The 72,089-nt window shown below is 39.3% G+C and overlaps 2 protein-coding genes across 2 annotated transcripts in view; one reads left to right on the forward strand and one right to left on the reverse strand.

Moving 5' to 3' along the window:
* Positions 1-390, forward strand: part of LOC131670610 (uncharacterized) — a 969-nt gene extending 579 nt beyond the window's left edge. The window contains exon 1 of the mRNA XM_058946334.1: positions 1-390. This exon is cut by the window's left edge and continues 579 nt beyond it. Coding sequence (XP_058802317.1) covers positions 1-390 — 390 coding nt within the window.
* Positions 391-29,901: 29,511 nt separating this feature from the next.
* LOC131670620 (uncharacterized) lies at positions 29,902-48,927 on the reverse strand. Its single transcript, XM_058946347.1, has 5 exons — positions 48,872-48,927; positions 31,531-32,036; positions 31,001-31,480; positions 30,378-30,929; positions 29,902-30,329 (listed from the first exon to the last, which is right to left on the reverse strand). Exons 1-5 carry the CDS (start codon positions 48,925-48,927, stop codon positions 29,902-29,904), a joined length of 2,022 nt encoding a protein of 673 aa, XP_058802330.1.
* Between the last annotated feature and the right edge of the window lie 23,162 nt (positions 48,928-72,089).

Below are 72,089 nucleotides of genomic sequence, written 5' to 3' on the forward strand. Positions count from 1 at the left end.
CTTCCGTCTCACGTTCAAGCCATCATCACTGCGCAAATGACGGCTCAACCGACCTTGACCCTCGATAATCAGTCCGAAATCGCTGACAAAATCATCGAGGTGTCTCCAGCAACGCCTTTATCCATCCGAGCCACCTCTGTTTCAACGTCCACCGAACAAGAAGTATCAAACAACGCGTTGATTCGTGCCATCGAATCGTTGTCAAAGGAAGTCGCAGAGCTTCGTAGAAATCGAAGCAACAGCCGAGGACGTCAACGCAGCCAATATAAGCAAGATTTCAGTCCTGATTCATCTCGTCTGTGTTGGTACCATCGCAAATTCCAGGAAAAAGCTACGAAGTGCACCAAGCCGTGTGCTTACAAACCGGGAAACGACTACGGCAGTTCGTAAGGACGGCGTCGAACTGTTTGTCTCCGGGCAGCCGTCTCTTCGTGACCGATCAGACCTCCAAGCGCAATTTTCTCGTTGACACAGGGTCTGATATTTGTTGTTATCCTCGTCGTTTTTTTCGTCAGCGTTCTTCTCCTACTAATTTTAACTTGGTTGCAGCGAACGGCAGTGCAATTAAGACGTACGGCTATCTCCCGCTTAATCTTAATTTTGGTTTGCGGAGGGAGTTCAAATGGAAGTTTGTCATCGCTGACGTTGATGTCCCAATCATCGGTTCGGATTTTCTGTCGCACTTCCATTTGCTACCTGATTGTCATATGAAACTTCTCGTTGATGGTACCACTAATTTACGAACAAACGCTCAGGTAAAAAAAGTTTTTCAGCTCAGTGTGAAAACCGTCGCAATGTCTTCTTCGCCCGAATTTTCTCATATTCTCGCTGAATTTCCTGATTTGACTCATCCTTGTGGTAAAGATCGTGAGATTAAACACAATACTGTTCATTACATTCACACTACTCCAGGTCCTCCAGTCTCTAGTACTCCTCGTCGATTAGCTCCGGACAAACTCAACGTCGCCAAGAAACAATTTAAGGACATGGTCGAGGCTGGCACAGCCCGCCCTTCTTCAAGTTGTTGGTCGTCACCGTTGCATTTAGCTCCAAAAGGCGAGTCGGACTGGAGACCCTGTGGTGATTATCGTCATCTCAATAGCCGTACTATTCCGGATCGTTATCCTGTTCGGCACATCCACGATTTCACAAGTAATTTAGATGGTTGCACGATCTTTTCAAAAATCGACCTTGTCAAAGCGTATAACCAAATTCCTGTTTTCGTTGACGACATTTGCAAAACTGCCATTACTACACCATTCGGTCTTTTCGAATTTCCTTATATGACGTTCGGTCTTCGTAACGCAGGTCAAACTTTCCAACGCTTTATGGATGAAGTTTTGTTCGGTTTAGATTTTTGCTACGCTTATATTGACGACATATTAATTTTCTCTCGTTCTATTGATGAGCATAAAAAGCACCTCAGAATTGTTTTCGAGCGTCTTTCTCGATACGGTGTCTTAGTTAATGCGTCAAAATGTGTTTTCGGTGTTCCGGAACTCAATTTTCTTGGATATATGGGATCTTCGAGCGGTATTCAAGCTCCGCATGAGCGTATCACGGCAATTCAAAATTTTTCTTTGCCTCAAACTGCGCAGGGTTTACGTCGTTTTCTCAGTATGATGGATTTCTATCGACGATTTATTCCGCATGCTTCTGAGTTTGAAGCACCACTTCACGACGCACTAAGTAACCCACCTTTGAAAGGTAAGCAAAAGGTACCATGGACTCAATTGAAAAAGCTTTTCAAGTTTGCAAAGATTGTCTTTCCTCGGCTACTCTTTTAGTTCATCCACGAATTGGTGTACCTCTCGGTATATTCGCTGACGTTTCGGGCTTTGCTGCTGGCGGAAGTTTTCAGCAGTTTGTTAATGGTTCTTGGCAGCCGCTCGCATTTTTCTCAAAAAAGTTGACTCCTAAACAAGTGCAGTTACCGGCATATTACCGGGAACTTCTTGGTACATATATGACAGTCCACCATTTTCGTCATTTTCTCGAAGGACATCACTTCACTATTTTCACCGATCACAAACCTTTAATTTATGTTTTCGGACAAAAGCGTGACAATTTACCTCCTGTGCAAAGAAATCAGGTTGCATTTATTTCTGAATATACTACAGATATTCAACATATCAGCGGGGCAGATAACGTAGTTGCAGACGCTCTTTCCCGCATTGAGGCAATTTCAAAACCATTGAACTACGAGTCATTGGCAAGATTTCAAGAAGACGATGAAGAACTCAAGACTTTTCTGAATCAACATACGTCTCTTCAGCTTAAGAAGATCAAAGTTTCTGGATGTCAAGGATCAGTGTACTGTGACGTTTCATCTGGTAAGGCAAGACCTTTTATCTCTGCTCCATTTCGTCGTCAAGTTTTTGAACAGCTCCACAGCCTCAGTCATCCTGGAATCAAAACGACCGTGAAACTTATTAGCGATCGTTTTGTTTGGCCTTCCATGCGGAAGGATTGCCGTATTTGGGCTCGAGCTTGCTTGGATTGTCAACGTTCTAAAATTTCACGTCATGTGAAATCATCTATTGGCATTTTCGATCTTCCAGCTCATCGTTTTTTCGCATGTTCACGTCGATATCATTGGTCCTCTGCCTTCCGTTCGCTCTTTTAGGTACTGTCTGACTGTTGTCGATCGTTTCACTCGTTGGCCGGAAGTTTTCCCACTTGAGAACATCACTGCAGAATCTGTCGCTCAAGCATTCCTCAGCGGTTGGATTTCTCGTTTTGGTTGTCCTCAAATCGTTACAACAGATCGAGGTTCTCAATTTACTTCATTTTTGTTTCGTGTACTCGACGATTATTTCAGCATCAAGCACAAATATACCACTAGTTGGCACCCTCCAGCTAATGGCCTCGTCGAGTGTCTTCATCGACCTCTTAAGGCTGCTATTATGGCTCATTCCGATGTAAACTGGGTTGAAGCTCTTCCTCTCGTTCTTCTTGATATTCGCTCTGCTTTCAAAGCCGATATTAATTCATCATCGGCTGAATTAGTCTACGGCGAACCTCTACGTCTCCCAGGCAAGTTTATTTCAGCCAACGCTCTGACCGCTGAAGATCATCCGACTTTCCTGGCCGCTCTTCGTGATCGCATGGCTCGCCTAAGACCAACGCCAGCATCAAGACATTCAAAGCCTGGAGTTTTCGTTTACAAGGAACTTCGAGACTGCACGCACGTATTTTTACGTGAAGGGCCAGAACGACGATCTCTGCAACAACCATACAGAGGCCCTTTCGAAATTATTGACCGCAACGACAAAACTATGACTCTAAAAATTAACAACAAACCAAACCAAGTTACGATTGACAGATGTGTACCAGCGTTTATTTTAAATGAACCACCACCAGTTTTCTCATCACCATCGAAGCCTACGCCCTCATCTTCACCACCAGTTGAGAAGCCTCTACCTCCACCTGCACCATCACCAGTGAAACCTTTGCCTCCACCTGCATCACTATTAAAAAAGCCAGAGCGGACAACTCGTTCCGGAAGACGTGTGCATTTCCCGGACCGTTTCCAACCCTGACCTTTTTCACTCCGCAGGGGGGTAGTGTGGCGATGCGCGCACGGCATATTTTCGATGTTCGATTGTGAAGTTGCCGTCGTAGAGCTGATTTTGTTATATTCGACGCGCCAATGTTTCTACATGATTTTTCTTTAGTCGTTATTATGACAGCCAAATCATAATCACATATTAATAAAGCTATTTACTATATATTGTCTCTACACATTCATTCTCTTCATTACTCATGTTCTATACTTATTCATTTTGCATATTTATTTATTTATTTATTTATGTCCAGAGTAAATATACATTAATAATAATTAATAATATACAAATACATTACATTACATGTAATCCAGCAGAGGAATTTCTTCCTGTACGCTGGTCTGGCATGTTTAATAAACTAATACTAATACTTAAAACTAATTAATAATTTGTATAAAGATATTCGTGATTTGTTGTTCTAATCCCATGTTCTATTTAGCATCTGTCTGGATGTAGTGAAATATCCTGTTGTTGCATTCTTGGTTCTTCTGTAGATGACACGTTCTAAGCTTGTTAATCTTGCTGGACATGTTAGTCCTATTGCGCAAGTTTCTCTATAGTGTGGAAAAATTTCTTTGTGTTGTCTGCTCGAGACACATTTGCAAGTTGAGGTGAACACTATGTCATCGACAACTACAATGTCTAGGTGTTGTGGTTGATATTCTAGAGGTGATGCTGAGTTCTTGAAAATTTGTGCTCCTTGAATACCTCTGTCAAAATTTAACAGGGCTTTATTGTTGCCTAGATAGTTTATGTCTCCATAGGTCATTCTGATACAATTTGATTGTTCTATAAGTTTTCCAGGGACTGGCATCGGTTTTCTTGACAGTGCTCTATAGTTATTTTCATTTGCCTTCTCATCAATGGCATCGAAAACTGTTTCTATGGACATTTTGTTATTACTGTTTATGTTATGTTCTTCGAGTGAGGACTTAGTGAATTTTATTCTGTTAATTTGTGTAGCTGTCGTTGTTTTCATATTATTCAAAAGGCTGTTAGCTAGCTTTGTGATCCTGTTGATTTCTTGTGTTGATCCTTTCAGCATTTTTTCATAGTTATACTGAGTGATTCTTTTGTGTGATCTTTTATGAGATAAATTGCAATTGTTATTTGCACAAATAAATGTTCTAATATCTAGTATTAATTTGTTGTGGTCTACTGCATCCTCATGGACTTCCGATGTCGGATACAGAGTACCATAGAGATCAATTAATTGTTTTATATTTTTGCAGTTTAATCTATTTGCCATATTGGGTTTCCTTTGATCCATTTTTTAAGTTTGTTTTTCCTAGTTGTCGTGTTGCTAATTGTTTTCAAGTCATTTGGTAGTTTATTGTATAACATAATTGCTCTTACATAACTGTTTTTTATGCTGATAGTTAGTGTTCTTTTTGGGTGTTGGATTGAGGCGAATCTTGTTTTTCTTTCTTTTCCAATATATTTGTCCTTAAAAGTATCGTAGTGGAATAATAGAGATTCCAATGAAAAGCATTGATCTAAGTTAAGTGGGTATTCATGTGTCACAAATTGGTTTTTATAGATTATTTTTAGTAGTCTGTTTTGCAAGTTTTGTATTACTTTAATTCGACCTGTGTACGCTCCTCCCCAAGCTATAATTCCATAGGTCATTATGCTGTGAAAGAGTGCGTAGTAGATCATTTTTAATGTACTAGTATTCATTATTTTTGATAGCTTATATAGGACAAATGTTAGATATTTTGTTTTTTGGTATAGGATTTGTAGATGTAAATCCCATTTCATATTACTGTCAAAAGTAACTCCAAGATATTTTGTGTTTTCAACTCGATGTATTGGATGTCCTAAGATTTCAATTTTCAGGTTTTTTGGCGTACTGTCGTGATAATTTCCAAATTCCATGTACGTTGTCTTGTCTATATTCAAAGATAGTTTATTAAGAGCAAGCCAAATTCCCACTTATTTTAGATAACTGTTCATATTAGTTTCAGCTTCTTTCCAATTCTTACCTTTTGCTATGATTGCTGTATCGTCTGCAAAAGATAGTATGGATTTTTCTGGTAGTATCGTTAATAGATCATTTATGTATAGTAGGAAAAGTAGCGGACCCAGTATAGTTCCTTGTGGAACACCCATTTTTACTATTTGTTTATCGCTACTTGCATTATTTACCTTCACACATTGTTTTCTATTTGTTAGATAGCTTTTGATAAGGTTATAGGCACTACCCCTAATACCATAGTTGTATAATTTTTGTAACAGTATCTTGTGGTCAACTGTGTCGAAGGCTTTGGCAAGATCCAGAAAAGTTATTGCTATAGGTTTACTTGCATCTAATTGTTCATAAATGTTGTTTGAAATATAATTTAGTGCATGTTTTGTGCTTCTGTTTTTTCGAAAGCCAAATTGATTTGTGGAAAGCAAATTACAGTTGTCAATAAAAGATTGAATTCTTCTATGTATTATTTTTTCAAAGATTTTAGCTATGTTGGAGATTAGAGAAATAGGTCTGTAGTTATTTGCTAAATGTTTTTCTTTTGATTTGTGGATTGGTATAATATCCGCTTCTTTTAAAGCATCAGGCCAAGTTTCATTAATAATGCACTTATTTATAGCAAGTGCAAGTGGTTCAGATACGTAGTGGATTAATGATTTTAATAATAATGAATTAATTCCATCAACTCCTCCTTTTTTGTTTTTTAGTCTGCCAATTATTTTCTTTACTTCTTGTTCATTTGTAAAATTTAAAAATATTGTTTTCGGGTTTATTTTTGGGAGGTTGAGCGTTGCATTTTGCGGTTGTATTATATTATTGCTAAGTTCCGTTCCGATTTCACAAAAAAATGTGTTCATTTTGTTTGCAATTTCTTCTGGATTGGTGATTCTATTATTTTTGTCCGTGATGTAATCAATAGTTTTGTTATTCTGAGTATTTCTCCCTAGTTTGTTGTTGACAACTGACCATAATTTCTTAGGATCATGTTGCACCATTTCTATGATTTTTTTATCGTAATTTTCTTTTGCTATTGTAATTATCTTATCTAAAATTTTGATTTTCTATTTGAATCTATTTTTTTTGTTGTTGTATCGTGAGGATTATATTTCCATTCAATATATAGGTTTTCTTTAGTTTTACATGAGTTTATTATGCCTTTGGTGATCCATTTTTTTCTTGGCTTCAAGCTATTAATAGTTTTACTAATCTCATATATAAACAATATTAATAGTTTTGTTTGTGACATTTTTCTTTTCTGCCTGTTTAAGGCAATATTGTATTTTCATGATTAAGTTAATTATAGATTGATTTGTATCATTAGTTTCACTATTTTCATTCCAGTTTATAGTTTGAGCTATATGTTGAAGTTTTCGGTAATTAATTTGTTTTTTATTATGTGAGTGATTTATGCTTTTTGTTTGGTTCTGCAACGCCATTATTAGTGGATAATGGTCATTGAACGGGGTGTTGACGTTGAAAGTTTTGTATGCGTTATTTTCCATTTTTATAAAAAAATTATCTATGCATGTTCCACTGTTGTTGTTGTCCAGCGAAGGTCTGGTAATCGTATTAAATCCTGAATGGTGTCCTTTTTCCATTAACATTTGCAAGAATTCTTGATCCCAAGGATCTTGGCTTAAAATGTCGCAGTTGAAATCGCCTATTAGTATTGAATTTTTTTTCTTTATGTGTTGAGTTATGTATGTTTTGATTGATTGTATGAATTGTGGTTTGTGTAGGTCATGTGATCTGTATATAGCTGCTAACAGTATAGTTTTTTCATTTTCTAACGGTATTGTAGTTTGTAAAATTTTTAAATTTTGTATTTGAATTATTTCTGTTGATTCAATTATGTCGTCTCTGATATAGGTCACCACGCCATCAGCCTTATTAATACTACTGTTGTTATAGTACATACTGTATCCTTCAATATTGAAGATTAGGAAATGTTGTAAATTCCATGTTTCAGTACATATTATAACACTTGGTTTTTTTTGTAGGTTGTTTATAAATGTTAGAAGTTTGGTGTAATTGGCATTCAAACTTCTGATATTAACACAAATAATAATTTCCTTTTCTGTTATTATGTGCTCGTTTAATTCGTCAGTGTTATTAATCATAATTTCGTTGCTAATATTTTCATCGATGGGATGCATTTTTATTTGTATTTCGTATTATTGTTACCATGTAAGTTGAGCGAGGATATGGAGGCTAATGACGCTAATGATGCACCGCTTGATAGAGCAGGACGCGCGTTAATTGTTGGTTTTTCTGCAGCCGGGTGTTCTATTTTTCCGAAGTAGCGTTAGTGCGTTGGCATTATCGGGTAGTCTGTCATTTCAATGTATTTGTTTATTTTTGCTTTTAAAATTTCACAAGATTGGCTGTCAATTACACTGTGTTTAGTATCATATGGATTATTTACAATTTTTTAATATTTCATAATGTTCGCGTAATAAATAAATCAATTTTGCATATTAAAATTCATTATTATTTCATAATTAAATGCAATTTGTGTTATTATATTCTGAATCTACGTACTTAAATTTATATAATAAATACTTTGTTATATTAAAATTATCTCTAATTAACATATTTTTCTTAATATCCAAAATCATAATATCTATATCTATTACTTTGTGACGTCACGCTATTTATTTTGATTTGACTCTTATATGTATACACAATCGAGTAAACAGTGAGGTAGCGTCACTTGATGTATTAATTTGAATAAACAGATAAATGCGTTAGACTGGTTGCAGTGATTCAGTGATATAATAAACTAGCTCATAGATAGGACCGTTACACCCTCCTGGTCTCCGGTTGACAAGTTTGAACGTTTCGACAATCCCGCGCGCTCTTCGATACGACCGCGCGAATAAATAAAAAGACGGAGCACCTACCCCGTCACACGCTATACTTAATGTTTCCCGGATTCATTTTTCACAGTTTTCAGCATTTGATATACCTACCGTGTTAAAAAATTTCATATTGAAATTTCCTTCGAATTCGACTTAGATTTCCATATGGTTTCACATTGATTTGCGTGTATTTCTATACGGATTTACATGGTTTGAAAAAATCCATAAACCAATTTTCATACGAGATTTCAATGAAATATTAGATTCGTTCCTTCGACATCCATCTATGTATTACACAAGTTTTTTTTACAACCTACGTAGATAATTTCTCAAAATTTATATAGATTTTTTAAAGTTCAAGAGGATTTTCGATTGAAAATTTCGAAAAAAGCAGTCCGTCCTGACCACCATAGTGAACTTGTTATTAAGACTTTGGTTGTATTAGATAAATGTCATATATCTTGGTGCGGTCTTATATAAGTAGCCAATTCACCCCCCGATCTCACTACAGGCTAAAAAATACCATCTGGCAGTGAAAGTAATAATTGCAGCTCTAAGAGAGAGAGAGGGAGAGAGAGAGAGAGAGAGGGAGAGAGAGAGAGAGCTCCAACTTTACAAAAGGTTCAATTGGTATTTCCACCACCCATTCTAGTCTGTAGTAAGTTCTGTGAATTGGCTACTTATATAAATTCTCACTAAGTGGAGGTGGAACGAGAGAGAAGAGAGAATTACAAAGAAAGGAATGGAGGGGTTTCGGAAATAAAGGGGGGAGAGGAGAGAAGAGAGAAGAGGTGAAGGGAAGGAAAACAGTTAAAATGTTATTCTGGAATGTGGCGGGAATAAAGAGCTTGGAAGAAGAGGACTGGAAATATATTAGAAATTTTGATATAGTAGGACTTACGGAGACATGGGTGAAAAGAGAAGAAGCAGAAATAGGAATAGGAAGAAATCTGAATGGGTATAACATTGAATGGAGGGACTCGAGAAGGGAAGGAAAAAGGGGTAGGGAGATAGGGGGTGGACTGATGGCAGTAAGAGAAAGATAAGGGAGAATAAAGGTAAAATGGAAGAAAGAAAGGACAGAAGAAGTCATAGTAGGGGAAATAGAGATAGAGAGAGAGAAATGCACGGTTGCATCAGTCTACATGCAGCACAAGAAAAAAGAAAATTATGAGTATCTAACCGAAGAAATAGAGGAAAATAGAAGAAAAATATTAATAATAGGAGGAGACTTTAACGCTAGAACAGGAGGCGAAGGAAGAGAATGGGACAGCGAAGGACAGATAGGAGAAATAAAAACAAAGGATGGTATGATAAACGCAGAAGAGGAAGAGATGGTAAAATGGCTAGGAGAGACGGGATTAGTGATTATGAATGGGAAAAAAGAAGGAGATGAAGAAGGAGAAATTACATATATAGGAGCGAGAGGGATGTCGACAATTGACTACATAATAGGAAATATAGGAGGGGAAGAGAGAGTGAAGAAAATGCAAATGGGAGAGAGAACCAAATCGGATCACCTACCAGTAGAAGTGGAACTAGAAAACAGGGTTGAAGAAGAAGAAAACAGAGAAGAAGAAAGGTTAAGAGAAGACTGGAGCGAAGAAGGAATAAAAGAGTATCATAGATGGATAGGAGCAGTAGAAGGAACGGAAAAATGGGAAGAGATAAAAATCAGAGTGCAGAACGCTGTAACAAAAAAGAAAATAAGAAGTAAAAAAGGAACAAGAAAAAGCTGGTGGAGAGAAGAATGTAAGGTAAAAAGAGACAAGGTAATGAATGCTCTGAAAGAACTAAGAAGAGGAACTGGGGATAGAAGCAGATACTTGGAAACAAAGAGGGAATACAGAGAGGAAATAAGAAAGGCAAAAGAAGAGGAAGGAAGGAAAGTGGCGGAGGAAATAAGCAAAGATAGAACGAGAAGGAAATTTTGGGAAAAAGTGAGCGGAGGAAAGAAAAAAAGAACAAAAATAGACAAAAAAATAAGTAATGAGGAATGGCTAAAACACTTCAAGAAGCAGCTGGGAGAAAAAAAAGGACTACAATCAAAAAGAAGAAAGAGAAGAATGGGAAAGAGGTGAAAAAGAGGAGGGAGGGGAAATAAAAGTAGGGGAGGTAGTAGAAGTGATAAAGAGAATGAAAAAGAAAAAAGCAGCAGGAGAAGATGGGATTGCAAATGAAGCGTGGATGACAGGGACTGAAAGCCTAATAAATGACCTGACAAAATGTCTAAATAGAGTATGGAACGGAGAAGGATACCCGAAGGAATGGAGAAAGGGAATAATAATACCAGTATACAAGAAAGGTAAAAAAGAAGAAGTAAGCAATTACAGGGGTGTAACGCTGATGGACACAGGTTACAAGATATATGCAGAAATAGTAAGGAAAAGACTAGACAGAGAGATAGAAGAAAAAGGAATACTAAGCGATACGCAAATGGGATTCAGACTAAAAAGACGAACAACAGACGCAATATATGTGCTAAAAACGGCAATAGGAAAAGAAATCAGGGAAAAAGGTGGGAAATTGTTTGTCTTCTTCGCTGATATGAAAGCAGCGTTTGACAGGATAAGAAGACAGAAGATATGGGAAATAATGAAGGAAAAAGAAATAGATAAAAGGATCAGAAGAAGTATAGAAGAAATATATAAAGAAACAGGATGCAGAATAAAAATTAGAGGAGAGATAATAGGGGAATTCGACACAGAAAAGGGAGTAAGGCAAGGGTGCCCGCTGAGCACCACGCTATTCAATCTTGCCTTTGCGGAGTTAGAAGAGAAAATGAGTAAAATTCAGGAAGGAGGAGTGGTAATAGGAAGAAAGAAAATCTGGACGATAGGATATGCGGATGATATAGTAATGTTGGCAAAAAATGAAAATGGGATGAAAGAGATGCTGAAAAAACTAAGGATATTCCTAGAGGAAAGAGGGTTGGAATTAAATGTAGAAAAGTCAAAAATGATGAAATGTAAGAAAGGAGGAGGAAGAGGAAAGGAAGAAAGTTTTGAGTGGATAGGAAAGAAAATTGAAATGGTAAAAGAATATAACTATCTGGGATTCACAATAAACAAAAATAATGGGAATAAGAGACATATAAAGAAAACAGAAGGTAAAATAAATATGGGACTAGGAAAAGTATGGGGGTTGGGAGAAAGATTATTTAAAGAAAATTGGAAACTAAGGATGATGTTATTTGACGCGTTAATGAAAAGCGTGATAATGTATGGAGCAGAAATATGGGGGTGGAAAAGATACGAGGAAATAGAAAGATTACAAATGAAATATATAAAATGGGTACTGGGTTTGGACAGAAACACACCGAGTTATCTGATAAAATGGGAAACAGGAAGAAAAGAAATAAAAGAAAAAGCAATAGAGAGAGCGATGAGATATGAAAATAAAATAAAAGAAGAGAGGGATGGAACAATAAAGAAAGAAGCATGGAGAGAAATGAAGAGAAACGAAAGGAAAAGAGAAGAAAGAAATGAAAAAAAAGGAGAGAGAGACGAAAGACTAGGGGAAAGTAAAAAATACAGAGAGAGAGAGAAGAAGGAGACGATGAAAGAGAAGAGTTCTGGGAAGAAGTAAGAGAAGAATTGAAGAAAAAAGAAGAAAAAGAAATGGAAGACAAGATGGAAGAATCAAGATATATAAGAGAGTGGAAGGGGATAAAGGAGGAAATGAAGAAGAGTAGACTAAAAGAAATACAAAATGAAGGGAAAATAAGAGGGCTACAGATAAGAGAGAGGTTTAGGTTAGGGAACGAGACAAGAGGGTGTAGATACTGGGAAAAAGATGAAAATAGGAAATGTAGATTGTGCCAAAAAGAAGAGGAAGACTGGAAACACATAGTAGAAAAATGCGAAATGACAAGAAAAGAAGGAGAAAAGTGGGAAGAAATAATGGTTGGGAGCAAAGAAAAAATAGCATGGATGATGGAACTAAAGTGGAAAAGAAGAAGAAAAGAAGAAGAGAAAGAGAAAGAAAAAGAAAAGTGAAAAGAGAGAAGAAAGAAATTGGTAAGAGAGAACTGTAGTAAGCATGAGTGAAAGCAGAGGGAGCGGAGGATATCGCAGAAAAGGTGTAAAAGCCCTAATACGGACAGATGAAAGAAGAGGAAAAGGAAGTGCAAAATACACTAACACAAACAAAACACAATCACACACATATACAACACAAAACACTAGCAAAAGAAACAAGACACGTCACTCAATAAAATTGAAATGTACATTGTAAATAATCAAATTGTAACATTAAGTTGAATAAACTCTATATATATAAATTCTCACTAAAATCTACAGCAATCGTATAATAATACTACCAAAGCCTTAATGATAAGTCCACTCTAGTAGTGAGAGCTAATCACTTTTTTCGAAATTAGCATCAGAGGGGAGGGCTAGCGAGTTAGTATAGCAGAGTTCGTCAGCTTAGCTGCATCGTATCTTTCGCCCAGTTATTTTGTTGGTAGGAAAAGTCATATAGGAACTATTTAGAGATATTCTGTGCCGAGTGTTGTGAGTGAGCGTGTTTCCTGCATCTCGTGCACAGCATCAACGACTGCAACAACACCTTTACAGCAGCATCCGCAGCGCAGCCCAGCAACAGCAGCAAAAGTAGGTTGCAGCGGCAGCTCATCGTTTTTGTAAGCGGATACGGTTGGCCACCGTGTTCGAACCATCTTTGCGGTAAGTGCACTGCACTTTTGCGTAGATTTTGCGTGCGATCCCGCGCAGCGTGCGCGGTGAATTTCGTTAACATTGTTTCGCATGCGGTTAGTTAGTGGCGTCCGCAAAATTAATTCTCTCTCTCCCCGTTAGATTAATTTTGTATACACAGCGTGCGTCCAAGACTCTCGGCAACTCATCTCGTTCAGTTAGTCTAATAAAGTGGTTCATGAATAATTAGAGACAACCTTATTATTCCGTCTCACCTTGCCCCGGTGTCGATGTTTATATTTATATTTTGATTTGAACGCGCCGAGAACTCATCATAGATCACGAGTGCGACTGATAGAGTCGTTCGTCCATCGATTTATCTGCCGCGGCCGACGGAGCGTTGGTAGGCGAGCGCACCAGCACCTCTAGCGGTTAGTACGAACATCGGAGTTGGATCGCTACGAGGACTCGGCGCAAGCGCAGACCGGCATAAGGTGAGTTAGCGTGCTCCAAGCACGCAGTTAGCAGAGCACCGATTGGCCGTTGCGGCAATAATAATTGCAAGGGTTTAGCGACTAATCGACAGCCTGTTACGCTCTCTAGATGGCGATTGTTTCGTGTATTTAGGAGAAAATTTTTCCGCAATAAGTGTTGCTAAATTAAAAGAAGGTATTCTTGATGGCCCCCAAGTTCGTAATATATTTGAAGACAAAAATTTTATGACAGATTTTCCGTGATTTTTCACGGTTTTTTACGATTAAAAAAAATGTAGAGGATGTGAGTGGAGCAAAACCAACCTCGGATTCGGATTCAGTACGTCTAAACACATAAAGATAGATAGGTCGGGTTTCTTAAACAGATCACTTTTCTTTTTTTGTGTATCGGTGTTATTAATATATAAATGAATCCATGATGAAATTCATAAAAGTGGTCCAGCAACAGAATGGAACTCTATTCTGATATCCTTTATCTTCCTACTCTCAAAATTTAAGGTAAATTCACAAAATTCTAATGCTCGGAAACTGTCTTAAAGAATAAAAAATAAGAAACGGAGAAAACGCTAGTTATGTAAAAAAATTACTATATAATCCAATATATTTACTTATTTATATTAAATTCAAAATTTCCATGAATATGTTTTAGAGTTGACATTAGGTATTTTTAGATTTTTTGAAAGTTATCGAGTCTTTAATAAATAAAAAAAATTGATTTTTTATAATAGGCAATTGAACATTTATAAATAGGCGTTAGTAAATTAGTGATAAGTGACAATTCGCGCAAGGCGACTTTGTCCCGCGTGTAGGCCTTTCAACAGTCGAGCAGCCTTTGACTCGGGCGGCAGTTAGGCTTTCGAGCACCCCGGCCCGTTCGCGTGTCAATAATAAAATCTTCGTAAATCTGAATCCAGCCCCCGATACCGCGATCGTAGGATATTCAATCGGACGTATTTATATATATGTATATTCACGCTCGATTATATAAAAAAAACAATGTTATAGAATTATCCCTAATATAACGGGGAAGCATATGGATACACTCAAGCGCGTTTTATAGTATTTATAATATTTATTTTATAAAGTTTAAGTACATGAATAAATAATTAAGCAAAAATAGAAAGTGATATATATAGATGCGTGTTCTTTGCCTCGCGTTGTCTATTATTTTAAAATAAATGGTACTCACTTAGTATCAATAAAGTTATTGGTGTTCGGTCCTTGGAGTAATATTATTATTTTACTTATGCGGTCTTCCTTTCTTTTTAAACAAATTGAATGGTCCGTCAAATATATATATATATGTATATGTATCCAATTAATAGTGGCGATTTCTATATTTTTCTGGTCGTAGCGGCGCAAACAAATTGTCTGTACGGTTGCGGGCTTTCTTTGTTTTTCTATCAAACACTCAAGCTCTGATAAATCAAACTAAACTCAAATTTTAATTAATAAAAAATACCGGATGAACTCGGACAAATCAAACTTCACTGAATTCAAATTTTAATTAGTGAGATAAACTCTGATGATTTTAAATTTTTAGTAAACTTAAAAAATCGCAGCCTTCTTGCTCAGGCGCTCAGTCCCGACTAACTAATCGCGCTCGTCGTTTTCACAAGTTTGTTATATATCCTTTGCTTCCCTCAGCATGCTGCAGCAGCGTGAATCAGCTTCTCCCACTCATTCCCACCGAGCCGCGCATACAAATACTGCTGGCTATGGTGTTTTATTGCTATGTTCTTGGCCTTAGCGCAACACGAACGGGACTGTCGAAAGCGAAATTTTAATCGTAAAATAAAGTAAATGGTACGTCACGTAACAATTAGAAATGATTTTGTCCATAATGAAGTATTGTCGAAAATATAATATCCCGACTACAGGAATAGTAGATTTATTCATAAAGCAAAATGATTTTTAACAAGAAAATTTTTGCTGATAATCGTTATCAAGTCGATAGCCTATTAAATCCAGAAAGTGGTATTGATTACCACGCTGTATGTCCGACGTGTAATGTTTATATTGAAACGTTTAGGATGAAACAGCGAACATCTTTTTGCGAAGTGTGTGATAACTATATAAACTTAAAAGATCCGTCGTTCAATAATTATTTTGTGATTATCGATGTAATAAGTAAGATAAGAAATCTGATCGAACCAATAGTGATTTCTATATTGATGTTGTATTTTGGCGAAACAAGAACCTACTGTTTATTTTAGGGATATTTGCGATGGTCAAAAATACCAAAAATTTGTGGCATCGTTGCCAATCAATCATAAAGAGTCTTATATCAGTGTTACGTTTAATAGCGATTGATCACCAACTTTTAAAAATTCCAAATATTCCATATGACCAATACAAATTGTTGTAAATGAAGTACCGCATATATTATAATATAATATTATAATACTTGTGGTTCGGTCATGACAAACCAAATATGACATATTTTTTTTGTCCCTTTGTTGATTATATCAATAAACTTACAAGACACAGTATAACATATCAACTGCAAAATGAAAAAGAAAATCTCTATCTTTACGCATTACGTTGTTGTGTGGATGCTGTCGCACGGGCACCTATGCAGGGTACCGTTTAATTTAATGGCTATTACGGCTGTAATTGGTGTTTGCATCCAGGTGTACGTGTTCGCCATGATACTGGATACGTTATGAAGTATCCGATAATGAATAAATATCCTGAAAGGAGAACAGCAAATGGCACATTTGAACTAATACAAAGATGAGTTGATTTGAATGCTCCTATTCTTGGAATTAAAAACGTAACTTGTTTGTTACTTATGAGCAATTTCAACATCATGGGTTCGTTCCAGATCCACTGCACTGCGTTGATGCAGGTATATGTAAACGATTTGGCAACTATTGGATAGCTTCATCTGGTATGCCGTACTCGATGCCGAAGAGTAAAATGAAAGAAATTGAACGGTACATAAAAAACTTCAAAGTACCTACACAACTTGTGCGATTGTCACGTTTCGTAAATGAATGAGCCTATTGGAACACAACGGAATGATCAAATTGGATCCTTTTTTATAGCTTACCAACATTAAAATATATATTACAAGAAATTCCACATTTTGATGTGTATACGAATTACTGGTCTCTGTTGAAGCATATTACATATTAAAAAATGAAATAAATATAACGGAGTTACGGAGAGCAGATTTACTATTGAAAGAATTGTAACTATTCAACGTCCAAAGTCTGTATGGTAAAGACGTAATGTCGTTTAACGTTCGTCAACTGCTACACTTAACTCAAAGTGTTGCTGATTGGGGCCCGTTGTATGCGCATAACGGTTACATTTTTAAATCAGGTAATGGGAAATTAAAATGAACTATTTATGCAGCCAAAGATGTATCAAGTCAGGTGTGTCGACATATATGTTTTGAAGGAAATATAATGATATTACAAAAATATGTTGAAACTACTGAATATTCAACGTGTTTAGAGTATGTAAGATATTTAGAAAATGGTAAAAAAGATATTTAGAAAAAATAACAGGTATTTTGGAAGAACAGTTGTCAATAAAAATTATATCGAATAATTTTAGTTACTGATAAATCAAGTGATAGTCTACGTAAAAATAATTATGGATGGGTGTTTATTTAAGACATGTGAAAAATTATTGTATAGATCAGATAATGCTTTTTCAATGCTCAAGAATGATTGTTTTATACAGATTCAGCAGTTTCTCGTAAATCTTGAGGACGGAAAAGAGTACACTATATACAAAAAAGTAGAAATAAGTAATGGTCCAATAAGTAACGAGTTAAGATGCATAAAACAAGTCCTTGGAATGAGCTTAGATATTCATATAACAGAAACTGAAAATATTGATAAATTATGCGTTGTGATGGTAAACGTCTTGTTTGGGCTATCGTCTCAATCACGCGGCTGCCTACGAGGGCAGCACCTACCGGTCGGGGAAAACGAAAAACGGGAACTCGGTACGAGACGGGATGGAACGCGCGCGAAGGGGAAAGAACCAGTCGAGGATTAGCCGTCCGAGCATCTAGCAGCGCAGGAGCGTAAAATACGAACACAAATAGCAAAAGAGTGCGGAAGCAAACCAGCTAATAGTTTACATCGAAACGTTCTCGGTTGTTGCCATTTGGAGTGTGCGTGAAACAGTGCCATCGTAGGCTCACCACGAGATCGTGGAACCCCACGACAGAAGAAACATTTCGTAGAGAGAGATGTGTAAGCTGGCCAGCTTTATATCGCAATTTCTAACAAACGACCGCGCTTAATTGCTATCACCTCGTACCCGCGATTCTGTAAAAATCGGTAGCGTGCATGTGAATTAATATTGCGAATAAAGAACTGTAAGCGATCTAACGATGCATGTTATTGTCGCGTGCGCTGTATAAACATAAACACGCGGGTCAAGCGTCTTGTAGAGTTCACAGAAAATAAACTAACTCATGTTTAATTGAAACGGAAATTCATTGTTATCATTAGTAATAATTTGATTGACTGATTCCCGTTCCCTCCTGCTCTCCGGTTAGCAAACGTGAATATTTCGATTTCGCCGCGCGCATTCCGGTACGACTGCGCGTTAAGCGAAACAAAGAAATAAAACGGATTCCTACACCGTTACAGTGTTTATTTGAGTATTGACTGCAACGATTACATTTTATGTATTCTTAATATCTACTGGAAATAAAATATGAATTTGTAGCTTTTGTACTTTCAATTAAATTATGAATTTTTTCATTTTACAGGATGGATCATTTTATATACCAAGATATTATTAAGTAGCAACGTTATTTTAAGTATTAAATGATATAATTATAGCTTATATATCGCATATAGTTATAATTAAGAGTTGAAGCCTATAACTATGTAACAATTTAATTTGTATCTGAAAAAAATTCTGTAAAAAGTGTATAAGTAATATGTACGCTGAATATATATCAAAACAAATGTGTTCTATGTTTCAACGTCTTATTAACACTATTAACATGTATGATGGAAAATATAGCTTATAGTTTAATGCTCTTAAATTGTATCATATTCCACAAGTTACATAATTAATTGCTTGTAGTAGCAGCTGATGGAGATACAGGGGGGGGGGGGGGTCAATAAGTCTTTACAAAAAGAAGGAAAAAAAAGTTTTGCGTATTTAATTTTTTTTTTATTTTTCAACATAATCTCCTTGAAGGTCGATACATTTTATTAAACGGCCTGCTAGTTTTTTTAAGCCATCAGAAAAATATGATTTCTGAAAACCCTCAAAAAATAGGTATTTGTTTCGACGATGACTTCTTCATTCGACGTGAATCGTTGTCCCGCAAGCCATTTTTTGAGGTTAGGAAATAAGAAAAAGTCACTGAGAGCCAAATCAGGCGAATATGGTAGATGATCAATTAATTCGAACTTTAAATAGTTAATTTTTGTCATCGAAACTGCACACGTGTGAACTCGAGCATTGTCTTGAAGAAAGAGGCATTTTTTTTTGTTCAAGTGAGGACGTTTTTCTCTGATTTTTTCTTTCAGTCGATCTAATAATGACGCATAATATTGTTTAGTGATCGACTGGCCCTTTTCCAAGTAGTCGATGTAGGTGATTCCATACGGATCCCAGAAAACCGTGGCCATAATCTTGCCAGCTGACTTTACTGTCTTTGCCTTCTTTGGGGCTGGTTCTCCTGCGGTAATCCATTGTTTGGATTGTTCTTTGGTTTCAGGAATGTAGTGGTGTACTTATGTTTCGTCTACAGTTACGAGTCAACGCCAAACGTCTTCCGGATTACGACGTATACGTGCCTAAAGAGCCTCAGAGGTGACCACGCGGGTTCGTTTGTTTTCAACAGTGAGCAAACGCGGCACCCATCTTGCTGATATTTTTTTCATCCCCAATTTTTCATGCAAAATTGAAATGATTGTACCCTTTGATACGATCATCATGATTCTATCACTCAACACCATATCGTGGATTTTGTTGACCATTTCGGGCATACTCACTTCTACGGGGCGTCCTGAACGACGTTCATCTTTTGTTGTACGGCTGCGTTCAAATTTATTTACCCAGTTATAAACAGTCTTAAACACAGGGGCAGACTTGTCATGAACGGCGTTCAACTCAACTGTGATTTCTTTTGGTGTAAGGCCTTTTAAATGAAAATGTTTTATCACCGCTCGAAACTCTGTTTTTTCCATTTTTCAAATAAACCAATAACTTTTTGTTCAACCAACGCTCACAAAAAAACGACTTAATGAATCGAGCTGAAACTTTGTACGATATCTAGTTAGTAGTATTGCTTGCCAAAAAGATCATAATTTAAGCATGACGAGCGCCATCTCTTGGATTTTGTAAAGACTTATTAACCCCCCCTCGTAACAGAAAGGGCAATATGTGATACAGATTTAGTTTAATTTACTGGTTCATGGCCAGTCTCGAAAGTTCAATCCAATAATTCAATCAACGTTCATCACACGCATCACACGCATACTTTTTCATTGCCTAGAAGCACTGATGTCAAAGGAGATCAGAATAATAATGACAGTTATCGTCAACTATAACAGAAAGCTGTGTAAGACATTATTCCGTAATTGGACGATGTCTGGTAAACAGAAAGAGGAAAGAGCAATCCATCATGCAGATGCATTTTGGTTTTATGCTAGCTAGTACACTAGCATACGAGTGTCATATGAAAATCATTATAGGTACTGTTATATTTGTTGTTGACTGCTACCTTATTACACCTGAAATATATATACAGGGTGTTCCATTTTAAATGACGGACCTGAATATCTCGAAAAGTTCATGTTGTACGAAAAACTTGTTGATACAAAAGTTGTTTAGGACAGTAGGGGTCATCTACTTGTCAGATCAGTGTTTACCTTGAGAATGATTTTCAAGGTTATTTGAAGGTCAAATTTGTTTTTTTAAATGGAAACCCCTATTTTTTATCCTGGATTCCGATAGAGTGAGAAATTTTACGTTCAAATCATGTAATTTATGGGATCTAAACGACCCCCACCCCACCTCCAAAGTCATTTCGAGGTTAATCTTACTTTTTAAATGGGACCCCGCATTTTTCGTCGCAGGTTTGAATTCTACGTGAAATTGTACGTTTAGATGATGGGATATTTACAGGGTCCGAAAAACCTCCCACCCCACCCTCAAAGTCATTTCAAGGTCAACCTTACTTTTTGAATAGGAACCCTCATTTTTCGTCGCAGGTTTAAATTCAGGTTTCGATTCCCTGTAGCGGGAGGACCGTTCAACGAAATAAGCGTATTTCGGACAGTATATCCCAAGGTGAGTGTTTGGCGAAAAGCTCGTTTCGTCAAATGACCTTCCCGCTACTGGGCCACAAAAAATTGTACGTTCTTTTAGCCGACAGTAAGTTCCGGAATTTTTAAATTACAATCTATGTTACAGTTACACAAATTAACAACGACTTACTTGAAAATGGAAAAATTGTTGAAGCAGAAGAGGAGGAAGATGAGCTACCCTCTTTACCTAATGATGACGATTCAAGCTCGTCAGAGTCTGAATACGAGGCAGAAAATATTGATAAAGAAGTACCTTTTAGAGATAAAAATCAAATTTTTTTCGATACAATCATGTTTACCGAATCACAGCTCACAGTGCGTGATGTTATAGTACTAATAACAGCATTTTCCTAGCACTTTAGCTGATGTATATAAAGAAAAATTGGGTAAATTGATCAAAGTTTTAACGGGAAAACGTTTCGAACATTTAAATCTCACAAATTATATGATTAATCAATGTTTTTCTTCGCAAGAAGAAAACATGATGTATCATTTTTACTGCAATCATTGCTATCTATTGAGGTAGATAAGAAAAAAAGGTACAAGGTTTTTGTGATGACTGAGCAAAAGGTTAAAAAATAACGAATGCTTCTTCTAATTACTTTTTATAGCCGGACTTCAAGTATAAAATTGAATTGTTGCTATCAAATCCTGAACTCAAGAATGATATATTTAATAATTTGGAAAACAGGAAAAATATTAACAATGATATTTATGAAGATATTTACAGTGGATCGATTCACAAAGGTATCGTTAGGAATTTTAGTGGTAAACCAGAGTACATTTTAACAATCAATACTAACACTGATGGTGCACCATTAACCAAAAGCGGTAAAACTGGATTTTGGCCAGTGCAACTGATATTAAATGACTTATCACCGAAATTAAGATTTAAAAATGTGATGGTTTACTTTTAACCACCACTAAACAAAAAAGTCAAGTATTAAATTTATATTTAGACCAAGTATACGTAAAGCAGATGAAATAATTGTTCTAAGAAGGAATTGAAATAATGTATGATAATCAAATCGTAACGTTAAAATTTTGTACCCACGCATTTATTGCTGATACTATCGTCAGAGCTATAGTGCAAATCCGAATTAAATTCAACGGCTACTATGGTTGTAGCTGGTGTTAACAGTTGGTAAAATATTTTGCTAGTATTCGGGAAATCAGGTATCCCGTTGATCAAGATGGCGATGATAGCATCCATGAGAGCCACATGATTGATGTTCGAATGGCAGCCGAAACTGGTAAAATTTATAATGGATTAAAAGGTCCATCTGTGCTCCAAGATGATCCATATATTGATATGGTTTGGTCTTTTCCATACGAGGAACTTCATACAATATTATTGGGACCTGTCTTGACAATTTTAAATGAGTGGAAAAGTGGCGAAACCAATTTCAAACTGAGCAAAGCTGAAATCGAATTTGTTGAAAAATGTTTTTTGAACATAACAGCTACTGATGAGATTCACAGACTTGCAAGAAGTGGCGTTTTAAAAAGTACAGCTAAACGAAAGGCCGCAGAGCTCTAATCATGGTTAATTCATTATAGCCTTCCTTTCTTATACGATGTTTTAGACACAGACACATTATATCATTTTAGTCTCTTTATTAAATGTGCTTACACACTTTTAACGACAGCTGCATCTGACGAAAATTTAGATCAGTGTGGAATTGATTGGTTGACTTTTGTCATTGATTACGCAAATCATCATGGAGACGATAAAATCAATTATAACATTTACATAATGCTACATATTATTGATTCTGTTCACAAAACTGGACCAATTTGTTACAATTCGGCATTTCCTTTCGAAAGTAATATTTATACTTTGAAAACATATGTCAATGGACCGAAGGATATGGATAGACAGATCGCTAGAAAATATTTCCAGACTCTAGTTTCTAAAATAAAAAAATACGATAAAGTTTACGAAATCGGAACAATTCATCACTTATTGTTCCACTTTATTCAATCCCATTTCATTTAGCAAGTTTTTCCATTGCAGGCAAGATGTTACGTATTGTGGCAAAATTGAAAGTATACCTATTCTTGGAAAATGTGGTACATATAACAAGTGTATTTACAACAGTACTGTATATCCCAGTGAAGATTACAAGCGAGTAAAGAAGACCAATAATTTTACAGTACAAATGCACTCTGGAGAGTACGGACGCATTAAAAAAATTTTAAACTGGAATAATCAAACTTATTTGCAGTTGCGCTTTTTCCACATGTTACCAGAGAAACCTTTCAAAAATATTACTCACATACAAAAAATTAAAAGTGAATATAATTTGGTAACAGTGAAAACCATGAGCGATTTGAAATGTAAAGTTATCTTAATAAACGTAAGGAATGCTCGTTACGTTTCTCATTTACCACGCAAAATTGAAATTCAATAATGTAATAAAATATTGATAATAAAAACTTCCATTTTAATATTTTTCCATAAGATTTGTAAATAAACTGTTCCAGTATATGCAATAATATATTCCTATGTATACAGGGTGTCTCATTTTAAATGACGGATCTGAATATCTCGAAAAGTTCACGTTGTAAGAAAAAATTTTTCATATAAAAGTTGTTTATGACAGTGGGGATCATCTACTTATCAGATCAGTGTTTACCTGGAGAATGATTTTCAAGGTTATTTGAAGGTCAACTTTGTTTTTTAAATGGAAACCCCAATTTTTTATCCCGTATTCGGATAGAGCGGGAAATTGTACGTTCAAATCATGTGATATGTATGGGGTCTAAATGATCTCCACCCCAGCCTCAAAGTTATTTCGAGGTCAATCTTACTTTTTAAATGGGGCTCCTCATTTTTAGTCGCAGGTTTGAAATCTACGTGAAATTGTACGTTTAAATGGGGGTTATTTATAGGGTCCCAAAAACCCCCCCATCCCACCCTCTAAGTCATTCAAGGTCAACCTTACTTTTTGAATAGGAACCCTCATTTTTCGTCGCAGGTTTGAATTCAGGTTTCAATCCCCTGTAGCGGGAGGACCGTTCAACGAAATAAGCGTTTTTCGGACAGATCCCAAGGTGAGTGTTTGACGAAAAGCTTGTTTCGTCAAACGACCTTCCCACTACTGGGCCACAAAAAATTGTACGCCTTGTTGTACGCCTAAAATTGTCAATATTGCCAAGCCTTTGTTTCTGCTATTTTGTTTTCGCTACTGCTCGCGCCCCTGCCTGCCAGCCTCCGGACCCAGAGTCGACACGAAGCCATCCCTGCCCGTGAACATACCAAATATGTAATCAAATATCAATCTGCATACCAAAGAGATAATCTTCCTGCGAAGTCTGCAGCCTCCCAGAATTAATTTATGGGAGCTACAAAATGTGGCTTCACGGCGACGATGTGCACCCGGCACACGCCCACGTCAATGGATCGGACTGAGAGCGCAAGCGAGCTCAACACGTTTTTTCTTTATGACTATATCAAACCGGACGATCAACCCGCTCTTCTTTTACGCTTGAACACATTTTCCTTAAACTAACGCGACACATTAACGCAACATGTTTTCCTTAAGCAACTCAATATATGTTTTGTAACTGCGGTCATGAACGCCCTTAATTGCTTAGACCGTTCATCCTCAGGCTATCCGCGCGCACGCTTTGTTTGAGTCACCTGTCGCACATGTGGGCCAGACTCCCTGACGCTCTAGCGTCCTTTCTCCGATGCCAGATAGACGAGGTAGCCTTCGCACATGTTTCCTACATTGATAATGTTTGCTTTGATACTATTGTAATATAAATGATATTATAAGAGAATTTCAACGTCTTTCAGCTCTAATTGAGAAATACAGCAATCTCTGAGAGTATTGATTTTTTTCATACATCAAAGTAAAATTTTTTAACTTGTAAAAAATCCATTCTATTACTAATTGATTGTCATGAATAAACGTATGCAGTATAATAAACTGATGCTACTACTTCTAGCTGTTAGTCTTGTAAGTATATTATGATTATAATAAAGTATGAATTCATTCATTAGGGATTGAGTGTTCATCACTCTTACCGATGAAAAGCTTGAAAAAAATATACGAAAACAATAGTGAAACAAATGCAATAAGATAATTATTTTTGAAACAATTACCGTAAAAACAATGTATAAAATATAATAAAACTAAAAAAATCGCCCCAGTACGTCTCCATTACAAATTGAGATACATAAAAAACTATTCAATCGATTTTCATTGAGCAGTCATGGTTCGAATAATAATTAGATTCAATAAAATTCATAATATTATAATATTAGAGGATGCCGACTCAGTTAGTATCAATTTCAGCTTGTATGTGTTCATAAATGAGTATTATATCTTATTCTATCACATATAATTGGATATAATCTTCATTTATCATACATTGAGATCGATAGATAACTGTCCGATCAAGTACATTGTTGGAGAACATTTTTTTGAAACAATTATCAGAATCCACAGAATATGATTGTCTACAATTGGATGTAGCATCCATTAATCACACATTGAAATCTATAGGAAACTACGTTCAACTGACAGCGATTGACACATTATTAGGATCTATAGAATACGATTAGATTAAATACGATTGAATATTGCCACTATTTTCTTTATACATAGAAATCGATAGAAAACTATCGTTTGAATGCGATTTATAACTTGTTTTTTTAATAAATAATTAGAACTCATAAAATATGATTGCATTAAATACTATAGAATACTGACTATTCACAATACATTAAGATTGATACAAAATTATTCGATTAATACCGATTTGGGTATGATTTCCATTCAAGCCTTTTAAAAATTATAAAATAAGATTCGATAAAATACGATTGGATTGATTTTTACTAAGAGTGTTATTGAAAATGATTAATTATCATTCAATTAATGGGCACTCTCGCTATTCATGACAATTGGCATTAGTTACTATTGAAAATGATTCATCTTCAATCGTAACTCTGACATTGATCCATTTATTTGATTGAAAACGATTTATTTCCATTCCATATGAATAATTTTGAATAGGAACCAAGGGAATTTTTTTAGCAGGGCTGAGACTCTTTCACAAAATCTCCTATTAGCCTGGTCCGCTTAAGGTAAGAAATTTAGTTATTTACCTGCACGATCAACCGAAAGGTCGTTATCCCTTTAACTAACCTCTGCTTATCTCCCGACTAAGATCCAATCTTTACCTACGCGACAGTATTTTAAACGCCGTCTCGTCTAGCCATAATAGTACTATTTGCTTCCCTTAAAAAAAATGATCTTTCGACACTTGCTTCGCTGAAAAGAGCAACAGCGACAAAGTACAAGAAAAAAATGGCCTGCCGGCCTTTCCGTTATTTTCATATAAATTACAAGGCATGCTTACATAGAAAAATTGTTACGACGAAATACTTATTAAAAATATTGATTATTTATCGAGATATCACTGTTGAAAGATTTCGTAAACAAGCATTATTCATTAATTTTTTTTAGTGAACTAGAAGGGTGTTGTTTAAGTTATTAACATATTTAGAGGGTGCAATTAGAGATAATTTGACTAGTATTTTTTTCTTAATTTTTATAATCTGCCGGTTAGGGTATGTTGGGTGATGCACCCTTCTTACTGAGACTAGTGTAGTGGATAATGAAAAAAAAAAACATTCGAAATATCTCTAAATGAATCCTCCAAAAATGATCATTATTTTAATTGAACCCTTTTAGTTGTCCCATAAAAATTAAAAACTATATACATTTTTTGGTTTTTTGCAACTACGATATTTTTAGCAATACTTATTATTTTTGCAATAAATAAGACAAAAGAAATTGAACCCTTACTCATTTTAATTAAACCCCTTTTACTCTTTTAAAATTATTAATATATACGTTAAAAACAACAATCTAATTTTATTGTACGTTCTTACTAAAACGCATGCGCGTTAACTGATCTTTTTGTATATAGTTTTTAATTTTTTTCGGGACAACTAAAAGAATTCATTTAAAATAATGGTCATTTTTGGAGGGTTCAATTAGAAATACGAGGTGTGTTAAAAAAATAACGAGAATTTTCGTTTTATGAAAAAAATATTTATTTATTCATCTACATTAATGTTGTCGCCTTCAAAGTAGTCCCCTTCGGATACAATACACTTATGCCAACGCTTTTTCCAATCCTCGAAACACTTTTGAAACTCGATCTTTGTAATAGCTTTTAGCTCTTTCAACGATTCGCTTTTAATGTCATCTATGCTTGTAAAACGACGGCCTTTTAATGTTCTCTTTATTTTTGGAAATAGAAAAAAGTCACATGGAGCCATATCTGGCGAATATGGAGGCTGAGGCATCGTTACAGATTCGTTTTTGGCCAAAAATTCACGAACAAGCAATGAAGTGTGAGCAGGCGCATTATCGTGGTGCAAAAGCCATGAATTGTTTTGCCACAAATCCGGGCGTTTTTTTCGGATTGCTTCACGCAAACGACGTTGAACTTGTAGGTAGTACTGCTTATTGATTGTTTGACCTTGTGGCAAGAATTCATAATGCACTATGCCATTAAAATCGAAGAACACAGTGAGCATAACCTTCACATTCGACCGCACTTGTCGAGCCTTTTTCGGTCTTGGCGATTCAGAATGCCTCTACTGGGACGATTGAGCCTTAGTTTCGACATCATATCCGTAAACCCATGTTTCGTCACCTGTTATAACACGTTTTAGTAGTTCTGCATCGTTATTGACTTCATTTAGCGACTCCTGAGCAACTTCCATTCGCCGCTGTTTTTGTTCGAAATTCAACAATTTTGGAACGAATTTTGCTGCCACACGTTTCATACCCAAAACATTCGAAAAAATTTGATGGCATGAGCCAACTGATATGCCAACATCATCAGCGACTTCTCTGATTGTGATTCGGCGATCGTTCATAACCATTTCTTTCACTTTTTTCACGTTTTCATCGGTTGTTGATTTGCTTGGGCGTCCGAGTCGTTCGTCATCTTCAACGTTTTCGTGGCCATCTTGGAAACGCTTATACCACTCATAAATCCTTGCTTTACTCATAGCAGACTTACTATATGCCTTTGTTAACATTTGACAAACTTTACTACACTTTATTTCATTTTTTACGCAAAATTTAATACAAATTCTTTGATCCATTTTTTTTCACAAACGAAAATCGCCGAGCTCGAAAAACACGTCTAACGTTAGCGGCTGCCACTTAAAAAGTAAGCAATGAATATTGCTGAAAATTTTATCGTACTTCAGGGGCATGTGTACCAACATAATAAAAAAAAATTTTATACAAGCGGACTCTCCAAACCCGCGAAATTTAAAAATTCTAGTTACTTTTTGAACACACCTCGTATTTCAAATGATATTTTTTTTCACTGTCCACTACACTTTATGGGCTGGAGTAAGGGAGGTGTCCGATGCATGCATGATATGCATACGCCATCTCTATAACTTTGAACTGAGTGAATCAGTAGTAAGTTTCTTAATGAAAAATGATACGCATTTTAATTTATGAACTCGAAATTATAGAGCTGGTGTGCGCATACAATAACTCGGATGGGAACGACCCCGCGGTCGGGAAGGAAGAGGAATCCCTTGTGAACACTCTCTAATAGCTAATAAGTTATTGAAAGGGCTTAAAAGTTAGCACCCAACAATTGAACACCCAACATTTCTATAAAATAATTGCACCATTCGATTGGGCGGGTTTTAATTAATCACATATCGTTTGTGCGTCGGTTATGCTCATTTTCTTTATATTATAACGAGTTTGATGTCAACTCATTATGTCTCTCTCTCTCTCTCTCTCTACGGCGATAATATAAAGAATACCATATATTTATAATATCATATCTTTTGAATTATATTTCTCCTTAGCAGAAGCAGACAACTGCGGAGAACAAGGTAAGAGAGAGTGCCAGCAGAGAGAGAGACCGCGTGCGCGTGTAGGTATAACTGTATGTGACGAGCCGCGTGCCACGTGCGGCGTGAAGAAGGACCGGCAATTAGCGGATAGTTCGCGAGTCTAGCAGAGGCGTTCGCAAAGGGCCTAGCCGGATAAGATGGTCGAAACTGCCCCCAACGGTAAAGCCAAGCGGAATATGGCATCTTGTAGGGCTTGATTAGAAACTCTTCTGACCAAATTTTCAGACCCCTAGGTGGCCAGGGGCACTCTGTAGATCCAAAAAAGGATCAAACTGTTTTTGTGAGATAACTCGGCTTCTATAATAGCTAACGGAACCAGCCGAACGGCAAAAAATTTGTCTTAGAAAGATCTATATACTAGAATTTTTCCAGATTTTTTGGCGCCAAATTCAAATTTTTAGAACGGTTTCTAATTTTTAAAAATTGAAAAAAAAAAAACAAAAAATAACTCCGAGCTTAAAAAAATTTATTTTGTTTATTTTATATTCCTCTATATACTCAAATTTTTTCAGATTTTTTCAAGTGGTGGAACATCGATAAAAAAATTAATAATCATTTTTCGATCATTTTTCCTACGTTTCCGACGTTTCACTCAATTCCATCGATCGAAAATCATTCATTTTTCTATATTTTGTCAATTCTATAGTTACTGCGGTTATATATGATGTCTTTATACCATCTAAATGTAGATTGATCATTGGCTGAACCTCTTATTCGATTATATATTCAGTGAGATGAATAAATCAGCGGATAATTTTTTGAGAATTTTTCTACAACGTTCCGTGTAATATAGTGAATGATATTTATCAGTTATTGTACACAGAGAAGAAATATGGTAACGGTTACCGGAAAATTACTCTATTCTACATATCGCAAAGGATTTGTAACTTCCGATTAATATTCTCCAAACTAAATTGATATAAGATGCATCAATAAAATATTACGATTGAATATATTTCTAAATTTTTTATGAGCAAGTTCCACACTGTTGGAATTCCATATGATTGATACGAATGTTATCTTTTTTTTTCATAATAAAATCACAAAAGCTTAACAGTACCAACAGCAAATAAGAGGATAAAAATAAATTACCAAAGTAGATCGTTTTGAAGATGCGTTTATTCTAATATTTATTTAATCTTCATCGCTGTCATCATTTATGACAGGAACTATTTCTTTTTCTTGGTAGATTTTTGTCAATTTTTCAGTCGGCCTTATAATTTTAGACAAGTATCGAGCATGCGATAAAAAGTAAATTACTGAAGCTATATGTGAACAGCAACCAACGGTTCTCATTCCATTTGCACATTCACAATAGTATCTTTTGACTCCACCATATCCAATCGAATTAGGAGTATATTCTATGTAGCAATTATATGTTTTGGCAGATATGTGGCGAGAACGAACTTGAATTTTGAGTACACTTGATGATTCCTTTAGATAATCAATATTTACTCGACCCTCTTCATCAATTAATTCAGCTAAATACGAAATTGCTTGGCTCAACTGATACGTTCCTGTGAAAAAAATTTTCAAATCTTCTTCTGTCATTTCTGGAAAATCTAAAATATCGTTTGAAGTTAGTTTCATGAATTTCGTTTTTCACCTACTCCATCTTCCACTTTCCGCTTCTTCCGCCAAGCTGTTGCCCGTGTCTTTTTTCCTTTTCATAAGGTTAACCACTTCTTCACTACTAGAAATGCTGGAGACGAATCTTTCCCCAAATAGATTGATAAGAAAGCAAGCTATGCGATAGTATGTTCCTGCGTGCGGAATCATTTTATTGTCAAATTGATTATGTAAAAGTTTGTATTTTTGGCTGATAACACCGTGGATTGCTTCAACGACCCAACGTACAATTGTAACCATGCGTGAATTATTTGCCTCAGTGGCTGTTAGCTGTTTTCGTTGACCTTTTAATGCTGGCATGAATCCTTCATACCCCATTTCAGTTAACTTGCAAATAACATTTCTAAAACCTCTGTCCAAAAAAAATTTATCACCAGGCCTTAAAAGAGTGACTAAACCTTCAGGATCATTAAAAATATCTTCAAGTATTTTTGCATCGTTAACATTCGCATAATACGGGCCCAACATGTCTACTATATAACCATTAGTTGTGCAAATTGTAAAGTGTTTGCACAACGGAGCTTTTTTTTGACCTGAATACGATTTACGTTGATATTCGTTATTTGTACTTTTTTCATGCCTAAGATATGTACCGTCACTAAACCCAGTTGACTATCGTTCAAATCGTGTAATAATTTTGCGACTGGAGCAGTGTGATTTTCTATCAAGTACTGTCGGTTCGCTGCTTTTATACCAAAACGAGATGGTAGCACATCTTTTTCAAATGATTCTAATACTGAAGCTGAAAAATCAGACACTTGTTGAGGACGCTCCAAACCGAGCACAGAAGAAATAACGTTATTAGAGTTGCCTGTTCGCAGTTTGAATAAAAATACGACGATGGCTTGAGTGACATTTCGAGAATCTGAATTACGTAGTGATGTCATCATTGCACGCAGTTCGAAAAGATTTTCCCATGTCAAGCCCGTGAAAATGATGAGACGATTTTCAGGTAAAGAAAAATCTCCAACTTTGTCAGTAAGCTCTTTATCAACATCTATTCTGAACTTTTGTAAAAAATTAGAAACATCAGAAGCTTTCATACTGCTAACATTAGATGTTGCTATGATGTCATTCATAACTTCTTCGTATAAACGTTTTTTAATAAGATGATCTCTTTGCAACATCGATTACCAGCGGGAATGAAAATATTCCTCACAGTGAAAACTTGCAACCGGGCTTCCATTGGTACTGCCATAAGATTACGATCTTTTCTGCATATACAGCAATATTTATGTGTGGCAATACATCTTGGTATAAGTAATTCTATTTCGTCTTCCTCGACTATCTTTCGTTCAGTAAACAATATAGGAGGATCTCCAGGATCAGTTTGTTGAGACGAATTTGTTGAAGAAACAGATAGTTGGCTGAACGATTGGGATACTTTATCTTCAGACTGATTTGTTGTTGTCGCCTCTTCTTTTGTCAATCTACTCCTCGTACATGAAAAAACAGCGTAACACTTGCTACAGATAAAATCGTCAATTTCAGCATCAACGTTAAGACATTTTTTCAAATCATCCACCACAGATTGTGATTGAATAAACCTTTTGTAGCCCGTTGATTTTCTTTCATTCAAGTTGCATCTAATACAATTTTTGTAACGTTGTTTTGTATTTGTAGTGGAAGACATAATGAACCTGAAATTGAATAGAAATCACTTATATAAAACATATTGAGTTTTATAGTAGAAAGAAATAGAAAACGGATGAAACATTGAGTTTTATATCATGGGGCGTTGGTTTATCTAAAAAATATATTATCAAAATTGACTTAATTTCATCAAGAAATGATTTAGGTTCTACACTATTAAAATACAATAAATTGATCCATACGATCCATACGATCATACCTTATGCCTATTACGACACGTGACGTCTCGATCTGTCACACAATAATAAAGGTCTGTTGGATTGCATTAAGTAGAGGGGGTCTAGGCAGAGTGTGGCCAATGGCCGCCATATTGTCTCAAATGTGACGTCATACGAGCGCGCGCAAGCCAAAATGAAATACCTTTAGGTTTTAGTTTCAATGCAGGGTTTCACTTTTTAATTATTCATCTGATTAATACACTACATGAAAAAGAATGAATATTGAAATGGAACTTCAGTGCAAAAATAAACCATCTACGTCTATAGAAATAAGGATATATATAGAAATACATAATAAATAATGCAAATCAAAGCATTTGCATCAATGTCAGCGAGGTGCAATATTGTTTTCAACACATCATTTTATTTTATCAAGTACTTGACTAAATTACTAAATCGATGCGAATGTAAAAATCAACAAGAATCAACGTCAATAGTTTCAGTCCATAACGTAAACATACTGGAAACGAAGCTGCACTATATATATAGATATACTAATGCATGGGGATGGACGCCATATTGTCCCAAAACTGGCTCGACCAATCAGCGCGAGAGACGCGGTTTGGCCACACTCTGCCTAGACCCCCTGTAGCATTAAGGTTAGTTGGACATGTCATTATATTTACTGTTTACAGTATCTTGTCTTCTACTCTTCTTAATAGATTGCACACTTCGCATGTTTGCTAATATTATTGTGTGAGTTAATTGTTTTCAGTAATAAGACAAGTACAGTTTTCAATGTATACTCAAAAACATGACACCCATTCAGATAAGTATTGATGAACTCTAGTATTGTAATAATAGGTAGAATATGACTCTTTGTGAGTGCTTTGTTATTATTTACAGGTTTTATTCAACAAAACTCGAATGGAAATGAAGTGGATCTTCATGAATATTTTTGAATATTTTTGAAAAGTGAAATTACAACTGAAATCATATTAAGGTGGGTTGCTACTTGATTTGACCAACATCCTAAAATTTTTTCCTAACATTCAACTTTCTTGAAACTTTGTGTGTATGCACATGAAAAAAGAAGACTTTTGGTTACCTGCAGGATTTTTTAGACAATGCCAAACCCAATTTATTAATATTTTAAGGTTTTTTTAAAGGCATTTTTAAAAATAATCCTTGCATAGGTATACTACTTTGACAAAAAAAATTGTTCGGAGGCTCATTTTCTTCCTCAAAACCTATAGAACAAAGTCTTGGTTTTGGAAAAGTGGTGGATTGAATTGCTTTCAAACAAAACCAATATATACAGAATTTATAGATTAATTATATTGAAAAATAGTATTTTCTATGTAATTGCTTGATATCCTTTGATTTAGTTTGCTGTAAAAAATACCTGGAAAAAAATTGGGATCTAAGACTTTGTTCTATTGATTTGAAGGAAGAAAATGAGTCTTCAAGCAATTTTTTTGCTCAAAGTAGTAGAGGCATGAAACTTTTTGAAAATTGGTTTTAAAAAACCTTTAATTAGTAATAACTTGGGTTTGAAATGGTCTAAGAAATTCTGGAGGTGACCAAAATTCTTCTTTTTATATGTAGAATACATGTGTGAAATTCAATAAAAGTTGATTGTCAGGAAAGACTTTTAGATTTCTGACTAGAAACCAAAGATGTTTGCTCTAATACATTATATTGGATATATTTGATATTTTCATGGTGGAGCATCGTATAAACATTAAAAATGATCAATTTAAACTGAATATATAGCTCAAGAAGTATATAGCGACAAGATTCTGATTCATAAATCAAATTAGTAAAACATAGTGCACATACTTTAAAATTATTTTTCTTCAGTGTTGATTTTTTAAAAAAGGTGTATGAAACCTCCATGCAAAATAATCTAGCCCAGAGAGATTTCTCGAAAGTCTACGAAAAATGATTGTTGGTAATAATTGGTTGGCAAGACATTCCCAGCTATACCACCAGTAACTAGACATACGTAAGTATATGAAACAGTAGGTTACGGAGTCTATGTCAGAAGTAAAAATTCATTACTATACAATTCTCAATAATTCGACTTTGAATATTTATTTCGTTAATTTTAGCTTTAACACTAGCTGGTCTCTTAATGATCTTCTTGTTCAACTTGATCATCTTATTATGACATATGCAGATGACACTTGATTTAGTAAGAATCAAAATGTTGATAACTTCTGTTTTTTTGGTACGCAGTAACAATGTGTCCATTGATTAGAATATATTTATAGCAAATAATAGAATAAAACTAACAGGAAGTTGTTATTATCTAGGGTGGAATTTTGACTTTAATATGAAGTGGAATATCAACATGTAAGGCTTAATAAAAAAATTGGATATTTTATTTTTGTTATAGCTCAACTAAAAGAACACCCGATTTGAAGCCTTACAAATACCAAAGAGTAGTGAAATTATAATAAACAAACAAAGATACATGGTTTCAGTAAATGTATTCAATAATTTACTGAATGAATATGAACGTATTAAAGGTAGAATACTATTAATAGAGAAGAAACTTGGAGTTTTTATTTACTGTAAAATAAATAAATATATTCCATCTTTTCTGTACATATTGATCTCAATGATAATTTCTTTATATGCTTCATAAACTTTATTGAAAAATAGTCACATAAATAATTAAAAACTACACACCTATGCTCAAATCCTGAATCTATTATTATTGTTATAGATTATTTTCTTCTTGAAAATAAATTCCACTGATTCACTGTATATTAAATAAAATGGATTTAATTACATAAAAGGAAACCTTCAGTTACAAAACATTTTTTTTTTGCAAAGGCCGGTTGTTATTTGATTTGATGCAGGAAGTATGTACGTTTGACCTAGGTCTAAGGCTGTCAAGAGTTTGTTTAATAAATTCGACCGGTCCGTTTTTTCAGGCCGAGTCCGCATTCCACTTTCCTTCAGATCATGTTGTTATTACAAATTGATACATTAATACTGAATTACAGTACGTAAGCACAGCAATCAAGAGTGAAATAATTTGTATATAAAATTATGAATATTAGAATCAATCATTCACTTTGGAATATGTATTGTAACGGGGGGATAAGCTGCAAAAATGAGAAATTTATTTAAGAGCAAACTCCCACGATGCAGAGCAAACCACCGCTCCGTTAACACGTATGTTAATACGTGTATTCGCCTTAACGTCAGCTGACTTAACTTAGTTGTCTTCGATCAAGCGGAGTTGAACTCACCTTAAGTCACGTGCCTTGTGACACACGATGAGTTTTAAGTATAATCGACTTTACTTCTAATCCACTTAATCCCCTAGCTATAATAGGATTAAAACCTAAGCTTTTTCCAATTGTTTAAACTACTAGGAAAAAATTATATGACGAAATCGGCGAATAAGTTTAATAGATTTTATTAATAAAAATCTCTACAGTCTTTGTCGGGCCGAAAGACTGACGCACGCGAATAGGATTTACAATTAAATAACTTTCGGTGAGAAAGAGAGAGAGAGAAGATACGAATTTTGGCGCGATCTAACGCTCGACGCGAATACAAAAAATTTAACGCTAACACCGTTGGACAAAATATCAAATGTATTTTGTCACGCGATAATTAAGGGAGGTTCACCTACCCTGCGGTGCAATTACGGTGATCAGCCGTAATTGTTGAAGCAAATTAAAGATGCTCCTCCGATCCGAATCAGCTGTGCTGCCTCGATCGCAAATCTGCTGTATAATAGCTGTTGCTTATGCTGCTGCTTCCGTGATGGTGCTACTGTTGCTGCTTCCTCGCTCACCCTTGCACAAGTATCCAAAATCCAAATAAACTTTTTTATTGGCAAATCGGTGAAACACTGTGCTAAACTATTTTGGCGGTACTACACACGTAACAGCTGAGATGTAACTGCTAATTCAAAAGATCGCGCGCCCCCTCTCTCTCTCAATACTTAGAACTAACGCGCGAAAATCAGAATCGCGAACGGTTCGATTAATTGAATCGACTACCGTTGCAGCCCCCTCCAAGTCCTGACTACCCGGGCAGGACGAATACCCGCGATTCGCTGCCATCAGGAACCTGAAAGTAATAACGAAGGAAAGGAAACAAAATAATAACTCCCTTCTTTATTTCGGCTAATTTATTTGCCCTCCAGGGCCTACATCATCGTTTGGCTACACCTGGCGCGCGATGTTTCGGGTAGCGCCAGTGTGTAGCCTTCTTCGGGCACCGCTGGAAGTTGGTCACCCCAGGCTCCCCACAGATGTAGCAGCCCTTCAGCTGCGACCGAGATTGAGCAGCCTCCCGGTCCTGTGATGGCTGCTCAGCAGCCAGAGGGGACTGCTGGGCACTGACTCTCTGTGAGGCGGTGATGGTCACGCCTCCCACCGTGGCGGTCGCACGTCCATCCTGCGACCTGACCACGATGGTGGTATCAGGAGCCATGCGCCCGTCCACATGGACCGTGAGCGTCGGTCCAGCGTCAGTAGCTCCCGGGGCTCTTTTCTCTTGAGCCGGCGCCGGGAGCGCTGCGGAGGACTCCATGCGGAGGACTTATCCACCCGCAGCAGGGCCTCTCCGTAGGCCCTCTGACGCTGAGCCATCCCTGCCCACTCCCCGAGCAGCTCTTCTGCGCCCTGGCGGCTCAAAAAGCGTCTCAGGTGCTCCTGCACCTGAGACTGGAGTTCTTGAGCGAACCGCCAGGCTCTCTCCACCTCGTTGATCCCCAGACGCACGTGTCTGAAGTCGAGGAGAAGAGTAGGCTGCTCAGGGATCCGGGGATGATTGCAGACCCAATGCGAGGCCCCACAGGTTTCCCTGGGTCCTGGGCATTGGCTCACACTGTCCGACGTAAGGGTTACGCCGGACTTGAGGGTCTGCACCCCCTGGTCCACTGTAGACTTGGGACGTTCGACACTGTCCTGGTCCTCGGTCTGTGTCGACGCGTCCCGAGAAGCCTTCTTCGGGGCGACCCACGATGAATCCCGGAGAACCTCTGCCACCGAGGCATTGCGTCGCTCCCTTCGGGTGGTCCCTTCCAACTGGACCCTGGCGAAGCTCCGCAGATCTTCAATTAGCTGCGTCGCATCAGGGCCCAGTTGCAGATCTAACAACATCTGCGTGACGACCTCGAAGGTCTCCTCTTCGACGACGATTCTCCGGTCCACCTGAAACATCCAAAAACAAGAAATTTCGGATAAATCTCCCTGCGCGAAGAAAAAATCCTAATAATAGCCACATCCCACCGAGTTATACGCTCCCTCGCGATTCTTTGTGGGAACGTTCTGGCCCTCGTCGGTTACCGCTCGGTTTTATCGGCCCAACCGTCCTTTGTACGACGGGCACGGTCTTTCGAGGCCTACCTCTCCCTCTATTCGCCTTCACGGGAGAGTTATTGCCCCTCGCTGGACCGGTGACCGTCTCTGGAACCTTTCGAGGTCGACCTCGACCTCTCTTAGTTGGGGCAGATCCCGGTAAATCCGACGTCTCGGTGGGAACTTTATCTACGGCCGTGGGGGCTGCTAATTGGATCCGCTCGCTATCCGATAAATCCCCTCCCGGATTTTCGCGCGCATTCGCGGAATCGTTCGCATCCTCCGACGGCAGTTCATCTGGCGGCTCGCGAGGTTCGATGACCTCCTCGCTTTCCCCATCCTCACCCGGACCGTAATATGGTTTAAGGTCCTTGGCATGGAAGAGTTCAGACAGGATCTCCAGCTGATTGCTTAGTCTGTACGTGTTGGAACCACAAACCTCTTCAATCACGTACGGGCCGGCATATTTCGGCGCTAATTTAGCTGAAATACCTCGAGCAGCTGAAGATAGAATCCTGTTCCTCTTCCAAACCCAATCTCCGACCTTAAACTCGGGTGGTCGTCTCTTCCGGTCATAATAAGCCGCCTGACGCGCAGCTTCCTCCTTTGACTTGGAGTTAGCTCTCTCCCACAAATTAGGAAGCTTCTCCATATGTTCGGCCCAATCTTCTACAGCCTGACCCTCCGAACATTCAAGGGCCTGCTGATCTTGGGTTCTTCTGAACGTCAAAGGAGGTACCGGCTGACGCCCAAACATGAGCATCGCAGGACTATATCCGGTGGCGCTATGAGTTGCCGAGTTCAACGCGAATTTGAACTCTGACAGGTGTTCATCCCAGCTCTTATGATCACGGCTTACGTAAGACGTGATCATGATCTTGAGTGTCCTGTTTACTCGCTCTGTGGGATTCGCTTGGGGATGATACACGGGAGTCAAAGCGCGCTGGATGCCGTTCATCTGCAGGTATGAATCGACCTCCTGATTCTTAAATTCGGTTCCATTATCCGACAAGAATACCTCTGGCGCACCAAACCTAGTGACGATCCTCTCGTGTAATTCCCTTGCGATTGTCTTCCCATTAGCCTTGCGTATCGCAACACACTCTACCCAGCGAGTAAACAAGTCTACAAACACTAAGATATACTCAAAACCTCGAGAGCTTTTGGGAAATGGACCAGTGATATCACCGGCCACCACCTGCCAGGGTCGTGATACTTGTCTACGACCCATCAGCCCGCAAGGTGCTCTTTGTTCCACCTTGCACTGCTGACATACCGGGCAACTCTTTACGTACTCCCTGACCTGATTATACATTTTAGGCCAGTAGTACAAGCGCCTAGCCCTGGAGAACGTACGCTCTCGTCCTTGATGTCCTGCAGTAGGAGCATCATGGACTTCTTGGAGCACCTGGTACCTTTTCTCCCTAGGCACCGCAAGCTTCCACGCTTCATCGATGTCGATGGACCCTTCACCATCCTCATCAGGCTGATAATGATTAGGTCTCCCTCCTACCACCTTCCAAGTGGGGTGAGAGTGTGGGTCCTGGTATAGTTCCTGGTATTGTTGCAAATACCAGGCGTCAGTGGTCTCCGGCCGACTATTTATAGCACTCACTTCAATCCCCTCCTCCTCATAGGTCCTAGATAAAGCGTCTGGCACCACATTGAGATCCCCTCTTCGATATTCGATATCGAAAACATTGCCTTGCAATGCTAGCGCCCATCGCGCTAATCTTCCCGTGGGATTTCTCATATTGTGGAGCCATTTCAGGCAACTATGATCAGTGATGACCTTGAAGTGATGCCCTTCAATATACGGTCGGAACTTTCCAATGGCCCATACCACTGCCAAGCACTCTTTCTCGGAGACCGTATAATTTCTCTCAGCACTGTTGAGTGATCGGCTGGCGTATTCTATTACACGCTCCTCTCCATCGACATCCTGTGCGAGAACTGCACCGATCCCACTGTCACTAGCATCAGTTTGCAGTACAAACTGACCGTTCGGATCGGGTGATTGCAGTATTGGGGCGGAAGTCATCGCCTCCTGCAATCTCGTGAAAGCTCGCTCTTGCTCCTCCTCCCAAGAGAAACGTGCATTCTTCTTTGTCAGGCGGTTTATAGGTTCAGCGATCATGGCAAAGTCGGGTATAAAACGTCTATACCACGAGGTCATTCCCATAAACCGCTTCACCTGTTTGACAGTCCGGGGTGTTGGATATTCTAATATCGGGCGTATGTTCTCGGGATCTGGTCTTACTCCGTCCTGGTTCACAAGAACTCCCAAGTACCTGACTTCCGTCTTACAGAAGTGACTTTTATCTTTGTTGATGGTTAGGCCCGCACCTAGAATTCTTTTCAATACCCTTTCTAGGTGCCGCTTATGCTCCTCATTGGACGACGAAACCACAATTACGTCGTCAAGGTAAGCAAAAGCGAATGGATCCATATCCGGGCCTATCACCTTGTCCATCAACCTCTGGAAGGTCGCTCCTGCGTATGACAGTCCAAAGGGCATTCTCTTAAATTGAAAGTGCCCTAATCCAGGAACTGTAAACGCTGATATTGGACGCGATTCTTCCTTTAAGGGAATTTGATGGTACGTACTGCTCAAGTCCAAAGTAGATATGAACTTTGCATCCCTTATTCGTCTTAGGATGTCGTTCATATATGGTAAAGGATAGGCATCAGGTTTGGTAATTGCATTTACCTTTTGATAATTCACGCAAAACCTATATTTTCCATCTGCCTTCTTTACCATTCCTATTGGACTTGACCATCCGCTGGTCGCTGGTTCGATAACATCTTTTTCCAGCATATCTTTGACCAGCGTGTTCATTTCCTCTCGCACTCTATCTGAGACTGGGTAGTACTTCTGTTTGATGGGTCGAGCATTTCCAACATCTATTTCATGCTCAACCCCCACGGCACAACCTAAAGCCTGACCCCCGTCAGGAATCAATCTTCTGACGAGGTCTTCAATTTCTTCAAGCTGTGACTCCGTGGCTTCCCATAGTCCTACCGGTGCGAGAAATGCCGTACCATCAATTCCAGCCACTTCCATTGGTACTTTCACTTGGGCGTCCTTAAGCCATAATTCATCCTCATCGGGATCCAAAATTGCGCGGAACTCTCTTATAAAGTTCGCGCCTACATAGCAGTCATCTGTGAGCAGCGGCGTAATGTCGACTCTGATTGTCTTCGTGATTCCCCCTACTTTAAAAGGGAACATCACGTGACCAACTATAGGGCACGGGCGTCCATCAGCAAGCCTTGCATCGCCCGCCCTGGTCACATTCAACCCGAGTCCCATCTCCGATGCCAATCTTAGCCCTAATTGACCCATGACCGCGGATGAGGCGCCGGTATCATAGAGTGCTCTAATTTTAAAGTCACCTATGTCTACCCGCAACCACCAACTAGTCTTATCCTCTGGGTCATATCCACGAGTCCCATCTTCGCCTCCTTTCATCGTGCTTTTCAGCGGCTTTTTTCCTTCCGCTGCCGCGACGACGGTGGGCTGGCTTCTACTCGTGGATCCCTTCGGCAGAGGAGCTTTTTGCGTGGAGGGGCTCTCCCTGGAGTCTTCCGCCTCCTCCACAACCTGTATGTGGCCATCTGGTCCTTTCAGGATAACCACTCCCCTATTCTGCCAAGGGCTGACATCGGGTTCAATTGCCTTCCGCTCTAATATACTGCTATGTCCTGGGCTCTCTTGATGCCCTCCCAGGACTTGTTTGGATCCCTGGGTCGCCGACAACTTGCTGTTTTCCATCGACGACCCGCAGCGAGAGGTCGAATTTACTGGAGGCGCGAAGATGACCTCTTCTCTTCGCTCTCCTTGTCGTTTCCCTTGTTGCAATCTGGGCAGAACTTGCGACTAAAACCCAGCTTGCCACAAGCGGAACACTGGAGAGGCTTAGTAAAGTCTATCTTCCGCCTCTGTCCTTCTCGCCGCTCGCCAGGAGACCTGGAAGAAGAAGAATTTTTCCTTCCTCCACGCCATCGGCTCTTACGCTGTTCTAGAGGGCTGCCTTGCTTGTCAGTGGCCAACTTGCGCAATATCCGCTCGATGCCCTCCAGACGTTCTTCCATCTTCTTATCAGAAGTGAAAACTTGCGTAGCCGATACCGATGCTTGTTCGGTAGGCCTCCAGGCGGTGTTCTCCACGCCCAGTCCGCGCTGCGGATCTCCCTCCTTCTTCGCACGCGCCTTCCCTTCGCTGGCCATTGCAGCGGTTTGGGATTTACTACCAGCCGTTCTTTTGCTCGGCTGGTAGGCATGCTGAGGGAAGATCGTCGAGCTGGGGTCAGCGAATACACGTGGACGGCGACCATAAGATAAGGTGTTCTGTACCTCGGTCGTCCTCCTGTTGAATTCGCGTATCGACGTCATCTCGCTCCGACGCAGCTGGATTTGGATGCTTGGAAGGAGGTTTGCATGGAATAGGTCTAATAACCTCTCCAAGGGCATGGGTGGTTCTAGTCGATTGACAAGAGCCACTAGGTTGGACACGTAGTCTCGCACTAGTTCGTCCTCACCCTGGAACCGGTTCTGGGCTTCCTGCAACAGCCTTTGTTGCTATTGCGTACTTGTGCCAAACCAATCCTGGGCGTCCGCGACGAACTCGTCATAACTGAGCCACTGGTACTTGTTGTTATAGTACCAGGTCCTCGCGTTACCTTCGAGGATCTCTGATACGGAACAAAGCACTTCGTCGTCAGTTAGTCCTGCACCTACGCGCAGATCCTCCAACCTCGACAGAAACTTATCTACGCTCTGCGCCCTACTGCCCGCAAACCTCAATTTCCATCCGCGGACAATTTTCCCAACATCTCGGGTTGTGGAGAGCCCTGAGAATATCTGATGTCCGGTGCCAGATGATCCGCTTCGACTCCTCTGTCGAACGGGTGCGGATCTCCCATAACCTTCCGGATCCTCTTCACCTCCTCTTCGTTGGAGGACTTCCGGTGTGGTGACGTCCCTTCTCCTAGGTATTGGTCTTGGAGGAGCCGGTGTACTCCCCGGAATCCCCGAGTCGTAGTGACAGGTGAATGTGTCCTGAAAGTCCACATTACGTCCGGAGCGCGGTTGAACCGAGTCATGCTGAGAAGCTCGGTTAGCACTGGCCATATCATGCATTGCGTCTTCCAGCTCTCGAATTCGTATGCGCATGTCCTGCGCCTCGCGCTCCGCACACACCTGTAATCCCTGCAGAGTCTGAAGGGTTTCTAGGATTCGACCTACCAACTTTTGGTTATGGTCTACTCCCTCCTTCAGATACTCTATTTCCCGGAAGGCTTCACTCAAGGATAATTCTTCCTGAGGTTCCTTCCGAGTGCAGGATTCCTGCGACCTGGTATCCGGATTGCTCTGTCTCCTCTCCCTCTCCTCCTGCTTTTGCGTGCGGAGGGCCTTCTGGATGAGTTCATCCTCTTCTTGGCGGCTGGCTTCACCCTCAGAATCCTCGTCCGGGCAGGTGAATGTCCTTGACATATCAGTCAATGATATTCCCTCCCTATTGATGATCCTGAGGGGATGGTCGCTGTTATCATCCGCGTTGGAGTTTTCCAACTCGTCACAGACTGTGTCGAGCCACGCTTGTCGGGCTCGCCTTCTGCGCCCCGCCACCTCTTTGCTGTGCGTGGTCTCTTGAAAATCTGTGGCGGTGTACTCACCCAGCAACCATCTCCCAAGCTCTGGATGACACTTCCATCCTTGCGCAGTTCCAAATCCGCTAAATAGTGTTCGCGCTGTGCGGAGGTCAGCTCTAATGCCCAATTGTCGATTTGAGCTGACAACAGAGCCATCTTGCCTCCGCACGGGTGTAGGATGCGGTTGAGGTTTAAAATTTCGGCCTAATCGACCACTACCGCTTCCTATCACCTAAGGTATGAGCGGGGTGTACACTATTTAGTGTTACTACTTTTAATGCCTCCTTTTATAAGGTCTTTTAAAAGGAGATTATGAGCGCGTACAGTCTCCGCAAACTTTCTATAAATATTATAAAAATATCCTACCTAAGGTCGGAGCCTGCTGTTTGCTTGCTCCGCCTGGCTAATATTTGGACTGCACGCTTGGGTCGCGCTCTCTGCTTTATCGTTGAACAGGTGTTACCAACCCCCCTTTATCCACCAAACTGTGGCTGAAATGGGTTAACACCTGATTATCCCGTACGATCTGAAATAACTTCGACCTACCAATAATTATCGCTTTCGGCCCTTTTAACAATAATCTTAACAATTTTTAACCAAAGGTTCGAAGTGGTTTCGTTTTTTCCCCAGCAGAGGGCGTACCGCTCACGATCTCGCTCTACCACCCGCTCAAACCTTCCTAAGCGCTCACGCAATCGTCTCTCTCTCTCGTGCGTCGATTACCTTCGACGCACAATCCTATTCGCACGACACGGGTCTTAATACCAGTTGGGCGCCATGTAACGGGGGGGTAATTCTGCAAAAATGAGAAATTTATTTAAGAGAAAACTCCCACGACGCAGAGCAAACCGCCGCTCCGTTAACACGTATGTTAATACGTGTATTCGCCTTAACGTCAGCTGACTTAACTTAGTTGTCTTCGATCAAGCGGAGTTGAACTCACCTTAAGTCACGTGCCTTGTGACACACGATGAGTTTTAAGTGTAATCGACTTTACTCCTAATCCACTTAATCCCCTAGCTATAATAGGATTAAAACCTAAGCTTTTTCCAATTGTTTAAACTACTAGGAAAAAATTATATAACGAAATCGGCGAATAAGTTTAATAGATTTTATTAATAAAAATCTCTACAGTCTTTGTCGGGCCGAAAGACTGACGCACACGAAGAGGATTTACAATTAAATAACTTTCGGTGAGAAAGAGAGAGAGAGAAGATACGAATATTGGCGCGATCTAACGCTCGACGCGAATACAAAAAATTTAACGCTAACACCGTTCGACAAAATATCAAATGTATTTTGTCACGCGATAATTAAGGGAGGTGCACCTACCCTGCGGTGCAATTACGGTGATCAGCCGTAATTGTTGAAGCAAATTAAAGATGCTCCTCCGATCCGAATCAGCTGTGCTGCCTCGATCGCAAATCTGCTGTATAATAGCTGTTGCTTATGCTGCTGCTTCCGTGATGCTGCTACTGTTGCTGCTTCCTCGCTCACCCTTGCACAAGTATCCAAAATCCAAATAAACTTTTTTATTGGCAAATCGGTGAAACACTGTGCTAAACTATTTTGGCGGTACTACACACGTAACAGCTGAGATGTAACTGCTAATTCAAAAGATCGCGCGCCCCCTCTCTCTCTCAATACTTAGAACTAATGCGCGAAAATCAGAATCGCGAACGGTTCGATTAATTGAATCGACTACCGTTGCAGTATAAAATAACGATACTAGTAAATACTTCACATTCAATAGATGCAGCAGCTCAACTTGAAGGAATCTCCAGCTCCATAAGACATTTTATGTCTTGCGGGCCGAAATGCTCGATCGATAACCCGCTAATTTCGGCATCCCAAGACAGAAAAAATACTGAACCAGATAGTATATCCGACTCCCATATGAATCCTGTACATTTTTGTCCCCAGGTATTCGCCATCTTACCCGGAGACATCACATGGCAAAATGCCTCATTGATATCAGAAATACAATTATTTGCAAAAAATAATCTCTACGCGTTTTCAAGACAAAGACTCCAAAATAAGGACCTACATTCAGTAACTCAATTTCAGTCTACATTTAGATGGTATAAAGACATCATATATAACCGCAGTAACTATAGAATTGACAAAATATAGAAAAATGAATGATTTTCGATCGATGGAATTGAGTGAAACGTCGGAAACGTAGGAAAAATGATCGAAAAATGATTATTAATTTTTTTATCGATGTTCCACCACTTGAAAAAATCTGAAAAAATTTGAGTATATAGAGGAATATAAAATAAACAAAATAAATTTTTTCAAGCTCGGAGTTATTTTTTTTTTTTTTTCAATTTTTAAAAATTAGAAACCGTTCTAAAAATTTGAATTTGGCGCCAAAAAATCTGGAAAAATTCTAGTATATAGATCTTTCTAAGACAAATTTTTCGCCGTTCGGCTGGTTCCGTTAGCTATTATAGAAGCCGAGTTATCTCAAAAAAACGGTTTGATCCTTTTTTGGACCTAAAGGGTGCCCCTGGCCACCTAAGGGTCTGAAAATTTGGTCAGAAGAGTTTCTAATCAAGCTCTACAAGATGCCATATTCCGCTTGGCTTAACCGTTGGGGGCAGTTTCGACCATCTTATCCGGCTAGGCCCCATTTGATTCTCCAAATATAGTGGTTTATATCATGAAAATAATTTTTTACAATATACCAATTGTTAGTGCGTCTCACGCATTATTGGCATCCAAAATAAAATTAATAAAAAGTTTATCATTTAATTAATTAAAATAAAATAATACTCTTACGTATTTAAAAAGGTTATTATGACATTGTTTCGCGCATGCACCTCGAATGAAACATTGTTGCTCAGTCGGAGACTCAATGCCATCTAGTAAACCGAAGTAAACTAAATTCAACTGAAGCATTGTTGTCAGTGATGAGAATTCGATAACGCTACAAAATATTTCATTTTCACGAAGTCGTATCACATCTATATCGTTTATATAGCTATGACCAAGATGCTATGGGAATGCCGGCTGTAAATCTTGGTCATAGCTGTATAAACGATATAGATGTGATACGACTTCGTGAAAATGAAATTTTTTATAGCATCATCGGATTCTCATCACTGATTGTTGTTGAGTTCACGAGTTCAGTCGGAGTGTGCCTTTCGTCCAATGTCCATCAGCTTCGGCGGTGGACACTGGAACGTTTTTCAATTGAGTAAATAATATATCAAGATTCAATTTGAACATTTATTTACTATAGCATGATAATAGCTCTTTCATGTTCAAGTAAATAAATATACCTGTACGCTGTAGAATTAGTTTTGTTTCAAAGCTTAGTTGAATTATAATTGTGTCTTAGTATGGCTGAATTGAAGTTCTCAGTTCTAAAGTAAACAAATATATTTGTATACTGTTCGATCAATTTTGTTTGCTGGCTTAGTTGAATTATGAATTTTATTTCATGAATTTAAGTTGTTCTGGCTTGTACATCTGATATGAAATGCAGCTTTTGTCTTAACCTCTGCTTGCAATGTGGTAACATTCCAAGTGGAGGTTAACAAAGAGAATATTGCCATAATAATACACAATAAATAAATTTCAGATGGAGTTGACATTTCATCATGTACTCAGTACACTTCATAACAGTTGCAAGGACAAGGAGGGTCAGACGATGAGTCTTTAAAAAATATTTTGGCTTAGTTTTGGACTCTTCTGTAGATGACATCAAGATAACATGCATGTGTTTATCTCAGCTAAAGGAGAACCAATAGATGTTACCACTGAAACACACATTTATCAGGTACTTTTCATCAAATCTTTATAGCAAAACTTAACACAGGATGAATGTTTGCTTCTTAAACTAAACTTCCAAAATACAATTACAAAATGGGAGTTAAATATTCAAGGTGGATTGTTTAATAGAAAAAGTAGTTGTCAATCGAGATCTTTTATTGCAAATTCAGTCCTTGAATCTATTACATGCAGTAGTTGAAAGTGAAACAATATTCTTGTATTATATATCAAATTTATATTGATTAGCTTGTATCATCACAGTTGTTAAATGTCTTTTTATTTAAAAAATTAAGGACTCCTGAATATGCTTTTGAGATTTGTCTGGCAAAATATCGGATAAATGGAAAGCTTATGTGGTGCACCAGTTTGGTGTATAGATGTGTCACAATAAAATATTATTTACACAGGAGGTGCTTGTTAATTATGAGAAGTTCTAGTAACTGACTCCGTGGTTTAGAAGATAAAAACTTGTTGGTTGGTGCTTCTAATCTACCTATACATAATTCAAGCTACAGATTATACAAATGTCTCCAGATAGACAGTTGATTGCTTTAGCTTCATTCAAAGTTGAAATATCGCTTCACAAAAGTACGTTTAAAAGCATTTCAATATTACTTTTGAATTGTTGCTTTCATCAGTGTGGTTCAATTTTCTACTCAAGGTAAAATTTATTAACATTTAATAAGTAACGAAGTAACAATGATATAATGAATATTTCCATATTGATATGTTAAATTTTATGTTTAAGGTTTTCAAATTTTATTACAACACAATGTGCTTGCTAGTCGAGAACGATGGTTGCAACAGCTTGTCCGAATGAAAATAATATTATATGTGGAGACAGAAGGGGTAGTATATATATGTACAGATTGCAAATCGACTTTGTCAACCTAATTCAATCTTTCAAAAGGATTCATTGTAGACTGGATGTACAGTCATGTATTATATTTAATAGCAATTTACTGACCAGTGGGCGTGATGGAAAATTAAGATTTGCAATTTAAGCATTTTCAAAATTTCTAATAATAGTCAAGATGTATTTCTTTTTGTTGCTTGTTCGGATGGATGCGTAAGGTAAGCATGATTTGCAGAAGTAATATCTTATAATATTTCTTAAATGTATGAATATTGTTTTAGGACTTATATCTAAATATTTGGAATGACCATGGCATCTGGTAGATTTTTAAACTTGGCATTTTTCTTTTACTAATAAAGAAACTGATATAAAAAAATTATCCGTTAATGATGAAATGAAACTTCGTTTATACCAATTAGAAATTAATAGTTTTGATACGGCAATTGTTAGTGATAACGAATACTTATTGGCTATAAGTGAAAATGACAATCTCCTCAGTTTTATAAGTTTTCAAATACATTTACCAAATAATCGTATTCCGTCTATGAAAATTATTTCTACGTGGAAGACAAATTATGTGTATTATGCGCAAATTACAGGTGATATTCTCTTTTGATTATGCCGTGCGGAAAGTTCGACTCAACTTAAAGAAAATACGAAAGTTGCCGCACGTTTGGTGAAAACCGTGCGCTCAAATTCGCGCTTTCCGCACGTTGTTTTCAAAAATATCGTATCTAACACGTTCAGGAGAGATTCTCATCTTATGTATCTTTCCGCCATCGCTTTGCCTTGCTCGGGCATAAAACTCATACGAGACAAGAAGTTACTTCCTCGCACTAATTGACTAATATACTATGGTAATATTATTGTTTGAAAAAATAATACTTTTTATTTAATTTTTTGTTTACTTAGGTGTAAAACTTCTTCATAATAAGTGGCATTTTAACATTGGAGCTGACCAGAAACTTGCAGAACATAAATATTCATTTAGTAATACTATAATTCAATCCTCACTTGTCAAAGATGAGACTCTTCGTATACCTGATACACTCGTCGATATAAACATCTTCGACACTATTGCTGTTGCTGTTACACATGGATTGAATCGTGATCGGTATACATATAAATCAATTCAGTAAATCACAGTCGTTTTAATTAACTCGGTTCTTCTAAATACTGTATATATATTTTTACTGATCCTCAATTACATTTTTATAGATTGGATTATTTATGGAGACGTTTGCCGATGCTGGTCGAATGGCGTTCTTCAATCTCTTGCTGATACCTCATTAACCTGTTCGGTAGCCTGGCGATTCCATGAGCTTTGATTATAATTTCATTTGAAATAACTATTGTATTTATTCATTATACCTTATCTGAACGTAGAATTTCTCGCTCTTTCCGAATCCGGGATCAAAATTATAGGTTCCTATTCAAAAAATGACTTTGACCTTCAAATGACCTTGAAAATGAATCTCAAGGTCAAATCCGATTTGTGGGAAAGGAATATTATTGTTCCAAACATCTTTTGTCTGAATATTTATTTTTAGAATGCCAACCGTAGAAAATTTTGGGGTGGTTCCTTTCAAATGGGACACCCTGTAGAATAATTTTTAGAGTATCGCAAGGACAGGTGAGTGTAAATAACTATGCCAAGTGTAGAAAAGTATAAAGGGAACTTTATTGTAACAAAGAAATGCTGTGGGAAGTGACAACGCGACCGAACTGTATCGCAGGCGACAGCATATTGCCGTTAAGGTAGCGCTGCTGGCCGACTAGCTGCGACGGTAGCGCTGTAGAGGTGGGAAGCAGAGTGTGTATGGAGGCAAGCGCACATATAATTCTAACACTCCCTCCCGATCGCCTTCATCATGATCAGCTTCACACCTTGATTATCGCACCTTAGTTATCAATCTCACCTTTCAAATTAGCGCATATTGCCTGAAACAAATAAACAATTAAAGATAAGACAAATTCAATTTGTGTTCATGATTTTTCGCACCAAACTTATATGTAGTTCGCGAGCTAGCGGTTTCGTAAATACATCAGCCAACTGATCCTTAGAGCTGACCCAACCAAGTACAATATGCTTCATATCTATCCATTGTTTAACAAAATGCTCTTTAATTTCTATCATGTGCCTTAGTTTATTCCCACCTTCCGTCTCTGCCGTCGCTATAGCTGGCTGATTATCACACCACAATTTCATAGGTAAAAACACACCTGGGTTGCTAACTATCATTCTCAATGTATTATATGTTGCCAACAATTCTTTAGTAGCCTCGCACATTGCCACGTACTCAGCTTCTCGAGTACCGAGAGAGACATAAGTTTGTTTTTGAGTTCGCCAATGAATATTATCTCCAAACAGTTTTACAAGGAAACCACAAGTAGTGAGAGAGTCCTTGCAGTCTGCAAAACTCGCATCTGCGTATCCTTCCACACCTTCAGACTCACCTTTATATACTAGAGCCAGACTTTTAGTGCCTTTTAAGTAACGTAGGACTCGTTTCGCCATAGCCAAGTCGCTCACCTTTGGTTCGATTTGGTGTCTGCTTAATATATTCACTGAATATGATATGTCTGGCCTTGTCGCACCCGCCAGGTAAAGCAAGCTACCCACAATCTCTCTGTACGGAGCATTTTCAGGAGTCTCAGTTTTGTCGATCATGCTCTCGCAGGCTTCAGTCTCTTTCACCTTTCTTTTACGATTTGAGGCTTGTGTAGTGACCATAGGCGTGTCCTTTGGTTTTGAGTTGTCGAAGTCAAATCTTTTCAGTATTTTGTTAATATATTTCTCCTGACACAGTCGAATGATCCATTATCAACCATGAACACGGTCTACTTTTACTGGTCTCTGGTATACGAAACCTTACTCTTGTTGGCGCATAGATCTGATTATTTCCTGTGCCAAGTCCCCAATTTGAGGAAACTGCGATGACTGGTTCGTTAACGATTGTGGATTCTTTAGTATTGTCATTACTTTTGGTGGGGGTAGTCCCGGTTTTTCGGACGTCGATACTTCCTGAATTTCAGTCAACATCGTCTTCGCATTCGGTTGAACTTTTTCTTGATTCTGGCGGCACGTCTGACAGGGGCCCGTTCCATTCGCTGCTGGGCGAGCCCCATCTGAGTTTAAATTACTAGCATAATTATGTTGCTGGTACTTTGGATTAGGTCTAAGCTCGCCTCTTTGCTGCTGGTCGTAAGCTATCATTCCATAGCGTTTTCCAGACGGATGATGATAAGAGTCTGTATCTGGGTTATATAGCCGTCCTGCGTGTGGTCCACTGTCCTGATAATTTTTGTAACGAGGCTTCCAATTCGTATTTTGGCTTGGTTTCTGCCCTTGAGATCGACTCTGTTGCTGTCCTTGATTATTCATATACGATTGCTGTCCTTGATTTCTTTGAACAAATAATTGTTGGATTTCTGCGGGTAACTCATCCCACTCATCCTCTAATTGTTCCTCTTGGTCGTTTTGTTGATCTTGAACGAAGTTAACATTGAGGCTGCGCAATAAATTCGTCCATTTATTAGGGTTCCACTCCCCATGCCTCGCCCTTGACTTATTTCTTGTTTATATACGCAATGCTTCTTTATAAGCATCCTCCAAGGTTTTAGGCTGTTTAATGTCCACTAAGTCTCCAATTTCTTTTGGCAATCCATCTATGAAGGTCTTAATAGTTGAGTTGCGCATTGGAGTCATCATCGCCTCAGTGTACTCTTCTCCGAGCTCTTCTTTCAGCGCGTTCTGTGTATAGTTCAAAAGGATGTTTATCCTGTCATGAAAGTCCCCAACAGTGTCCCCTTGTTTCATACGCAGGCTATGGATTTTGGAGTCGTAGTAAGCGAAGTCTTTGCAAGGTGCGAATCGTTCCTTTAAGATCCTGATTAAGTCATCAACTGCCTTAATGGATTTTCCATAAATGCAGTCACGTGCGGGTCCTCGTAGTTTAGCAATTAGTAAGCGGACAAAATTCTGTTCCTGTGGATCTGTAATCAACGCTCTTCCATTGCGGATATCTTGGATAAAGTCCTTGAGCGGCACATTTTTTCCATCGAACTCCGTAATCCCTTGTATTATATTCTGTAGGGTAAAACTTGCCGACATACTAGTCAATAACTGGAGAGTCGCCGACTCCATTTCGTTATGGTCCTAGGCCTTATATTTTTTCTTCCTTTTTTTTTTCTTCTTTTTCTTCATTTTTTTTTTGTTTTTTTTTTTTTTTTTTAATAATAAATGAGTAAAGTCGATAATACAATGATAATAATTTATTCAAACAATCATTATCAACAAAATACCAATTGTAATTATTAATTAATTATAATTAACAATTAATAATTTATTCGAATAATAATTACCAATAATATACCAATTATTATCGTCAATCAGTTACAATTTATTATATATACATGTTTTATTTCAATAATTAATTGGTATTGTTCTATCAATCAATAAATTAATTATATTAATAAAATATTATTCCTAATAAAATATTATTCTTTAATTAGTAAATGCTTTTAGTAGTAAAAGTAAAAATAAAAATAATTATGGGAAATTTTAATAACTGAATGGTACGGGATAATGCCAAGTGTCAGTCCCTATTACAACGGAATAAAAAGAAATAAAATATCTCGCAAACGCGCACGTCAAAATTTTAAACGATCGTTCATAAATCAAGGGAATTTTCCTAAGCCGCGTTTCGACTTTCAAATATTTGTAAGCAAAGGATCACGTTGCCAATGCTATTCCGTCAACTAATCATGAAATGTGGGAACGGAAAAAGAGACGCACCCAGTTTCAGACGCAAAGACTCTGATTACGCTTACGCGACCGAAAACGAAACTCAGATGAATTCCTGAGCGTCCGATCGTGTGAAAAAACAATTTTTTCGCGTCTCCGGCGTGGCTTTAGCTTGCTCAAAAACGAGCGTCCTATTCACCCGTATCGCGTTTCAAGATATGAGAGAAAAAAAAAATTGATATTAATAATGATGAAAAAGACGGCGGATTAATTAATATGTATTAATATTAATTAGTACGCGTCAACATATTAATACTATGTAATACTATATATTACACACTATAACGAGCGGCCAGACCCTCGTTATGTCTCTCTCTCTCCATACATAATTATAATTATTCTTATGTATATAATTGTCTTATATTTATCCCACATGTATGGCAGCCAAAGGTAAGTCAGAGAGAGCGCTAATAGAGGGCGAGCTAGAGAGAGAGAATTCGGGAGGCCGGCGCGACGCGCGCGAGTAGGAGAGTGAAGCAGAGGCGCGCGATAAGGATTCGCTCTTGTACCGGCAACTTCGAAGCGCGTGGACGTGTGACGAGCGGCTATACTTGTGCTTGCGATCTCTTTGTTATCCGACTTTTCGCGGCTAACTTTTGTGACTGACATTTCGATTGCCTGCGAGTACGCGAGTGTCTACTCGGTGTAAGATACCGGTGCTGAGATTGCCCCTAGTGCCTTTGGCGGGTTAGTTCCTGCGACCGCGCGTGCGAGCCTTTAAGGCCGCCCGCTTCTTGATTACACCCGAGCTGCACACTGCGCGTCATCGCGAGCCACGTGCGAGGCTGAGGACACCGCCTGCAGGGCTAACGCCGAGATATTATTGTAAGTACCTTCTCGAATACATGTTTCTCTCGCTAGCTTTCGCCGCTCTCTCTCCCGCTTACGCTGCGTATTAATTCTGTATTACTCTCCGTAGTAAACTCGATGCTATTTGTATATCTGTTTTCTTCTTTTGCGCTTCCTTTTACCTATCGTAATCAATCCCGTTCCGTCCGGCTTTCGCACCTAAATTTCGTGATTATTCCAAAGCGCCCATAGGACTACACGACGCTCTCCGCGGGCCAAGGTAACAGACGCTGCACCACGACGTTCCTGTTGCCGCTGGGCTAGGCTTTGCGCAGCCTATTACGAGGCCCACACCGAGCTGTTTCAATCCCCTCGTAATTTATATAACGAGTGACCCGCGCTGGGTCAAAATCCCGTTATATTATGGCGCCCAATAACACATGGGTTTAATAGCTTTGTGAAAATTCCGAAATTCGAATTATAATTGTATAGCGAAAGCGCGTGTTCGTAGAATCCACCGAGGAATGCGACGCGCGCGACGAGAGAAGAATTGTTTACGTTTAGAAGCTAGCCACAGCGCACAACCAAAACAAGGCGCTCGGTTTTCAGCACCTTAAAATTTTATCATAGCGTGCGAGCGAGAGTCGTAATTCTTCGTATTTAGAAACGTATGCGTACAAGCGTATATTTTATTTTCAACATTTATTTTCCGCTGTGCCTGCTGGCAACAATCGGGCGTATTTGCTTAAAAATTGTTACGCGACCTACAATTAAAATCCATTATTTCAGGATATTCCAAAACCATTGTTTTTCGTTATCAGTTTTATAAAATTAAAAATGGCCGAAAAAGATATAACTGACTTAACAATTATAAAAGAAAAAATCGACAATCACATTAAAGAATGGATTAAAAGTTTGCCAAGTGATAGAATAGATAACGTTTTGGAAAATCTTGAACTGGTGGTAGACGGCACAATGTATGAACGCGCGAACCACTTATATAGACGACTGCAAGGTGACTATGAAGAAAAAGACTTCATACAAACCATAGACGCGTGGGACCACGAAACGATAACGCGGCGTAATAACCTTTGTCTCACTTTTATAAAATCAGACGCGCTACCGCGAGAGTTGCGTGAAGATCTCGTTAACGCCGTTAATCAAGACATAGAAGAAGACATGATAAATAGTCAAGAGATAGAAGAAACGAATAACGGCGACATGTCACTCACAACAACAGCCAATACACACGAGACACTCATGCGAGACGCGGTACGCACATATACACCGATGTTCGCAGTAATTACGAGCGCCCACGTGCCGACATCGCAGTCAACACCGCCGTGCACAGTATCAGCAGCAAACGTAGGCTCAAGTGAACAACGTCATGCCAACACGAACACAACATGTGCGCACGAGGCATCGATACCTACAATAGGCACCCCAAGTACGATAAATTATCGGGAAGACCTCATATGGGTTAATCTGCCTTGCGGTGAACCTAAACAAATGCCACGTTTAGCAGCCGAGGAGCTAAAACGAGCAGTGATAGCGGAACGTTCACAGGCTCAACAAATTCTCGATCTTCAAAACTGTTTAGAAGCTATGTCAAACGAACACGACAAACTTACAAGATAAAATGAAGATCTGAAGACCACAAACAATAATCTCCTCGCCAGACTACAAGCAGCTGAAGCAAGAGTTCAACAACAAAACGAGCGCACACGGTTTAACGCGACGCGCGCAGATAAAGCAGTCAACTTTCGCGACACATACAGCCTCATCGATCCGGACTTCGATCTAACTATAACCAGCCCGAACGTAAATCCCCATGCACGAATCTTCTGCTCGACAACGAAGCAGCAGACGACACAATACGCGACAGGGCCAACAATTTATTCAGCCGCACCAGTTAGACCGGCCGACAGGATGCAAGCGGCCACGCGATTAAGGGAAGCTGAGTTTCCCAACGCGATCCCTCACATCCCCGCAAGCTCGAGCTGGGGAAGGGGGGTCACATTTTCAAGTCGTCCGCTCTCGCAAGCGACGGGCGCGCAACAAACGGCCGCTGGGCAAGCCCAAATCCCTTCGAGCTTCGGTGTCCCCAATTGGCGATCGAGCCCACTTCTCGCAACCTCCCGTTCGATGAGTTCAACCAGGAATTTAGGGAAAACCATCAGGGAATGGAAGATTTCTTTTGCGGGAGACGGCACCATCAGCATCGAGGAATTTTTGGAGCGTATTGAAGAAAACTGCTGCCTAGACAGAATAGCGGAAGACGAGCTTTTGGACTCGTTATCCACCCTGTTTCGCGGATCTGCGCTTCGATGGTATCGCTTGCTACGGCCCACATGGTCGTCGTATGAACAGTTCAGAGATGCCGCGCTATCCACCTATAGTAAATCCAGGAAGTACAACCGTAACCTATCGGTTGAAGCACACCTGCGGACACAGGGCCCCGATGAACCGGTCCGTGATTACCTTGCAGCGCTGAATACTATTTTTAACCGCTTCGAAAGGCCGTGGAGCGTCGCAGACCAGGTCAACTTGGCAATCGATAATATGTTGTCTAAACTGAAGAAAGAGTTGAAAAAGACTCAGAACTACTTCGCGTCGTTACCGCAGTTGTTAGCCAAAGCAATGGAAGTAGAGATCGCGGAGTCCGACGAACACTGGAAAGCCCCCCCCCCCCTCCGCGGAACAGAGCATGCTGCCCGACGCGGCATACCAGCCTAAGGCCAAAGCGCCAGCGAGGGCCAAAGCGAGCATCGCGTCTGTGGTAGAAAAGTCTTCTTTCTCTGAGGCCGACTTCGAAAAATATTTCCAAAAGTTTTTCGATAAAAAGTGGTAGAAACTTGCGGCGGCTAAGACAGGGCTTCCCGTCCCCCTTAAGGATGCAGTACAGGAGTCGACCACCGTCGGCTCCCCGAAAGATGGCAAACCTCCGGCCTACCCGCGTCAACGCGAGGGAAGACGGAGCGGGGCAAACGGCCGTGGCCGCCCGGCAAGAAACGGTCGTGCCCAAGTCATCACTCCCAAGTCGGATAAAAACAAGGACAAGCCTCCCGGCCCCGATGCTGAGAGATTACTCTGTTGGGACTGCAGCTGGCCTGGGTACACCAAAGCCAGGTTCTGAGTCCCATCGCCCTTCAGATTGCTGCCGCGATGAACAAGCGCGTCAACATGTATGTCGGGCCCGGCGCGAAAGCAGTCGATGGTCATTATGTCCCTATCATCGGTAATGTACAGTTACCCTTTACGATAGGTGGTGTTACCCACTCGATCGACGTACTCATTTTGAGCGAGGCTGATGCTGATTGCACCCTCGGAAGTGACTTCGTTCGAGCCTTTTCCGCGTGTTTGGATCCCGAGACCAACACGATAAGGATTAAAGGTTGCGATCAGGAAATCCCAACCACTGTCTCCTCACTTCGTGCGGAGGAGGCGATGTCGCTGGCGGCCTTGGGTATCGAAGAGATCTCGAAGGAGCAGCGACAAGAAATCGATCGAGTGATGGATGACCTCCTGCCCGAACCTTCCTGCGAGCAGCTTGGCTGTACCGGATGGATCGAGCACGACATCGACATCGGCAGCGCGCGCCCGATTAAACAGAAATACTATCCGGTGTCGCATAAGATCGAAGAGGAGATGCACGCGCAAGTGCATAAAATGCTGCAAATGGGAATTATTCGTAAGTCCCGCAGCGAGTGGTCTAGCCCGGTGGTGATGATTCGGAAACCCGACGGCGAATACCGATTTTGTGTGGACTACCGGAAGGTGAATAGCGTTACTCGCGTGAGCGCATATCCGCTGCCCTTTATGGACGCGATATTGCGAAAGCTCCAGCACGCCAGATTCGTGAGCGCAATTGATCTCGCGAGCGGATTTTGGCAGGTCCCTCTTTCGGAGAGGGCCATCCCAATAACTGCTTTCACCGTCCCAGGACTCGGGCTATTCGAATTTGTTCGGATGCCCTTCGGATTGGCTGGTGCCCCGGCAACATTTCAGATGTTGGCCGACAGGCTCATCTCGCCCGAGATGGAGCCTTATGCCTTCGCGTATCTTGACGACGTGATCATCGCTACTGAAACGTTCTCAGAGCATGTCCGCTGGCTCACGCATATTCTAAAAAGAATACGTGATGCTGGCCTTACGATCAATCGCAAGAAGTCCAGGATTTGCATGACCGAGGTGCGTTATCTCGGCGTGCTGGTAAATCGCGATGGTACACGCCCCGATCCTGAACGAGTCGCACCGATACTCGAGTACCCAGCCCCGCAAAATCTTCGTGCTTTGCGCAGATTCTTGGGCATGGCCTCGTGGTATCGAAAATTTCTAAGCGATTACGCCACGATTTGTGAGCCGCTTAACGCGCTCACCCGCAAGGACGCCAAATTTGAATGGCAGGAGGCGCAACGGCAAGCTTTCGAGCAAGTCAAAGCCCTTTTGGTAACAGCCCCTGTCCTAGCCAGGCTCAATTTCACTGCGCCGTTCATCATCGAATGTGACGCGAGCGATACTGGCCTTGGAAGCGTTCTGCTGCAGCGTATCGACGGCGAAGATCGAGTTCTGTGCTTCGCGAGCCGCGCCATGACGGCTTGCGAACGCCGCCTGTCGGTTACCGAGCGTGAGTGCCTCGCTGTCGTCTGGTCGACCGAAAAGTTCCGACCCTACGTGGAGGGGTACCACTTTACAGTTGTGACCGACCACCAGAGCCTTAAATGGCTCACTAATCTGAAACACCCAAACGGTAAGCTTGGTCGCTGGTCCCTCGCGTTGCAATCGTATGATTTCGATATTATACATCGCAGGGGTAAGGACAACGTCGTGCCTGACGCGCTTTCACGCATGTTTGAGGCCGACGAAGACGAGCTCGCGGCTACCGCTTCGTTGACACTCGACGATAGTATCAACGACCCGTGGTACCGCAAGAGGATGCAGGAGGTCCTCGAGCGGCCCACGGATAACCCCTATTGGAAAGTTTTAGGCGGCCGGTTATATATTTATAAGCCTGACCCCATCGTCGACGACCTCTTCGGAACCGATGACGACGCTTGGAAGCTCGTTATCCCAAAGGAAGACCGGGCACGAGTCTTATCCGAATGCCACGAGAAGCCGACGGCAGGACATCTTGGCCGCTACAAAACCCACAAGCGCGCGAGCCTCCGCTATTATTGGCCGAAGATCCATCACGACGTAGGATATTACGTCAAGAATTGCCAAATCTGCCAGCAGGTCAAAGCCTTACAAGTCACACCAGCAGGATTGATAGGACGACACCTCGTCACGTGACCGTGGGAAATTGTGTCCTGCGATACCATGGGCCCTTTCCCGCGATCCGCGCAGGGCTACGAGCACTTGCTTGTCTTTCTCGATCTCTTCACTCGTTGGATCGAATGTGTCCCTCTCCGTAAGATTACTGGGAAAATCATCCGATGCCAACTGAAAGAACGTGTGTTTCTGTGTTTCGGGATCCCTAAAAAGTTCTTGTCTGACAACGGTACTCCGTTCAAGAATAAAGTTGTCGACGACTTTTTGGACTCGTTCGGTGTGATACACGCGACATGCGCCCCGTACTCGCCTAAGAGCAACCCGACCGAACGCGTAAATCGCACGCTCAAAACGATGATTCGAGCGTTTATCGAGGAAAAGCACTCAACGTGGGATGCGCACATAGCAGAGTTCGCGTTTGCCTACAACACGGCAATACACGAAGCGGTGCGCACGAGCCCCGCTTTTCTAAATTACGGACGTCATCCCGAGCTGCCAAACTCGAAGAAACGAGAGGAAGAACGCGCCGTGGCTCGGAACCTCGAGACGGCCGCGGTCACCGACTGGCACGCTCGAATTAACAAGCTTGACGACTTCCGTGCCGTTGCACTGCAACACTCACGAGGAGCCCAACATAGGCAGGAGATGTACTACAACGCTAAGCATCGCGACGTCAAGTATAACGTCGGCGATAGAGTCTGGGCGAAGAATCGTGTGCTGTCCTCCGCCGCTAACCAGACGACCGCGAAACTCAGCCCGAAATACGCGGGCCCGTTCATCGTTACCGCCCGCCTCGGTCCCAACTCATACCAACTCCAGAACGAAGAAGGTTGTGACGTTGGTAAAGTCGCCGTTTGCGACTTGCGCCCGTGTTTCGACGGAGCCCAGTGCCCCGATGATGCAGCTAACAGTCCTCTCCTTGAAGGAAACGAAAACGACGAGACGATGTCGTTGAAAGGAATTTTCTCGCCCGATCGCACGCAAGAAAGCGACGAGCGCGATACCTCGAACAACGACGTCTCGGTCACGAAGGTTATAGGGCCAGAGGCCTCAGCAAGCCCACGACAGGACCTTGCGCAAGGCGAAGTACCGACCGCCCCAAGGAGAAGAGGTCGTCCTCGCAAGCAGAAAATGCATGCTCCCGTCGACGTATCCCCTCGGCGTTTGCGTTCCAGGAACTAACACCCTATGACTTTGCTTGTTTCCTCATTTTCTTTTTGCTTCTCTCACCTTCTATGCTAATAAAACTCTGTTACTGCTTCAAAGCTTCCTGCTTCCCTAGCAGACGCTATCGCTTGATGCAGCTAATCGAGTTCGTTTTCTTGCTTAACATTACGTATGCTTCGCCCTGTAGAGGATGCTGACCAACGCCGAAATAGCTCCCCTCGCCGTATGGATGGAAGAAGTGCTGCATGATGCATTCACGGCGGCCGTAGCTATTGCATCGCGCCGAAACGCTGCGCCGTCGACACGCAGGGACGCCTCTCCGGCTCCAGCCCTGGCCTACTCCAACGCGGTAGAGGATATCCCAGCCAACAAGTCGCGGGCCTCGTCAGATGATGACAGCGACGCCAGTTCCGCGGAGACTACCGTAGACCTCCCCCAAAGGATGCTACGCAGGCCGAGACGGCCGGAAGACGGTGCGGCCCGTAAGGGCAAGGATTCGCCGGACCGCAGCCCGAAACGCGCAAACGCGTCTCCCTGCTCCGCCCTGGCGGCCGCCGAGCGCTTGGAGGCCATCCTGCGACAGCGCGGCTACGGCCCCGAAGAACGCGACGCCACTACGAGCCTTAAGGCCAAGATGAATCAGGCCCCTGCGGCGGAAGAGCCACCCACCCTCGAGGATAAATGGAAAGCCCTCCAGGCTCACTTTACCGCCTGCAGAAAGGCATGACTAGCCGCGGAAAAGGAGGAGGAGAAGGCCTACCGAGATGGACTCGCCTTCATCGACCGTCATGGGTCCCGCGGTCTCGCTATCGCGGGAACCTACGCCACCAGACTGCAGGAGGCCATAGAGCTCAAGGCCTACCTCCAGGAGGCGATCCCCGAATGGCGGAAGGAACGCGAGGCTCGCAAACAGCGCGAGGAGACGCGGCAACGCTTACGAGAGGAGCAACGTCGAGCCCAGGAGCACCTCGAGACGGTGAAACGGCAGCTCGCAGCCTTGGACGACCCACCGACGTCCCACTCCCGTCGAGCTTCCAACCAGGCCATCCCGAACGACCGGACGTGCGGCACGCCAGGCTATTTTGCCCTGCAAGGAGACGCGGGAGACGAGCCGTGTAACCGCTGGGCCGGTCCCCGTCCCGACCTCTTCGGCAAGCGGGCTTGCTCCACTTGCGGCCTCACGGGAGTACCTCGAACCTCCGACTGCCCGAACTGGTCAAGGCACGAGCTTTGGAGGAGCGGCGGACAGCAGCCGTACTCCTATAGCACGGTCGAAACGCGCCAACGCAGGGAAGCCTTCCTTCGAGATCGAGAAGAGTCGTCGGTCACCCACGCGGACGACGGCGACAGACGAGGTGTATCCGAGCACTAGGTCTAAACCTAAGCGCTACGACCATCCTCGCGACCTCGCCCTCGAAGTTTTCCCGTCAAGAATCAGGCATTGACACCCATGTTTTCTTTTCTTTTCTCTTCTCGTTTTCTTTTGTCACGCGTTACTATTAGATTTGCGATCCGCGCGAGTAGAGAGAGTCGCGGTAAGCTACGTTCCACCTAGAGTTTCTAGTGTATAAATAAATAAAACATATTTTTTTACCACTACGATGTCTTGATTTTTCCTTATCAATTAATTTTCCTTGCCTGGTGGAGAGAGACAGGTTTTTCGACCGGGTACGCCCTGCTACCCAGTCTGGGGAAGGGGCATATAACGAGCGGCCAGACCCTCGTTATGTCTCTCTCTCCCCATACATAATTATAATTATTCTTATGTATATAATTGTCTTATATTTATCCCACATGTATGGTAGCCAAAGGTAAGTCAGAGAGAGCGCTAATAGAGGGCGAGCTAGAGAGAGAGAGAATTCGGGAGGCCGGCGCGACGCGCGCGAGTAGGAGAGTGAAGCAGAGGCGCGCGATAAGGATTCGCTCTTGTACCGGCAACTTCGAAGCGCGTGGACGTGTGACGAGCGGCTATACTCGTGCTTGCGATCTCTTTGTTATCCGACTTTTCGCGGCTAACTTTTGTGACTGACATTTCGATTGCCTGCGAGTATGCGAGTGTCTACTCGGTGTAAGATACCGGTGCTGAGATTGCCCCTAGTGCCTTTGGCGGGTTAGTTCCTGCGACCGCGCGTGCGAGCCTTTAAGGCCGCCCGCTTCTTGATTACACCCGAGCTGCACACTGCGCGTCATCGCGAGCCACGTGCGAGGCTGAGGACACCGCCTGCAGGGCTAACGCCGAGATATTATTGTAAGTACCTTCTCGAATACATGTTTCTCTCGCTAGCTTTCGCCGCTCTCTCTCCCGCTTACGCTGCGTATTAATTCTGTATTACTCTCCGTAGTAAACTCGATGCTATTTGTATATCTGTTTTCTTCTTTTGCGCTTCCTTTTACCTATCGTAATCAATCCCGTTCCGTCCGGCTTTCGCACCTAAATTTCGTGATTATTCCAAAGCGCCCATAGGACTACACGACGCTCTCCGCGGGCCAAGGTAACAGACGCTGCACCACGACGTTCCTGTTGCCGCTGGGCTAGGCTTTGCGCAGCCTATTACGAGGCCCACACCGAGCTGTTTCAATCCCCTCGTAATTTATATAACGAGTGACCCGCGCTGGGTCAAAACCCCGTTATAACACTAATCAATAATACATACAGGGCGATTCAAAAACATTAAAGGAAATTGGTATTGCCGGATTCGTCTCCAAAAGTTATTTAAGAATCAATTATTATTTTTTTTTTTGACAATCGAGTAATTAGATAATTAGTGTCAAAGATCGGCCAATCAGCGCGCGGCTTTGGAAGTATAGGCGCTCGGCGGCCAGCGGGGAGCAGTGAGACGGACTGCTATGAGCGCGCCACAGCTAAACAAAAACGGTGCTCAACCTTCATGCGTGGCATAATATTTCGATGCTAACGAATTGAAATACGTTTTCATAATATTAGAAATATGATAATAATGATAATAGTAATGCCAAATTAATTAATCTATATTTATTTTTTGTCATTGAGAAGCTAGATTTTTTCAAAAAATGCCTTGTTCATAATGTATTTTCCAACATTGAAAACCCCTATGAACAAAAAATGCTATCTTTGTACATTTTTGATATTCAGCAACGTGTCAAGTTTACAAGGATAAAATAATTGAAATGAAACATCAAAAATGATAAATTTAAATATGATTTTTATATCTTTTTTCTTAAATAACTCGCTCTAGCTTCCTGAAGTATTATTAGAATTGATTCATTATTTTTTTCAAATGCGTATAATGGTTTTGCAAATACGTTAAACATATACAAAAATAATTGTGAAATAATATTATTTATTTGTTTAATTTTAAGTAAACGATTTCGAGTGACATGTTTTTAGTGTACATTCAACGATGATATGTATGCAAATAATTTGGAGACTAGAATAACTTTCAGTGAGACATTTATTTAATAATAATCAAGGAAGATTTCTGTAAAGTTTCAGATCGATTCATTGAAAAATCACTGAAATAAAGCATTTTTAACACAAACGCGCGATCTTGCTCGCGGCATAGTTGTATGCTGCTGCCACGTAAGCATCATTTCGTTGTTACCGCCAGGGCACGGATTTGGTATAAAAGCTCTATTTCAGTGATTATTTGTTGAATTGATCTGAAACTTTGCAAAAATCTTCCTTGATTATCAATGAACAAATGTCTCGCTAGGACTTATTTCAGTCTACAATATTTCTCTTCGTATATTTCTTTTATTGAATTTAATGAACCAATATGACTCGATATTGTTAAAAATAAATTGTAATTAATATTATTCCCTATTATCTTTTTTGCACATTCGATATGCACGTTTGATAGTGACGCGCATTAAAAAATCGTTCGATTTTGATCATTTATCGAATTCAGAACAAAAATATAAAACAAATAAATCTGTCAGCTACTATTTTTTTTCTCATATTATAACCAAGTTGCAAAAGTCGTTAGTTGCTGTTACAGTAGTGATCAACTGTAAGATGAAGAAGTACTGCTTGGTTTTGTGGAAGGGTGTTGTGAGGGAGTTTAGTGTGGTGCGTTCGACGAATGTGAAGCGTATGAGAGAGGGATTTAAAGTTAAATTTGGGAAAAAGTGGTTTGCGGCGGACGTTATAAAAAATAGCGGTGAGTATTTTTAATATTAATTATGAACTCTTTGAATATTATATTTAACAATAAACACTTTATAAACTCGAACCATACAATTACAAAAAAATCTTTGTATTTATTTTGCCATTAGAAACACTTTAGGATCGGGGTTTGGCGTAAGGAGAGATAATGGATGTTAGGTGCGATCGTTGAAAATAAGTATTAAAACACACTGGTACTGTATAAATATTACTGTATTGTTGGGTTGGAATTGAGTGTGCTATGCGCAGGCGAGCACTACAGGATATCGCGAGATATGCGCGCGCGTACAGAGTGAGTGTAGCGAGGCGAGGATTTGGCGATGCTCACTCGTCGAGACGTCGCGTCCTTCTGGTCATTCGCGGGGGTGCCTGGGTGCACCACCTTGTCAGGCTTTTGCTTCTCACTCTCCCCGAGAACACTCAATGCTTTTACTCGTCGGAGAGGGAAAAGAGAAAGCGGAAATCTGATGGAGGAAAAAGTGCACGCGCGGGCCTGCTACAAAAAAGGCCCAGCCGAAAAGGTTCGGCTGTTTGCACTACGTGCTCCATGAACTGATCGCTTGTCGGACATCATAAAAAATAAATCGTAAATCAACTGAGATATTGATTTACGATTTATCAGAAAAACTAAGAGAAGGGTTGAGGAACATGTGCGGTGCAGATTTTGGAAAAGTCTGTGACCCCACAACACATTAGATTAAAGTAATTATATACATCTTACAGAAGTACACTAGTTATTGGGTTATTGACATTTAAAATTTTCAGTCTTGGTTCCGTTAATTTATCTTGTAGTATATTATAATCCTTACCAAATTCAACATTCAAATGATGTTCAACAATATTAATATCCTCTTTGTTTGTACAGTTAACGACTATCGTTTTTAGTTTCAACTAATTTATCTGTCGGTACTATGATATTATTTAGAAGTTTGTCCGCTACCGTTTTTAGTATTTAATCCTTATGCTATAAATTTTTTTGCTTGATAATTAGTGCAGGCTTATGATTTATTTTAAATGTTTTAGACTTCGTAATTTCTGCAAAGGATGGAAAGTTAGTTCTTAAGGGATCAGACTTATTATATTATCGCTATTATGTTCTAGATTAAGTTTATTTAGTTCAAGTTTGTTTGTTTCGAGGAATTCTTTCAATAATGCAAAAAATAATGCATTTTTTTCTTGTATTTCACCATTTAATTTCCGCAATAGAATTGTCAACATAGAATTTTATTTATGCATTCGCAACGTCCCGTATAAGAGTGCGGACAGTCTACACCAGCCCATTGGAACACAATTCTCGGCGATCGAGGCTTCCCAATAATACACATATACTCCACATACATACACATGCAGATACTCACTTTATTAATTATTTTATAGATGATAAAGAATACCTATTGAGTTTTGATATTTTTACGGATGCAACAGTGCTACCAAAAAATCGAGGTTAGTATTTATTCCTTTACTAACACTCTATTATACTCCCATTTTTTATATTAAACTTCTAATTTCTAGCATTATAAAATCTAATAATATTAATTGATTATTCTTTTATTTTTATGAGGAGGAGCAGGAGAAGGAGAAAAGAAGAGTGATGGTATGGAAGAAGTAGAAGAAGACGAGGGAGAAAAAATGGAAGAAAAAGAAATGGAAGAAGGAAGACAAGAGGATCAAGGGATGAACGAAGATCAAGGAGGACAAAATGGAGAAGGATTGGAAGAAGAAAGAGGACCAACTGAAGGAGAGATAGATGAAGGAAGAAGAGAAGAAGGGGAAAGAGAAGAAGAACAATATCAGGAAGAAGGTATAGTATTATATTTCATTTTTAATTTCTCAAATTATAAAATAAAATAAAATAAATGAATCTTATATTTTTAGATGGACGAGTGAGAGAGGTTGAAGAAATGGTAACAGGGGAAGAGCGAGAAAATGAAAGGAATGAAGATGGTAAAGATGCTGAAGCTCAGATGGCAAAACTCGTCCGAATTTTAAGGACAGATTTTGCAAGTTGTGTGCCAAATGACAGAAGCGTATGTATAATTATATCTTTTCATTTATAAAATATAAAATATGAGCTTGGGTGTGTACGCGTAACCTCGGAACGTTTGTATATAAATTATACACACGCATACGTAAGCTCGCCAAAACTATAACGCAAGCAAATATAAATCGGTTTCATTTAGAAATCATACATACTTAATCTTAAAAATATTTTCAGGTACGTTTAGTGGATGATGTTGATTTATACGTTTCAAAAGTTGAGCTTGACAGCATCATAGAAACGTACGCTCACAACAGTACTAGAATGGTTACAAAATTGATGAGTTCCTTGATTAAAAAAGAGGAACTCATAGCCATGACCGCTACTGGCAAGGGAAAAACACCTGAAATTCCAAAGGAGATATTCGAGGGAGTACTACGTAAGTAAAAAAACAATGTGTAATTGGAAAATATATACGTATATTTAAATACATGAGTTTATTATTGTTGTAGAATTTGTTAATAATGCAGTGAGTGAGGAGCAGAACATTTCTAAAAAAAGGTACAGGATAATATTAACAAGGATGTTGAATCATATGAGGAACCGATAACGAAGTTTTGTATATTTTTATTTATATCGTTACTTTTTATTGAGTTATTGTTAATAAATAGTTCTTGAAAATATAAAAACCTTTTCGTGTCTTGATTTAAATATAAGAGTTAAGACTATCGAAAACATATTTTTTAATTAGACAAACAACATAGAGTATTATATCACCAATTATTCCAAAAAATATACAGACGTACAAAAAATTATACAGAGCCGAAAAAGTTAAATAAAGTTCTCCAAAAGTTAAAAAATAAATACAAAAAAATGTATCCGTATATTATGACAATAAGCTGTATAAATAACAAAAAATTAGACAAAGTAAAATAAATGTAGCCGAAAAAACGAACGCAAAATTACAAAAAAAAGCCACAAAATTAACCGAAAAAGTAACCGAAAAAGTAACCGAAAAAGTAACCGAAAAAGTAACCGAAAAAGTAACCGAAAAAGAAACCGAAAAAGTAACCGAAAAAGTAACCGAAAAAGTAACCGTAAAAGTAACCGAAAAAGTAACCGAAAAAGTAACCGTAAAAGTAACCGTAAAAGTAACCGAAAAAGTAACCGAAAAAGTAACCGTAAAAGTAACCGAAAAATAACCGAAAAAATAACCGAAAAAGTAACCGAAAAAGTAACCGTAAAAGTAACCGTAAAAGTAACCGAAAAAGTAACCGAAAAAGTAACCGAAAAAGTAACCGTAAAAGTAACCGAAAAAGTAACCGAAAAAGTAACCGAAAAAGTAACCGAAAAAGTAACCGAAAAAGTAACCGAAATAGTAACCGAAAAAGTAACCGAAAGTTACTTTAACGGTTACTTTTTCAGTTACTTTTTTGACTATGTTATTCTTACTTTTCAGGTCTTGTTTTCGATTACTCTCACGGATACTTTCTGGAATAGTTATTCGTTTATAATATAGATTACTATTATTGCTTTTTCCGTTTCCTCTCAAGACTGCTTTTATAGTTACTTTTTCTTTTAATGTCATAACATTATTATTGAAAAATTTTATTCAATTCAATAGTATTTGTTTTAGCTAAATAATCATTATTATTTCATAATCTTAAATATATTAAGTTGTACTTACTTTATTTTGCTACAATATAATGCATTAAAAAATTATAATAAAAGACTTTTTATAAATATTAAAAATTACCGTATGCCAATTAAAACAAAATTTGATAAATATTATAAAAATGCGACTACTTACCTCCATCTTATTCAGCAAAATATGTAACATTAATATTGCCAAAAACCAACAAATTATATTATCGATAATTAAAATCTATCGTGCACCATCTAATTTCTAACCAATGTATATTTTAAGCAAAAATCATTATTACAACTGTTAAGCTTTCACAGTCACTTGAAAATACAAAATACCAATATCACTGACTCTAAATTTGAAAAAATACCTCAATTATTTGCACTATCGCAAAGAAAGCAATGAACTGATAATAACGTCTTTGTCATTTATTATAAATATCATACTTGAATAATTTAGACTAAAATAGTTTAAGCGAGACATTTGTTCATTGATAATCAAGGAAGATTTTTGCAAAGTTTCAGATCAATTCAACAAATAATCACTGAAATAGAGCTTTTATACCAAATCCGTGCCCTGGCGGTAACAACGAAATGATGCTTACGTGGCAGCAGCATACAACGTTTGTGTTAAAAATGTTTTATTTCAGTGATTATTCAATGAATCGATCTGAAACTTCACAGAAATCTTCCTTGATTATTATTAAATAAATGTCTCACTGAAAGTTATTCTAGTCTCCAACTTATTTGCATACATATCATCGTTGAATGTACACTAAAAACATGTCACTCGAAATCGTTTACTTAAAATTAAACAAATAAATAATATTATTTCACAATTATTTTTGTATATGTTTAACGTATTTGCAAAACCATTATACGCATTTGAAAAAAATAATGAATCAATTCTAATAATACTTCAGGAAGCTAGAGCGAGTTATTTAAGAAAAAAGATATAAAAATCATATTTAAATTTATCATTTTTGATGTTTCATTTCAATTATTTTATCCTTGTAAACTTGACACGTTGCTGAATATCAAAAATGTACAAAGATAGCATTTTTTGTTCATAGGGGTTTTCAATGTTGGAAAATACATTATGAACAAGGCATTTTTTGAAAAAATCTAGCTTCTCAATGACAAAAAATAAATATAGATTAATTAATTTGGCATTACTATTATCATTATTATCATATTTCTAATATTATGAAAACGTATTTCAATTCGTTAGCATCGAAATATTATGCCACGCATGAAGGTTGAGCACCGTTTTTGTTTAGCTGTGGCGCGCTCATAGCAGTCCGTCTCACTGCTCCCGCTGGCCGCCGAGCGCCTATACTTCCAAAGCCGCGCGCTGATTGGCCGATCTTTGACACTAATTATCTAATTACTCGATTGTCAAAAAAAAAATAATAATTGATTCTTAAATAACCTTTGGAGACGAATCCGGCAATACCAATTTCCTTTAATGTTTTTGAATCGCCCTGTATATTCTAATAGTATAGTGTATTAATACTCATTACATTAATACTCGTGCTACCTAATATATAAATAAATTTATATGGTTATTCGATAATCCATTGAAAATGTTATCAACGCGAGGGAAAAGCGAAAAGACCAAGCCTGATAACCACGCTCTGCTACCAATTGATAGGTGACAACTCGCGCGAGTCGAGTTTATCCCATACGAAGGCTCTTTTAACAGCCGAGCGGCCTTAGACTCGGGCGGTAGTCAGGCTTTCGGGCACCCTGGTCCGTTCGCGCGTCAATAATGAAATCTCAGTTAATTATAATTCGATACTCGATAACGTTTTCGTGAAATAAATAATTGAACGTTTATAACGTTCTTCGCTTATTTATTAAAACCAAAAATGTAATAGCGATTCTCTTTAATATAGTGGGGAAGCATATGGATACACTTATGGATGTTTACAATTATAATATTTATTCTAGTTTCTTTCACAACTTAAATAAGTTAAATAGAATATATATATATATATATATATATATATATATATATATATATATATATATATATATATATATATATATATATATTCTCAGACGCGTAATTTTCGCGTCGCGATGTCTAGTATTCTTTCGGTTACATAAAAAGTCTTACTTACTTTGTATTATTATTGTAAATATAAATTCGTCCAGATTATTATTCGCTTCGTAAAATGGCTAATCACTTTTTCTTTAAATCTGATCAGATCAACTGGTCCGATATGTTTTTTTATACAATGCTGTAGTAACACGCGAGACAATGCTAGTTCCTATGATTTTAGTTGTCTAATATCTTCTTTATCCAATAGCGTACCAACACGCAAGAAAATGATAATTCCTGTGGCTTTTTGTTTACGCAAAATTATTAAAGCAATCGTACTCGACACTTCTAATATTTAATTATGACTCAAACAATTAAATATTCAAACTTCTATTATGGTTTTAATTTCAGTAGGAAAAATATGCGGCCTTCTTAATTGAGCGCTCGCTTCTAACTGACTAATTCTTTCGCTTTGATTTCGCTGGTTTATTATACAGGGTGTCCAAAAAGTAACGATACACCTGAGAAATTTTCTAAGCCGGTTATTTTTTTAACCGGGTGAAGGTTGTTCTTGAAGTAACTTTTTACGAGGAATCCGATGGTAACCTTGGATTTGACCTTGAACCTCATTTTCAAGGTTATATTGAGGTCAACCTCATTTTTTTAAATGGAAACCCCTATTTTTCATGGCGGAATCGGAAAGAGCGGAAAATTTTACGTCTAGATATGTATTGAGGTACGAGGTTGAGGTAACCCCTAGAGGTCAACTAGAGGTCAAAGTATGAATTCTTAAAAATCTCGCGAATTCAGTGGTTAAACAAAACAAACAAAAAGATAACCCCAGGTAACTTTCAACGGTGCTCTTTAATTTGTCCTTGAACCTCATTTTCAAGGTTATTTTGAGGTCAACCTCATTTTTTTTAATGGGTACCCCTATTTTTTATGGCGGAATCGAAAAAAGTGAAGACTCTCACGTATGGATGAGTTGAGGTTTGAGGTTAATGTGACCTCTAGGGGTCAGATGAAGGTCGAACTGTGGCTTTGTAATAGTACCGGGATTGTAGTGGTACAAGGAAGCAAATAAAGGTCATGGAAACCCCCATTTTCGACAGCAGCAATCGAAAGAGCGGAAAATTTCACATCCAAATATCTACTTAGATCATAAGTCAAGGGCGAACTTAAAGTTTAAGGTCAGTCGAAGGTCATCCAAACTTAAAGACGCCCTAAAATTTTTTAAAGTTTTTTTCATAATGGAGAAGGGTATTTATTTAGTAATTGCCCATCGGAGATCCGTGACCTTGAATTTATCCTTCAACCTCATTATCAAGGTTTTTTCAAGATCAATTTTTTTTACTTTTAGCGTTACCCAGGAACAACGACGTGGACGTAGTAAAATTTGTCCCTTTGGGGTGCTTTATTTTCGTGAGTTCCCCTCGCCTCTCACGATCGGGGTGCTTGATTTTCGTGAGTTCCCCTCGCCTATCAACAATGATTTTTTACGTTTATTTTCTTAATAACTTGATTAGCCGGTTAAACTTTTTAAGGTTACTATCCCATACCTATTCATTGAAAATCCACTAACAATTTCACTTGGTTCTATCCTTAGGAAATGTATTATGCCTAACTTTATCGTTTTGAGCTTATTCTTCGGGACAATTGCATTTTCAAAAATTAATATTTAAAAAAGTAACATATTTGAAAAGATTTTACCATTCGAAAATCTCCATAAAGCATTAGTGCATTAGTCGGACTGTAGTAGAACTTTTTTGTAAAAGTACTCAAATTATAATTTTCATTTTTTGAAAACATTTATTTGGGTTGCAAACTTTTTGTTTTTAATTCTGATTGATTTTTGAGTAAATTTCGATTCGCTGACTTAAAATGGAACGCCTCACTGAACGAGAAAGAATATCACTTCTTATGATGAGAGGCTGGGGTGGAGTAGAAAGATCTTACAGGGCAGTGAGAAATCTTTTTAATGAGACATTTCGGGTTAATAGAACTCCAATTACTGTATCTACTGTTCAGAATACTATTTCAAGGTTTGTAAATTTTGGCCATGTCAGAAATCTACCTAAGTCAGGCAGACCACGCTCAGCAACAAATGAAGAGAATTTATTAAATGTTCTATTATCATTCACTGAAAATCCACATAATTCCATCCGCAGAGTTGCTCAAGAGCATGACATAAGTACATCGTCCGTACATATCATTTTAAAAACAGCAAAATTCCATCCGTTTAAAGTACACCTGGTTCACAAGTTGAATGAAGATGATTTCGATCGTCGTGTTGAGTTTTGTGAAGATATGATGGCACGCATAATTGAAAATCCAAATCTTCCATAAAACATAGTTTTCTCTGATGAAGCAACTTTTGAAGGAACATTAAATAGACATAATTGCAGGTATGGG

The sequence above is a fragment of the Phymastichus coffea genome, unplaced genomic scaffold (assembly GCF_024137745.1).
Source record: "Phymastichus coffea isolate CEN01 unplaced genomic scaffold, Cenicafe_Pcof_1.1 PCOF00008, whole genome shotgun sequence".
Lineage (NCBI taxonomy): Eukaryota > Metazoa > Arthropoda > Insecta > Hymenoptera > Eulophidae > Phymastichus > Phymastichus coffea.

Excerpts from the sequence above, each read along its gene's own strand:
- LOC131670620 (XM_058946347.1), bottom strand. The coding sequence starts at position 48,927 with ATGTGTAACAGCAACAGCAATAGTGTCGAAGATGTTTATATCGACGAG. Across the intron at positions 31,481-31,530 it reads GAATATTTTCATTCCCGCTG|AAGTTATGAATGACATCATA; the intron begins GTAATCGATGTT and ends GTTTATACGAAG. Across the intron at positions 30,330-30,377 it reads AGCGGAAAGTGGAAGATGGA|ATTTTCCAGAAATGACAGAA; the intron begins GTAGGTGAAAAA and ends ACGATATTTTAG.